Source organism: Cibotium barometz, chromosome 13 (genome assembly GCF_041138505.1).
Source record: "Cibotium barometz isolate CiBa-2024 chromosome 13, ASM4113850v1, whole genome shotgun sequence".
Taxonomy (NCBI): domain Eukaryota; kingdom Viridiplantae; phylum Streptophyta; class Polypodiopsida; order Cyatheales; family Cibotiaceae; genus Cibotium; species Cibotium barometz.
Window position 1 is genome coordinate 37026420 of NC_141058.1, and position 65195 is coordinate 37091614.

The 65195-nt window shown below is 42.4% G+C and overlaps 1 protein-coding gene across 2 annotated transcripts; it reads right to left on the bottom strand.

Moving 5' to 3' along the window:
- Nucleotides 1-32226: 32226 nt before the first annotated feature.
- LOC147632643 (cyclin-T1-4-like) lies at nucleotides 32227-60119 on the bottom strand. Of its 2 annotated transcripts, none has more exons than XM_086807453.1 (10): nucleotides 59952-60119; nucleotides 59444-59619; nucleotides 58734-59132; nucleotides 58320-58631; nucleotides 34312-34393; nucleotides 34060-34194; nucleotides 33744-33919; nucleotides 33497-33639; nucleotides 33016-33395; nucleotides 32227-32683 (listed from the first exon to the last, which is right to left on the bottom strand). In XM_086807453.1, exons 4-9 carry the CDS (start codon nucleotides 58553-58555, stop codon nucleotides 33016-33018), a joined length of 1152 nt encoding a protein of 383 aa, XP_086663579.1. In that variant the 5' UTR covers nucleotides 58556-58631; nucleotides 58734-59132; nucleotides 59444-59619; nucleotides 59952-60119; the 3' UTR covers nucleotides 32227-32683. The 2 variants fall into 2 exon arrangements, with proteins under 2 accessions (XP_086663579.1, XP_086663580.1); XM_086807454.1 differs by having other exon boundaries at nucleotides 58734-59147; nucleotides 59952-60114.
- Nucleotides 60120-65195: the final 5076 nt, after the last annotated feature.

A 65195-nucleotide genomic window follows, 5' to 3' on the forward strand; every position in this document is an offset into this window, starting at 1 on the left:
GGCCTTGGAGCAACTTTTGCGATTTGTGAGAGAAAATAATAATAATAATAATAATAATAATATAAGCATGGGAGATTTAAGTTAGGTAAAAGATAGGAAATAAAAACATTTGAAAGCCTTAGGATAAGATTTTTTATACTTTTTGTTAAAAAAAAGGCTCTGAAAGCTAAGTTTTGACTTGAATGTAAACATTTTAGAATCTTAAGTATAAACGCCTAAAACCTTTGAATACATATATATATATATATATATATATATATATATATATATATATATATATATATATATATATATATATATATATATTTTAGGGCTTTTGAAGCTTTAAAGCTTCTGCATGACCAACACTCAGTTCTAGCCATGGATTGGAGGAGGAGTTTTAAACCGGTCTGGAAATCGTGGTTTCTTCAAGATGACCACCCAAGGGAGCACATCGGCTTTTAAGAAAAGAAGAAGAGCTTTTATAAGCTTTATATTATAAAGCTTACTAATAATGTTGTAACATAAGCTTGAAAGAAAATGACCAACAGCCATGCAGTGCGTGTTTTGGAGAAAATAAGAATTTGTGAGTTCACCACCTAGGTGAAAACTCTCATGCCCTTTAAAAAATAAAAATAAAAAATCAGCTTGTTGCTTCTTCATGGGCTAACAACCAGGCACCCATCATATATGAAAAGAAGCTTTTTTATTGTTATTATTTTTAAGCCTTAAAGCTTAGGCTTAAGAAGGGTTTATATGTTTTGAGTTAATTGTAGATGTATCGAGACATTGAGTCGTGTCATGACCAAAAGTTTTACAAGATATGCAGTATAGAAAGACAGGTACCTTGTACGCACGATGGGGATTAGGATGGTTGTAGTGATTGCATTGAACACAAGGCATTTCTCCCGTCACTTGGGAAGGCATTAAGGACCGGTTGTAAGCTTTTAGGCAAGGCTACATAGAATTCAAGGAATGACAATTCCGAGATCAATTTTTCTTTAGCCATTGCTTCACTTGATTTAGATGAGGAACATCTCATATCATGATCATCTTCTATCATATTATCATCTAAACGTATTACTTCTTTGCAACATGGATCAAATGTTTCTTGATCAGATATAATAATAAAGTTGTGTAAGATGTTATTATTTAAGCCCATCATGAAACATCTCTTCAATTGAGCATCATTTAGTTTTTCCCATGATTCACATCGTGAGTCCAAGAGTTTTATCCAAACAATAAAGTCTCTAATGGTTTTGTTTGGTTTATGCTCAATTGATTAGAGTTCTGTCATGCTACACTCCACCGATCACCTTGTCTTGAAAAGCCATGGATAAAGGTTGACTTCAAGGTTTTGAAGTTTGTCTTGATCATCGGCATCAATGTGATGAACCATCGACTAGCCGTTCCCACTAGTCAACGACGTCTGATGGGGATGAATCTTTGTGAGTGGAGGGGTTGCAGCCCCATAGACCCACTCGCAAAGTCTCACCCCCGGACGAGCATGATGTCCCACCCAAACCCGCTATTTTTTGCATGGGGACCCCTTGGGCACTATGCAAAAAATAGTAGAGGGTGGCAATGCCCATCCGGCATATGATGGGGGTGAAGCTATGAGAATGGAGGAGTAGCAGTCCCACGGATCCCCACTAAAAAATATTCAACCCTATCCGATGCCATATGAGTGTGATGTCTCACCCAAACCTACTCTTTTTTGCATAGGGGACCCCTTGGGCACTATGCAAAAAATAGCGGGTGGCAACACACCGTCCCGCCTATCAGGTGTCTGATGGGGGTGAAACTTTATGAGTGGAGGAGTAGTAGCCAAGGAGTAGTAGTCAATAGATCCACTCGCAAAGTTTAAACCCCATCGGATGCCATATGAGCGTGATATCCCACCAAAACCCACTCTTTTTTGCATAGGGGACTCCTTGGGCACTATGCACAAAATAGCCGGGTGTGGCAACACACCATCACGCCCATCTGTGTGATGCCTGATAGGGGGTGAAATTTGTGAGTAAAGGGGTTATAGTCCCATGGATGCACTCACAAATTTTTAACCCCATTGGAATCTAGACGAGCGTGTTGTCCCACCCAAACCCACTATTTTTTGCATAGGGGACCCCTTGGGCACTATGTAAAAAATAGCGAGTGGCAACACACTCTCCCACACATCGGGCGTCTGATGTGGGTGAAACTTTGCAAGTGGAAGGGTAGCAGCACTATGGACCACTTGCAAAGTCTCAACCCCATCGAATACCATATGAGCATGATGTCCCACCCAAACCCACTCTTTTTTGCATAGGGGATCCCCCTTGGGCACTATGCACAAAATAGCGGGTGGCAATGCACCGTCCTACCTATCCATGGGGGTGAAACTTTGCGTGTGGAGGTTATTAGCCCCATGGACCCACTCGCAAAATTTTAACCCCATCAAACACCATATGAGCATGATGTCTCACTCAAACCCCAAACCCCCTCTTTTTTGCATAGGGGACCCCTTGGACACTATGCAAAAAATAGCGGGTGGCAACACACCATCCCACCCATCGAGCATCCAATGCAGGTTGAACTTTAAAAGTGGAGTGGTAGTAGCCCTATGGACCCACTTGCAAAGTTTTAACCCCATCGGATATCATATGAGCGTGATGTCCCACCCAAACCTGCTCTTTTTTCATAGGGGACCCCCTTGGGCACTATGCAAAAAATAGATGACGGCAATGCACTGTCCCACCTATTCGATATTCGATGGGGGTGAAACTTTGCAAGTGGAGGATTAGCAGCCCCATGGACCCACTTGCAAAGTTTCAACCCCATCGGACACCATAGGAGTGTGATCTCCCACTCAAACCCACTCTTTTTTGCATACGGGACCCCTTGGACACTATACAAAAAATAGCGGATGGCAACACACCGTCACGCCAATCCGGAATCCGATGGGGGTGAAATTTTGTGAGTGGAGGGGTTGCAGCCCCATGTACCCACTCCCAAAAGGGTTAGGAGTCCCATGGATCCACTCACAAAGTTTCAATCCCATCGGATGCTATACAAACGTGATATCCCATCCAAACCCGCTCTTTTTTGCATAGGGGAATCCTTTACGCACAAGTGAAGTGTGGCCAAGCTGCCACATGAGCTGCATGAGGTACATGTACCCATGACACAAGCCATCTGATGGTAGACATCATCCTCCACCCACAGGCATAATAGCCAGTGAATAAAATCCATCGGGCTATAAGGCACCACCCCTCGATGCCCAGACAAGCCACAAAAGACATCATACAAAATCTGAAATCTAACATGGTAGTACAAAGACATGTGTCATGCTACCAGGAGTAGTGCACAAACCAAGGCTTGCAAGCCTCGAATGAATGGTGTGCTGAGGGTGATCTCAGGGTGTGTAGACCTAAACTCAAAGTACAACTCTATTTGTGTCATCTCAAGAAAGCAAGCCCCATGCACTATATGACTAACCTCATGTCGCAATGCCTTCTTGTACTCTGGTGATGCACGTCAATTCGTAGAGCACCCTCAATCATCGCCCTCATCTCAGGGTCCAATAAACGACTGCATGTAGGTGCACGACCATTACTAGCCCATAGAGCACCCTCAATCCCACTGTCCAAGATTTGTCTCCTCACAAACCCTGCATGAAGTGCCCGACAATGAATCTGAAGTATGCGAGAAGTGGCGCAATGCGTACCTGGTAGGACACTACTAGAAACAAATGCTTTAAGGGCATGTCTTGTAGCCAATCAATCTGAATGCATCTTACACTAGAGTGTGTTGTAAGACTGTCTCAATCTGAATGCATCTTACACTAAAGTGTGTTGTAAGACTATCTCAAGCTCAGTAACACACTAGCACCGGCCCTCCTTGAATGTGGGTTGCAAATCGCGGAAGCGACAATACATTGTGCCATGTGCGAGTGCCTAGGAGCGCATCTAGCACACTAGATTGTGCCTAGCAGCGCATCTAGCACACTAGATTGTGCCTAGCGCGAGTGCCTAGGAGCGCATCTAGCACACTAGATTGTGCCTAGCAGCGCATCTAGCACACTAGATTGTGATGCCACATCGAGGTCAACAAAGACTTGTTGAAGATAGCATTAGCACGGTTTCATGCACCAAACCTGGAAAGGGATTTCCCATGAGACGATGCCTCATGAGCAACACCGGAGGGTGGAGTGGCAAGCACATCAACAATGTCATCACAACATCGTCGAAGTGAGGAGTGCCGGCGGCGAGAAGCGCATGTGCACCACATCAAGGAGGAGTAGTATCAAGCTGATGGGTCGCACTAGATGGAGGAGTACCAAGCTTGTAGGTGTCACCCAAGAGAGGTGAGGAATACTCGAGGGGCGCGCCCGAGGGTGGAGAGACACTAGGTGGAGTGGCAAGCTCATGGGAGGCGTGTGAGAAAGCAGTGGCAAGCTCATGGGAGGTGCCCGAGAATAGAGAGGCGCCTAATAGAGGAGTGGCTAGCTCATGGTGGGTGACACCCAACAGAGAAGTGCCAAAATTGGAGGGCATGCCAAAAGGTGGAGAGGCACCGAAGATAGGAGTGTCCACCTCATGGGCGGCACCTGAGGGTGGAGTGACAACCGCATGGGTAAGGTGCAAGGGAGGAGTGGCAAAGGGCTCAAAATAGTGTGGAGAAATAATTGTTGGAGAAAGACAAGGAGAAGGAGGTGGAGTGGGGTCATGGGAAAGAGATCGAGAATGGGTGGGGGAAGAAGATGACGCCTCATCAATCAAACCCACCATGAGTTGCAATGCTCAAGCCCTTGCTTTGCGCTCATGAACTCTTCTTTTCCGATCTTCCATGCGAACCCTTGCTTGCTCCTCATGAATAAGGTGGATCGGGGGATCCCTATTACTTTTTCTACTCCTACAACTTTGTAAACCAATGGTAAGAGAAAGGAAAAAAGAGATTAAGCATGAAATTGAAGGTAATTAAGATTAAAGTAATACTAGAACAAGATTAACATGTGCTTGGAATGGAGCTATCTTTAAAGTTGGTGAAGCTCTAACAATGAGGGTGACTCAAAAATTTGGGATATATATACCAAGCTAGTTAGCATTTCATTCGTTAAATTAGATTATGGATAAAATCTAGATTTTTAATAAATTTTTATAAACTATTAGAAAATATTAAAAGATAATTATAATTTTTAAAAATGATGAATTAATTAGTTATTTTAAACAAAACTATATTAATTAATTATTTTAAATAAAAAATATTAATTTTTTATTTATTTAATAAATAAAATATTTTTATATAATACAAAAAGTTATTTATTTAATAAATAATATTACAAAATTTTTAAACCTATTTATAATATATATTTTAAGTTTTCTATGAAAAAAATAATTTTTAAAAATATATATTTTTAATAGTAAGTTCTTATTTAATTATATCATAATAATTACTTGAGTAAAAATTAAAAAATTATTTATTTTTAATAATATATTTTATTTAGTAAATAATATTTATTTGATAAAAAATTATACTTTTTTTATCTTTTCGAGGAGAGCCTTAAAATTATATTACATAAATTTATTTTAATTTTTTTTATTAAAAATAAGAAATTTAATAATGAATATATATAATATTTTTAGAAAAAAAAATAAGAAAAATGATGGTGAGGTGGTAGGCACTTTGCCACATAGCAAATGTTTACTGACATGAAACATCTACGTGGGAATTCCTCATGCTCAAAGATGATGTGGCAATGCCATACATGTATATGATGTGCCATGCCATGTAGTCACAGAAAGTCAACCAAGTTGACTGTGCTGAGGTGGCAAGATACATGGACATTCTCGATTACATGGAAATGCCATGTATGTATGTGATGCGGCATGCCATGTAGGCTTTAGGGAGTAAACCTTGTTGATTAAGTGGAGACGGCATGATGAGATGGCAAGATGCTTATGTAGACCCTCCTCCATATGATGTGACATGTACATGTAGAATTAAGACTATGTTACCATAGCTCAATTGCTTAACAAATGGCATACTCTTTAGGTTTGGTGAAACACCAAGCCTAACAGGCATCCTTTGTTTTAGACTTTGGGCAGACAAACATGGAAAATTTGATTAAGATGGGCTTCCCTTACTCAAATTCACTCCAATTGTTTTTGTTAAATTCATCATGACAACTAATTTGATCCACAAGAAATTAGAGTGCAAACAGGGTCGTATTAAACTTATATAATTAAATTATTAAACTTATGCAGGCTCTCTTATAAACTGAGTAAAATTTCTATAGAAGATCGAAAGAAATTCAAATTACAATTTCACAATATAGCCACATTAGACATATTTGTCTAACTTCTCACCATCGGATCTTCAGTGATGAGCTTCAAATGCCAAGATCTTGAATCAAAAATCACATGTTGCTATATAATACAAAGCAAAGAAAAAATATTTATAAAAAAAAGAAACACCTAAAAATTTCCCAATAAATAGCCCTATTGTGAATACAATAGGACAGCCCTGAGTCACTTCAGAATAGTCTCTTCCATTTTTCGAATGGCAAAAATTTTAGATTCAACAAGAGTGCAGAAGGTGGACTTGCATATTTGCATATTGAATGATTATGCACCAATCAAGAAAGAACGCCTGAATGCACATAAGAAGCATGCAAGAAGACAATAGGGTTGGACTACTGTGGATCTTTGGGTTGATGGATATTTATATCCTAACGATCCTTCCTCGCATTTTCCTCCACCCTTCACTGATCTCTCTTCATTTATTCAGTTTGTTGGAGAGGGTGAGAATGGGCTACTTGGGTATTGTAGAAGGTTAAGCATGAGTGATGCATGGAGAGTCCAATTTCTCCACTCACAAACACAAAGCTTAAAAACACTTTAAGTAGTGCACAACCTGCACTACAAGATGCACAAAATAATACTGTATAGCTAGAGAAAAGAGACAAAGAGAAAGAGGCTCGCGTTATGAAGCTTCAAGACACAATCTCTCGCATGAAGAGCACCCCCTGTGGGAGCAAGAGAGTGAAAGAGGACAATCAATAACATTTAAAAACTCGTAGTTGGTGGTGGTGCTGTCCGCAAAACAAGTGAAGAATCCATGCAGCAAGGTTTGTTTTTTGTTCTTTGTCTATTGCAAGTAATTTTGATTAAGGTATTTTGGTTGTTGTAGTTGTTATAAGCAATAGATTAAGGTGTTTTTGGTAATCTTTATTGGTTTGTGAGATAGGAACTTTTTGAAAGAAGCATGTGGTGATAATGGCCCTCAAGATTTTGAAAAAATATTACGTAGTTGTGTGAGGAGGCGTGACATTCTTTCCATTATTCGAGACCCACGCCACAAGAAGATACGTCAAGTACTCGCAAATGAGATAATGGATGATATTACCAATCTTCTAAGCATTGAGGAGGTTGAGAATGCATGTGATGAGGTGGGCATTAAGACAAAAGGATATTAAGCCCTCCATCAATTGTTGCTAAAAGATACACTCCGCAAACAAGGCATCACAAGGAATATTTTTCCTACCCCCAAAAAGATAAGATTAGCAAAGAGGACATGCAATGATGATGTGAATTGCAAAATTGGAGAATACTATTGCATCAATGATACATTAATCATTGGAGCTTGGGGGAAAAAGCGAGGCACAAATGGTAAGATCATGTATCCCTACAATGAGTTCAACAATATATTTGTTGATCTACAACGTCTTCAGAGAGCTATGATCTTATTCTATGGACTGCCTAAACAATGTAAGTAATTTTTTACATTCTTTGCGAGCTAATAGAAAAATATTTTAAGTACTAAAACTTATCTACTTTTGTTTATCATGCAAGGTGATAAGGTAAGTTTTGTGTCGAAAGTGGATGAGTGTCAGATTGTGAAAGGCAAGAGGTTAGAATGAATGAGTATCACACTTATGAATGAGGCAATGGCATATGCAAAGAGTGAGATCAACATGACTGAGGAGAATGACTTACCTTTGGAAGGTTCGAATGAAAACCCAGACAATCAGACGAGCAATAGGGAGAGGGTTTGTAAGTCAAGTTTTCCCTCTTTTAGTGTCTAATCTAAGAGAGATATGGTGGCTTGGGGCATTTGAAGTACCAAAGGAGACACATGAAGTGCTATCTTGGATGCAAAATTGGGATGATCATTAGACTTTAGATGCAAAAGTACTAAGAATTTTATATGTGACATACACTACAAGAAAGAAAGTTAGAAAATGCAAATACCGAAACTTCCATGCAATGAAACAATCCCTAAAATAAATTGGATTTCCGATCAGGGGTGCCATTTGAATACCCACTATATGTATAATGTGCCCCAAACACCATGGCACTGAAATCCAAACATAACCATGAGAGATTTGATCTCTACGTTGTGGAGATGCCTGTTTTTAGGCTACAGGGCGCCAAACTGTCAAAAGTGGTTCCCCTTATCTTGCAAAACCACCCATGAGAGCTTCATTTTCTTAACCTTAAACTCTCATAAAACTAAAATTTTGCTGCTCCAATGAGCCCTCCATCAAAGCTTCCCTAGCCTTCTCTAGTCATCCCCATACCTTGCTTGCTTGTTTGATTACCTTAACTAAGGGCCCTCCATTAAAGCTTCCCTAGCATCTAGTCATCCCCATACCTTGCTTGTTTGATTACCTCAACCAAGGGAAAGTTTTTTAAGGCTTGTTTTAAGTGATGGAAAGGCTTCTTAAGCTCTCCCAAATTTTGTAGTAAAAGTAGAATTTCACCTTTCCAAATTACTTGGGGTTAAATTACTCCATTGCTCCCCAATTGCATTCTACATGCTATTGGTGAGCCATCTGCATCAAATTATAGAATTTTGAAGACTTGCTAGGCTTCTTTGGTGGTAAATTAAAGTGGTGAACAACCCTCACATCAATCTCAAGGGCAAGGTCATCTTTACCTTAAGCTTCAACTCTCCTCAACAAGGGATTTTTTTCGAAAAATGATTCGAGGGTGCTGCCGGTGTTAATCTGGCATCCAAAGCTACTAGGTAACGCTCGTGTTCTTGCATCGCATGGCTTCGTCTTCACATTGTCGGATCTCCAATGCACATCTGCAACTCAAGCAAAGAGCTCGACTGCGGTCGTGACCCCGCGAGAGGGTCCCTGTGTTGAGGATCTGGAATATGGAAAATGGAAGGAGAGGGAGGAGGAGATGGAAAACGCGACGCTGGAGAACAGGTACACTCTTCCAGAGTCAAGATCTGCGCCTTCTGCTCGTCCAACTTGGTTGTCAGGTCTGCAATTACTTGCATCATATGCTGGAACATATCTGTAACACTCAAGCCTGGTGCCCTAGCTGGGCTGCCTGGTGCACTCTGGTCCCATGGTTCTTGGTCTCTCTCGTCATCATCAAAGCTCGCCATAGCAGGAAAACGCACTTCCTTTTCGGAGTGCAATCTTGCTATCCACTATCTGTGTGGGAGACGCTCGAAGGCTGAAAACCAACCGTCCTTTGAGGGGCAGGAGTCACTCCAAAAGGGGTAGTCTGCTGACGTCTGAAAACCAACCACACGAGGAAGAAAAAATTTTGGTTTCTTTGCTAAATCTTTGCCCTTGAAGTAGGCTCTAATACCACTATAACATGCGGAAGCTTTGGGGGAGATTGGTAACTTCAATGCTCCGAAATCAGTACACTTTTCACGACGGAATTAATGCACAAAACTGAATGAAGATGTGCAGAAAATAGAGAGAGGGAGAGATGGAGAAGACACAGTATTGGGTACCAAATACCCTCTGTAGGGCCCCCACCACGAGTGTATTTGCTTTATTAGAATGATGTGAATCTAAAAAGAAAATACAGAGAACTTGACCTTTCTTGGCTGAGAAATCTCTACCCTTGATATGCAGTCCTTCATCCCTTTGCTTTAGCAACTCCTTGGCTTGTCTAGCCCTTGTTTGCCTTGGCTCTTGGGGTGAAATATGAGATAACTCAATGGGATTGTGGGCTCACTATTTATACTACTCTCCATAAATAACAGTCGACCAGCTTAAGTCCAGGCAGCCAGTAATAATCCTGTCCCACGATTGAATATTAGCATTAAAAATGCTAGAAAAATCCCATAAAAAGCTACGCTTCTTTCCCTTGTTGGTTGGGCATTAAAAATGCTAGAAAAATCCCATAAAAAGCTACGCTTCTTTCCCTTGTTGGTTGGGCATCAGCAGGCGCCTACTTTAAGCCAGGTTTGGGCACTGTTTCTAGGCTATTTGGGGACTGGGCAGCCTGTATGGGCTGTCCCATACTTGCCCTTACAGCCATAATTAGGCTGTACAACATGTAGGCTTCCCCTAGCCTGCCCTTAGGGCTGTCCTACCGTCCCTCCATGGCTGGTGGGTTCAGCCAGGGCCTTCCTGACCCTCATGGGGGTGGTTTCACACCATCCCCATGCCCACACTAAGACTTGGGGTAGCCCTATGGGCTGGCCCCTTGTTTCTAAAAGCAAGCCCTAACTAGCACAGTGATCTGGCATCCGGTACCATACCAGATACACAGAATCACTGACATCATTCCAAAGGGAGACTCACAGCACGGACTGGCACTATTTCATGTGCACGACAGTGCACACCTGACCTTGGACTCTTGTGCAGGATAATAATGTGACAAGACATCTACCTAATGATAAACTAATCCTACATTAATCACAACACTAATCTACTCTAATGACATTACTAATCTAAGGTGGATAAAAATGAAAGAGACTCATTGTGATGAGTGTGTGCTAATTAAGTTTAGACTCAAGTTCAATTAGGTTACAAGATGGAAACTTGTACTCATAAAAAGACTTGAGATGTTGTGCTTGTATTCCAATGCTTGAAATGTCCTCCTTTTATATGAGGAGAGTACAACTTAGCTTTTCTCTTGCATGTGGCATAATTCTCACTTGGTGATGTGGCTTCTCACACTCACTCCATATTTTCCTTGTACTCTTTGTCTCAACACCCCCCCTTGGTGCCAAATCTTTGGGCTACTCAAGGTGATTGGATGTTGGTTACATAATGTTGTTTGCATTTTTTCTTTCTACATTCCCCTATGTGCTATGAGCAACTTTGGCCTTTGGCACTTCCCTCCCTTAATTCTACTTTGGCTCTAGGTGAGGGATGAATTTCTAGCTTGGATACATCATCGGTCCCAAAGGCTAGATATAAGCAGTTTTTGTAGGAAGTAGGATTTCCAATTTTTTTGGTAGTGAGGTGGGTAGCTTCTTTGATGTGGGTAGCTTCTAGATGCAATTTCCCATTTATGGTTTTCACACATATGCTCACATACTCATGTGGTTATGGCATTTTTAAAAAGATTGTACTTTTTCTTTTCACACACACTAGCGTGCTCATTTGGCCGCATTTACAATCTTTTGACTCATTATCAATCACATACACCTGCTCATATAATGACTTACAAAGGTTACAATAATGATAAAAACATTGTTGATATTTTTTGTCGATAACTCCCAATTTCGTGAGAAGATTTATCAATGAAGATCTACTTGATGACAATGTAGTGGTGCTAATGAAGCCCAAACCTTGCCCTTTTGAAGGTCCGTATGAATAGTCTCTTATTTAGGACTCTTTCCACCAAGGTTTTTAAAACCTGAGGGTTTTAACCTTAATGCAATTTTATTTTTATTTTTTTTAATGCAACCTTTTCCTTTAGCTCTGCGCTCTGCGAGTTTTAATGCAACCTTATCCTTTAGCTCAGCGCTCCTGCGAGTTTTTGTTGCGCCGGTTGCTGCCTGGTTCTCTCTGCTTTCCAATCAAGACATCATCAGCATGGAGTTCTTCTCTCTCCTTTGCTCTTTTGTGAAGGCTTCTATTCTTTGCACAGAGGATGATAGGCTCTGGTGATTTCTAGCATTTCCTTGTTGCTGTACTACGCAATATTTGCTATGGCTTGCGCTCTGGAGTTGGCTGAGATGCCATTGTGCTCCAATCGCCTACTGTGGGCTAGAATGGTTGCCTGCCCACCACGATAGCCTTTTTTGGGTGGTAGATCTCGATGGTGAGGTGGTCTTCCTCAATGTCCTTGGTCGATATTCTTGCTTGATGCTTTGAAAATTTGTTTTTGCAGTGTTTTACACTCCTACAACCGCATACAACAGCTTGGCCTTAGCCTTCTTGCTGCCACACTCTACTAGGTTGCTTTCAAAGAGTACTTCTCTATTATCCTCAAAGAGGAGTCTTGTCATAAAACAAAGTCACAAAGAGAAGATGATGACAACCATAAATAACTAGTCCTAGTTAGAAAACTCAAGAGACCCTAATCTCATGAGAACCCTAAGAACTCATAACCCCAATCATTGCTAATATGCTAGACCTAAGCTATGAGAGTTAGACCTAAGCTCTGATACCATATTGAAAGTATGGATCGAGCTCTCCTAATGACAAGACATCTACCTAATGATAAACTAATCTTATATTAATCACAACACTAATCTACTATAATAACATTGCTAATCTTAGGTAGATAAAAATGAAAGAGACTCATTGTGATGAGTGTGTGCTAATTAAGTTTATACTCAAGTTCAGTTAGGTTACAAGAAAGATAGAAACTTGTACTCATAAAAAGACTTGAGATGTTGTGCTTGTATTCCAATGCTTGAAATGTCCTCCTTTTATATGAGGAGAGTACAACTTAGCTTTTCTCTTGCGCATGTGGAATAATTCTCACTTGGTGATGTGGCTTCTCACACTCACTCCATATTTTCCTTGTGCTCTTTGTGGCACAACACATACACATGGACACCCACTTGTAAACCAGCCTTGAACTTGATGTACATAGTCAAAGTGAATCCACATCTCTTGTTGTAGATTACCACCAGGGTGCATTCTGTTGACAAGGTCCAAGCCACTCCCTGGTCCAATAGTGGACATTTTAAATGCATGCCATTGTTATGGTGTCTAGTTGATTAGGAAATAAAATGTTGTGAATAAATGGATATCTACATCTATTTTTTAGATCCAACACTACATCCAATTCCTTTGCACAAACCGAACTTGCTCTCTTTGCATCCTCTATACACTTTTGAATCCTCCTCTTACTACATCTAGGAGCTCTTTAAGGTCTCTATCTCCAAACTCTATATTATTTGTAACCCCATCACCTATAACAACATTTGCATAACAATGTCCTGGGCCACAACATCCCTAATTATTTAGGACTAGTAAAAAAATTGAATTATGCATGCATTGCAATCTTCTCCTCTACACTTTTTTTTTTGCCTTGATGAACCCTCTTCGTAATAAGGATGTTCATGAAAACCTAAATGGATAGCACATCTTGTGGTAGAGAAATGGTCACTAGGTATACAGTAGTAGATAAAAGCTGGACAAGTCCTTATACACTCTAGTATTTGACCACAATGTCTGTAAGCGAGACTTCCATGTTCGGGACCAACAATTCCTATTGAGCACATTTTTTTAAGTCTTCCTTTCCATTGTGTCAAGTTAATGCTCATCGTTCTTACTAAGTATGGGCAATCAAGATTTAAGCATCGCAGGTGACCACCACACCTACTAAGCCTAACAACACCAGCGAAACAATCAGATGTGCAAGTAACGTATTTTGCCCATACATGCCCATCGTGCTTTTGATCCATACCAATCATTGTAGAACCTACTCCACACAGAGGAAGCTCAAAGGCAATATATCCATCATATGCAATGGAAAACTCTTCCACTTGTTGCAACACTTCTTTTGCACTACACAATGCAACATGAAAGCTACTATTTAATGGTAGGTTCCCTATCAAAGCTAAGACACTCCGAACAGTGTATTTTGTGCATGTCTTGTAGAAACATAATCATCATCAAGAACAATTGCAGTTGTCCTTTGTCACCTGCATCCCGCACTTGGATGCCACGTAGACATATCTGTATAGAAGGTGCAGGACCTGGGATAGAAAACTGGTCCCATGTGAGCCCAGTCCGAGATGAGTCAACCAGGGATCCATCTCAATTGTCCGAGGTCAGGTGTGCATTGTCCTGCACACAAGAGTCCAAGGTCAGGTGTGCACTGTCCTGCACACGAAACAGTGCCAGTCTATACTGTGAGTCTCCCTCTGGAATGATGTCAGTGATTCTGTGTATCTGGTATGGTACCGGATGCCAGATCACTATGTTAGTTAGGGCTTGCTTTTAGAACAAGGGGCCAGCCCATAGGGCTACCCCAAGTCTGTATGGGCATGGGGATAGTGTGAAACCACCCCCATGAGGGCCAAGAAGGCCCTAGCTGAACCCACCAGCCATGGAGGGACGGTAGGACAGCCGAAGCCTACAGGTTGTACAGCCTAATATTCCAAATCCTCAACACAGGGATCCTCTCGCGGGGTCATGACCGCAGTCGAGAGCTCTTTGCTTGAGTTGCAGATGCCTACATTGGAGATCCGACAACGTGAAGATGAAGCCATGCGACGCGTGAACACGAGCGTTACCTAGCAGCTTTGGATGCCAGATTAACACCGGTGGCACCCTCGAATCATTTTTCCGAGAAAATGAATTTCAATAAGTATAATGGTAAACTCGATCCCACAACTCTTTATTCATGGTTACATTAGTTTGAGCTTACTTTGCCGTAGTTAGAAAGATAGATACTGACAGAGTGATCTTAGCTAGTTGGTACTTGGAAGGTGAGGCCATTCCTTGGTGGACTCAATGGGCTCATGCCCACACCAGATTAGGTATGGCAGCTTATGTGTGGGACGAGTTTGTCCGCGACCTTAAGCAGTGCTTTCTACCGCCCCACTACTTTGAGCAACTCGAAGACGAGTTCAGGGGAGCGCGCCAGAACGTGCAACCAGTCCTTCAGTTTGCCAATAGAATTTTGACCATATCTTTGCAATTAGGCTTATCTGATTCGGATAAGAAAGGATAGTTTTTGTATGGCCTTGACACGCAAATCCGATGGGAGGTGCATATGTTTAGGCCAGCTACCTTTGAAGACACACTCTCGCTTGCGCAGAGTGCAAAAATAAAGCATAATGGTGGCAACCCCAAGACTTCCCAGCCGGCTTCTCTCAAGGCTACCGCCTCGGGGGGCAAAAGCCAGAACCAAACGGGGTCTTCCTCCCCAGGACAAAGCCCGAAAGTCTCTGGCTCCAAGAACTCGAACAATGCGTCTAAGCTTACTCTAGACCAGAAAGCAGAGACAAGCAAGACAGGTGGCAAGTTGAGTGCTGAGGAGCTTTCTCAGTACAAGAAGGAGGGTAGATGTTTCTTTTGTCATACAAAAAAGCCTCCAAAGCCCGCCACCGCTGCCTCCACAGCTTCCGTGTGGTGAGCTCAGCTCCCACACAGACCCTAGTGGCTGCCCCTAGTTCTTTAAACCTCGGTGCTTCAGTTGGAGCAATTATTAACCGGGAGCTCGAAGATAAGCAGAAGGGTCCCCCTGACCAAAAGTATGAGCGTAACGAATTGCTCATGTCCTTTGGCTACATAGGTGGCCAAAGAGTCATTGTCTTGTTTGACTTAGCACGGAGGATGTGGTTGTTGGAGGTGGCAATTCAATAGGCCGCTAGGCGTGTCCATTTCGACCTGACTTTGGTGGACGAACAGGTTGAGGGTTTTAGCACAGGCATGACAACGAGCGTCAAGTATGAAGCGTAAAATCCCCGAGTATGAAGCGTAAAATTCCCAACCAAATGCAATAAGAGTGATATAGATGTAAAGAAGAAGGAAAATGGAAGAGGACTAGTACCCTGAATTGGAAACCCTAATTTTGGCCAAAAAAACCCAAATCTTTTAAGAGAGGATAGAAACCCTAAACTCTTGTTAGAAATGAGGCATTGATAGCATGTATGTATTGAGGAAGGCTAGGAGATAGGAATTATGCCAAAATTTGATGACGAACACTTTCATAAACCCTAGTTTTCACAAAAAACCCCCAAATCTTGAAAGAGGCTTGAAAGCTCACCTAAATGCTTCAAGAAGCTCTGTTGCAGTAGCAAGGCGTTTTAGGGTTTCATGGCCATTCACTGTAGAAGGACAGCCTATAGCTGCTTCGAACATCCAAATCATGTCCTCATCAAGAAATGCAAAGCCTATCTCCTGTTGATTCATAACCCAGACAACACAGCAGATCATGATGATGATGAAGAAATGTACAAAGAAATGGCCGGTTCAAAAAACATAGCTCAAAACAATAAAGAAAAACGTAGATTTGCTGCTACCGTTTTTGCTTGAAGCCAACACATTGTGTGGCCTATTTCTTGCTAATCATGCCTATTTTTTGTTAATCACAGTAGTGGTTGATGCTAATCGTGGCTATGGTCTGTTGTATGCTATTCGTGGCTTTGTGGTCGGAATCTACAAACCACGATGACCATATGCTATGTTTTAAGGTTTATGATCTCTACGTTTCTTTAAGGTTTTGAAGATTCTCATAGACATACAACGAAATAGAAGATGGTATTAATACAGATGAATCTAGGGTTTGAACCATGGATTTGCAAAAGAAGGGAAAAAAACAAAAAAAAATAGCAATAAAAAAAAGTTCAAGCAATAGGATCAAAGGATAACCTCTGATACCACTACAAGACACCAAACACCACCATTCCAACAACTCAATGGCAAAATTCAGCATGAAAATAGAAAAACTCTCAGAGAAATTAAATTATCATGAAGATGCACAGTTCTTATCAACTAGTGAGTAAGATAACAGGTTATAAGATTCAAAGAGAGTCCAAGTTTTTTCCTTTGCTGGATTGATTGTGCTAACCTTACGTCTCATTCATACATACCCAACGAAAGAGAAGAGACCGAGACAACATAATGCTCACAAATTTAGTCATAGCTGCTGCATCTTCATCAAAGACCCCTCATTAATCGTCTCTCTCAAAACCATTAGCTTCACAAAGCATATATATATATATATATATATATCTTTCCACAAAGCCAAATTCACAGCTCTCCACTCTCTCGCTCTCACCATCTGTCTGTTTCCTTACATGTGTGTGTATCCTCGCAACCCTCAGCCAAAGCCCCTTTATACAAAAATCCAAAGTGATGACTTTTTCCTACCTTCCTTCCTCCAAAAAAGATTGCCGACCAATATCTTCAATCTCCTCCCTTCTCTTTCCTTTTTTAACACCTTTGCTCTACTATATCTCTCCCCACGTCAAGGCGATTGGCTTACCTTTTCAGCAGGTACATGGCCTTCACATTTCATTTACCCACTTATCCAGGTTGGCTGGATTGATGTCATACTATGTTGACCTGGCCAACACAATCTGAGTGTACATCGACATTCTAAACTAGCATATGTACATTACAACTTCTTATCTAACAAGATTTTGCTAGCTCCTAGACACTATCTAAAAAGAAAATAGATTTCCAAAAAAATTACATCAACGCAATGAGGCACGTGTTGCCTATCTGCAAAAGTAGTTAGAGCGAGAGCATATGGAGGAAGGTGATCTATGGATGCATACTTGACATGCATCAATAACTTATGAGTGCAGCTATGCAACACTGATGAGTTCATTTCGAATAGTTCTCTTATTACTTCTATGCCCGATGGGTTATCAAAATCTTACTAGGATTTTGCTAGTACTCTTTGTTTGATGTCGAAGAGAAAGATGCTACCTTATACACATTTGATGAGTTGTTGGGTCTTTTTCTTCAAGAAGAGCAATCCCGTGTTAACATTGGTGAAATTTATGGTGCCATTGAGGGCAAGATATGAGTAGAGGACCAGGATAAAGAGAATGCAATGCATCACACTTGGACATTATCCCACATGAGCACATTTGTAAGAGGTGTACCCTCCTCATATAAAAAGGGGCATTTTTAAACAATGAACACAAGCAACTGTCAAGCCTGTTTATGAGTACAAGTTTCCATCTTGTAACCTAAGTGTGCTTGATTCAAGCTTAATCAAGTCATTAGGATCATCATTATGTTGTTAAGTCATTAGGATCATCATTATGTTGTTAATCAAGCTACACCCACCTTAGGATTAGTATTTTTTAATCACAATAATTAGGGTTAATCATACCATAGCTATGCATGCTTGAGGATCCATGTTCAATCTTTGGACAAATAGGTCTAGCATGATGAATAGGAATTTTCTATGTCTCATTGTGGGGTGGTAAAGGTAAGTTTGCAACCTTCGAGTGGTGCCAAGCCTAAGGGCAAAGCACCTACTCCATTGACCTCTAATCCAAAGACGAGGATAAGAAAAAGAAGAAGAAATGCAATTACTATTAAAAACGTGGTCATGTTATTGAGGAATGCACAAAACGTATGGAAAGTGAGAAGAGAAAGAAGCAACAGGGTTTTTCTGTCACTACAGATTCATCTGATGCGAAGGATGAAGCTAACTTGGTGCATGATTTCTATGCACTTATTGTCATATGTCAGTATAATCTTTTGTTGCATGATGCTTGCATGATAGTGGCAAATCCCATTAATGCTTGGTTCTTTAATAGTGGTGCTACAAAGCGCATTACTTCTTGTAGAAATTTGTTTGTTTCTTTGGAAAATGCTCATGTGCTAATAATGCCTCATATGCTATGAAAGGAATTGGTGATGTAGAGTTGATCGCATATGTAGTGGTGATGTTATTACTTTACGTAACACATTGTATGTGTTGGGCATTAATAAAAACCTCATTTCTATTTTGACAATTTCCAAGCATGGCTTTTGAGTCCAATTTTTGGACAAAAGGTGTTCAGTGGCATGATCGTTCGTGATGGGGATTCAATTATTACTTTATGCAATGGTCTTTACAAGCTTGATGTTTATGACAAGGTAATGCAGTCATGATGCACTAGCAGTGACTTATACTATGCACGACATTGAGCTATGGCATGCTTGTTTATGGGTGATTGAATTTTGATGCACTTCTTCACCTTAAGAGGAATGGCATGGTGCATGAGCTCCTAGATTTGTAGGCACCAGTCAAACATGTATGTGAGATACCCACTCTTTGCAACTTGTTCACAGTGATGTTTGCGGCCCCATGAGGGAACCATCCATTGTAGGTTGTCTTTACTTTGTCTCTTTCATTGATGACTACACTCGCCATACATGGGTCTATGGATTGAAGAGTAAAGTAGAAGTGTTTACATGTTTTCATAAATTCTTACCATCGGATGATAATGCAAGTGGATGTCATCTTGTTACCTTGCATATTGATCGAGGGGGAGAATACATGTCTCATGATTTTACCTCGTTCTTGTCATCACGTGGGATTACTTATTAGTGTATTGTGCCATAAACACCATAGCAGCAAAATGGTGTTACTAAAAGGCGTAATCACACTCTCATAGAAATGGCTAGGTGTATGCTTTTAAGAGAAAAGATTTGCCCACTAAGTTTTGGTTAGAGGCGGTCATGTGTGCAAACTATGTTCTGAATCATTGCCCTATCAAAGCTTTCAAATCTATGACTTTATATGAGGCATGGAATGGCAGCAAACTAATGATTACTCATATGAGGGTTTTTGGTTCATTGGCTAACATGCATGTGTCGGACCAAAAATGTTCACAAGTTGGATGCAAATGCAATGAAATGTATCTTTGTTGGGTACAGTAGTGAAAGCAAAGACTATCGATTGTTTCATCTTGCAAACAACAAACACGATTCTTGTGTCTTGGGATGTTTTGTTTGATGAGTATGCAAGTCAGTCCCTATTTTCATGCAAAAAATAGCCAACTCTTGGCACACAAGATGTGTTTGATACTTTGATTCGTTTATTCCCAAGTGGCTCAGATGATACGGAGTCTTTCATGGCTCGTTCACATGCTAAAAATCACAAAATCAGCACTTGATACATGCTAAAAATCAACAAAATTAGCCACCAGTACATCCTGTTAGGATACCTATTGATCAAAACACCATATGTGATGCATTGCCCGAGGAGACTACTGTTATCAAGGAGGCAAAAATGGCTATTTATAGACTTTGCAAGATAACAAAATGTCTACACTATGCTAGGTTTCATCGCACACATGCAAGTACTCGCCATGCATCAACTTATATTTTGAATCATGCTTTTATTGTTGCCATCATTGCATGCAATCAAGATCCACTTTCTTATATTGATGCTCTTGATGATGAGCATTGGATTGCCTATTATGCATTCAAAATTGGATTCTATCCATAGAAACAACACTTGAGAGTTATGTGACTTGCCACACCTGACAAGTGTGCTATTGGTACTAAGTGTTGGTACTAAGTGGTTCTACAACCTTAAAAGAAAGTCTGATGGTAGCACTGACCGCTACAAGGCTCAACTTGTTGCAAAAGGATATGCCCAGCATGAGAAGGGATTGACTATGAAGAAAATTTACACCTACTTCACATATGACTACCATTCATACTGTTGTTGCTTTAGCAGCTCATCATGGTTGGCATGTGCATCAATTAGATGTCAAAACCACTTTCTTGAACAGTGAATTACATGATGAAGTGTATGTTACACAACCTCTAGGTTTTGTTTAAAGAAGGGTCAAAGAGTAAAGTATGCCATTTGCGGAAAGCCCTCTATGGTTTGAAGCAGGCACCTCGGTCCTGATATGAAAAGATACATGCTCATTTGATTGATCATGGGTTTTTTAATAGTTCGAGAGAAAGCGCACTCTATGTTTACATGAATGAAGATGATTTGCTGATCTTGATTCTTTATGTTGATGATATGCTTTTGATTGGACCCAATGAGGAGCATATTTTAGCGTTTAAGGTTAATTTATAGCGCTCTTTTGATGTCACTAATATTATTATGAGCCAATTGAAGTACATTATACAGTTACTTTAGTAGTTTCATATGGTTGACTACAAACCTATTTCTACTCCTGTAGAAAGTGCATTTAGGTTTTCACTTGATAATGTTGGAGAGCCATATGATGCTACTCTTTATCACCAAGCTATTGGATACTTCATATACTTATGTAATACTCGGTCAGATATTCAATTTGTGGTCTTAGAGTTGAGTAGGTTCATGCATTGCCCTAGCACTAAGCATTGGCAAGCGTGTAAATGTGTTTCGCTACCTTAAAGGCACAATGACCTTGGGTTTGTACTATGGTAGTGCATCCCGTCTTACTTTGCATGCTTATATAAACGATTGGGCAAGTTGCTTCACACTCATGTGTCAACCAATGGTAATTGTTTTCTTCTTAGTGATTCATGCATTTCATGGCTTAGTAAGAAGCAGCCTTTAGTGGCCACTTCTAGCTATGAAGCTGAATACATGGCAGTCTTTATAGCTACAATCGAATGTGTTTGGCTCAGATGCCAATTGTTTGATCTTGGTGTGAGACAATAGTCTCCTACTACCATTCTCATTGACAATCAGAGTGCATTGGCAATTACGAGAAACCCCATCTTTCATGCTTGCACAAAGAACATTGAGGTGCATTATCATTATGTCAAAGGGAGGCTCCATGCTAGAGAGATTAAGTTACCATATGTGCCTACACATGATAATGTGGCATATGTTTTTACAAACCCTCTTACCAGAGAGAATTTTGAAGCCTTTCGCTAGGCTTTAAGCTTACTTCCATTACGAGATTGATCTACTACATTCCTATTTCCATTCACATTATTCACTCTAGGGAGTTGTTACACTTATAGTGTCCCTCAGGCAATTTGGTGTGAACATTCCCTATACACAGGAACTTTTTACTCTAGTGCTGGCTAGAGGCTTTTTCCCCGTGTGACCACATCCCAGTGTGGTGGTACTTAGTACTTAGGGATATCCTTGTACATTCATTCTCATTCACTCATATCAATAAGGAGATAACATTCCACGAGCTTTTTTGTGTTTCTTTTCTACGCCTACATTGTGTGTGTGTGTGTGTGTGTGTGTGTGTGCGTGCATGCATGCTGTGACATGAGAGCTTCCTAACCCAATAGTGTAGTTAGAGCCATGCATGGACAAGTGGGAGAGATCCTGCTTTGTTTACACTCAGTTGTCGTTTCCACATTGATGGTCCTGCATAGAATTTTGACTAGATAGGTCAAAAAAAAGAGCCCATCGATGACCACCATGAAAGTGCTTGTCCAAAATGATTATTTAGTTATGGTTCTATTTTCAAGCCAAGCGTGGACAAAGTCCTAATAAACAAACTTAAAAGTCTAACATACAGCATAAAATTAAGCCATGAAAGCTTACTAATTGGGATTTTGGAGGTATCCAAAACAAGGTCTAACTACTTTGAAAAAGCACAAAATTGGATATGCAACAAGTCTTTAGAATAAAGCATAAAATTTAGCCATGAAAATATGCGACAAGTCTTTAGAATAAAGCATAAAATTTAGCCATGAAAGCTTACTAATTGGGGTTTTTGGAGGTATCTGAAACAAGGTCTACTACATCAAAAAAACACAAGATTGAATATGTGACACATCCAATGATCTAGAAGCTTGACACCATCCTATTTTTGACCTCTCACTTGCTATTTTTAGCTAGGCATGAACTAGAGATAAGTTTGAGGCACCAAATTTGGTTAGTTTTTATATTTAGCGGTTGGAGGTGATAGCTCTGACACAAGGTTTGAATGCAAAAGTCAGATCTAAAATTTAGTACCTTATGTAAGAAATATTGCCAAGCGTTGACAACTCTTCTAGAATGGCTCAACTTGCAAGGCTTGTATCTTGAGATCTTTAGTCAAAAGTCATTTAGAAAAAGCAAGCCTTTTACCTATGCAAGCTCTATGCAATTCTGAATTGGAGAGCAAAAGGTATTGTACTTCAAGGAACTGTAACTTTTGCCCGATTTTCAAATCACACTACCTTGTGCCCCTTGCCATCTCTCAGTTCGTAGTGGTTTTTGTGTGTTTGAATGCTTAAATATGACTATGTGGAGCACAAACATGCATTTAGAAAGGCTTTGGGTTCACTTGGTGAATGAAACACTTTGTAGCTTCGCTTGCTACTAGGTTTGCAGACTTGTTCTTACTCTTTAAGCTCTGTTGTCTTAGAGCTAACCTCACCTTTTGAGGCTGTCCCAATGAGTATAAGACCTTAACAGTTCAAAACCCAGTTAGTTCTCATAAGTCTAATGAGAGATATATATTATATGGATATATCCTTGCCTTGTGCGAACAAATAAGCCACTAGTTAAGGTCGAGTGTGGATGAGACATGGTCTTGGTCCCACAAAGCTGCTAAAAATAGCTAGCACACAACCTCGAGGTCTAGTTCTAGGAGAACACTAGTTATGTACCTTGCTCTGACAAAGCCTCATACAATTTGGGCTTACTAATTGAAATCGAGGGCCATGCATAAACGACTCATGCAATTCAGCTCTGAAAGGCTTAATTTTTAGCCAAGGACTCTTGCTTTTTACCTTTATAGAGTGGTTTGCAACAACCAAGCCTAGATTTGTCCAAATGAGACAAGGTTTGATACGTGGTATGGCCAACTACTAATATTTAGTCCTAGCACCTCACATCCTATTTCCAAGTGTTCACCTGTTGTTTTTAGCTAGGCATAAATAAGGAAAAGAGACAGGGCACAAAAATTGGGAAATTTCTAAATTTAACAGTTTGAGGTGATACCCAACACAAGGCTAGTACTAGGTCCCTATAATATCTAGAAAATGTTAGATTGTAGAAAGAGTAACTAAGGTGGGAGAGAATTCTAGGCATTGACAACTTCTCCGAATAGGGTCAACATGCGATAATCATATCTTGAGATCCATAAGTCTGATCAAGGTGATAAAATAGTCGAGAGTTATCTATAGTCATATCTTGAAGTTCATAAGTCCGATCAAGGTGATCAAATAGTCAATAGTTATCCACAGAAAGCAAGATTTCTAGTAATGCAAGTTTTATGCAATTCTGGATTGGAAAAGTTTTTACAATTCATGGAACTCCAACTTTTTATAGACTTTGATATCACTCAAGATAGCACCACTTTCTACCCCCTTCCAAAACCCGATGTTCATTTTAGTGTAGGTATGCTTTAAGAGGATAAACTGAAGCTTGTATATGCATACAATAAGGTTTATAGCGCACTTAATGGTTTTGACAATAGTAACGTGGTCGTAAATTATCTATAGTATAGGTCACATAACCACATTCATCCTTAGTAAGATTCGCAGTCTCCACTTAGACCTCCATTGCCAAATAATAGTAAATATGACCTAGGATCAACAAGATTAATAAGCCCTCGTATCATAAATCTAATGCAAGGACAAGGGTTGAGAACTCATCAGCATAGAATACCTTCCTTGTAGTCCCAAACCTATTTGTCATCCTTGTGGACACCGAAGCCACACTCTGAAAAGAGAGTATGCAATCCTTCTAGTCTTGCCTTGAAGCTCGACTATGAAAAGATGTAGGGGGGAAGAGAGCTTGAACTCTTGCAAGCACACACACACACTCACATAACCCTAGTAGAGAGCACACAAGGTGAGAGGCTGAAAATCTTCTTCTTCTCTACTCAACACTCAACACACCATATACAAGAATAAGAGTACACATAATATGAAAGGTACTCAACCAGTACATACACGGGTTCTCTATAGTGTGAACCCGACTAAATGAGCTGGCGCTATAACTATGCCAGTCTTTAGAATGGCTGTCACACAGCCTGTCATCCCACTGGCCGCATATCACCCAAGATCTCACCAACCATGCCAGTGGTGTAAGTGTGGGGCCTATCCCCCAGGCGGGTCATCAGTGTCCACCGCCTCACTAGATGAGCTCGATATCTCAACAGACTAAAGGAGAGAGTCTAGGTGGTTTTGGTAACACCACACTAGTAGAAATAACAATGGTGGGTAGGGTGGGATATTCTTATCGTACCCAGCTGCTTGTTAAGAGTATATCTTTGTGAACGTCCACTATGCAAATGCAATGTGTGTGCATGCAGATGTGTATGTAGGCTAGGCAGTTTTGTAAGCCACAAAATATGTGGGTGAGAGTATAGAGATATTACCTCGCTTACCTGACCCCCGCCACTAGAACCATAGACAACTAGGTTCCTTCTTTGCTTCACACTTGCAATAACATGTTAGCAACCAATCAAAAGGAATGACCAGCCAACTATGCAAACTTAGATAAGAAATTACAGCTCAAGGTAGTGTAAAACAAGATCTAGTAGTGCTAGAGACTATTGATGATGCGAATACCGGCAATCTTGTAAGCAAATATAGTATGAAAAAGCACAAAAACCAAAGAAAAACACCCTATTACAATGTAACAAAGTGATATAAATCTTTAACCTAATAAATCAAACAAAATCAGATTCTAAGCTTAATATGTTTAATATGTGTTTTGTATGTGCAAATGCAACCTAGATTATAATGCTTACCTTCACTAATCTTAATTAGTGAGTAAAATAGAAATTTTTAAAGGCCAACTCAAGTAAAACTAAAGTATAAGATCGTAGAGATTGATCTCCCAATTTCAGCAGTGGTCTCAAATTTCAAATTTGAGTTCGAGAACTCAAGATATGAGAAAAATGAGATTAGCAAGAAATCAATTGAAAATTTGAGATGATTACTAAATACTCCCTAATTTAAACTTGATTAACATTAATCAAACTTGTAAAATTAATCAAAATTCTTTTAATAAAGATCTGAGTATAATACCTAATGCAAATTAATAACTAATTAGGTAAAAAACTATTTCTCTATTATTCTTTATAGAGAGTCCCATAAGCTGATGTAGCTTGCTTCCTCTTTCGATGTCATGCCACTACAAGATATCTCTGTCTATAAACGTAAAATCTATAATCTATTATCCTCCATTCTTGCCACTCTATGCATGTAAGCTCCTCTGTTATATAAGGACACACTACTCATGTGAAGTAGCACTACTACCACCACCATCGTCAGAGGTTCCACACTGGGACCAGCACCAGAGTGAGTCTACTATCATGAAGGACTCTCTAGTATCCATAACACTCAGGTGTACTCCACTCAATCTCTAGAAAGACAAAATGTAACTTCCACCACTCATTCTCTTATGCATAATCTAAGTTATTGTTCTCTTTTCCTCTCCTCCCTTGCTTATCTCTTGAGTGTGCACGCGCGCGCGCGTGTGTGTGTGCGTGTGCACGTGTGTGCGTGTGCGTGTGTGCACACGCGTGTGTGTGTGTGTGGGTGTGTGTGTGTGTGTGTGTGTGTGTGTGTGTGTGTGTGAGAGAGAGAGAGAGAGAGAGAGTGAGAGAGTGAGGGTCAAGCTTTTATTAGAGTGCAATGGCGATGGTGACGGAGTGGAGCTTTTGGGTGTGGCTGTGCACCAACAATGCTACCTACAAACAAGAATTCCAGGTGACATGCATTCACGAGGTGAATGACACACCCCAACTGTGTATTTGTGTGCTAGGCCAGGACTTGTTGGTTTCTCGATTGAGTTATTGTGCTCCTGAGTGTGGAAGGGCAAAGCCCCACAGCATGTGGTTACACTCTGCACCCTTCCCATGGTGCTAGGGCTTCCCAAAGTGCTATATAAAGGGACTTACAAAGTTATCTAAGTTAAAACAGAGAATGTAAGATCTAAGGGTATGAGTGTTTTTTCTTAAACAAATATCTCTTATTGAAAGAAGTGTAAAATTTGATACATAAATTATTAAGAATCATGGGTCAAGCTCTCCTAATGACAAGACATCTACTTAATCATAAACTAATCCTAAACTAATAACAATGCTAATCTAAGGTTGATAGAAATGAAGAAAACTCATCATGAGTGTGTACTAATTAAGATGTACTCAAGTATAATTAGACACCAAGATAATTGCATCAATGGTAATTAGACACTTGAGATAAGTAATATGTTCACTGCTTGAAAAAGGTCCCCTTTTATATGAGAAGATACACCTTTTGGTTTGCACATCAATGTGGGATAATTCCCTTTGCTCATGTGGATTCACTCTCTACCTCTTCCTTGTACTCAATGGCACCACATTTCTCAACACTCCCCTTTGGTGCCATATTTTTAGGATACTGCAAGGTGGTCGAATGTGAGGTGTACAACATACCATCATCCCCCCTCATTTCTAACTTGGATGAGTAACTAAGAGGATCTTTTGGCTTGGTTACTTTCTAGCTGAGAGGTTATTTTAGAGATGGTTGGGTTGATCTTCACTTCCCCAGGATGCTACTTTGGCTACTCTCTGGTGGTGGGATGTTTACATTTTCATCGCTTCCCCTAGGTGCTCTATGGCTACTCATTCGTTTGGTCAAGTGTGCTTCCAAACACACAGATTTGCCTACTCATTTGGTGGCTTACACAACAAATGAATTGATTAGGTTAGGATAGTGGTAGCTTGTTTGTTGTTCGATGTTGCTACTTACTTGAGATCTTCTTGCTTTTGCTTGGTGAAGATTCCTTGTTTGCTGACTTCATGCTTCATGTCGATGTCTTGTCCTTGTTCTTCTTTGCATTGTTGTATACATCTTGGCTCTTGGTCTTCGCTCTTTAGCTTGACTCTTTGCTCTTTGATAGCTCCCTTGGACTTAATGTTCATTGTTACATGATACATTGTTTTTTATTTCATGCTTTTTGGAATGTGATCATTATGGTGGCCATGTGGCCATTTGTAAAGTAATTTTGGTAATATATCTTCTATTACAAAGAGAGAGAGAGAGAGAGAGAGAGAGAGAGAGAGAGAGAGAGAGAGAGAGAGAGAAATGCCATCTTATTAATGTATGTAAGGTATAAACTTGGAACTCTAAAGAGCTTTACACACAAAGTGGAAAAAGGGAAAAGCCTAGAATAGGGGGAGATCTCCCCCACCCAATCTCATTCACACTCAGAGTTTCCCCTACCCATCTGAGAAAAGGGGGGCTAGTCTATAAACAGCCTAAGCTTATAGGAAAAAGAGGCATTCATTTCATTAGAGAGAGAGAGAGAGAGAGAGAGAGAGAGAGAGAGAGAGGGTGGGGGGATGTCTAGTATGTAAGATATAGGGTCGAATTTTAATCCAATTCATAAGATGTGTGTGTGTTCTAGGTACACCCGCACACTGAAGATGTGTGTGATGTATATAGTGGGTATAGAATAAAAGCCGGATTGTGTGTGTGTGTAATTAGGGTGACAAGCATCAAGATCTTGCGTATATAGTGGGTATAGAATTAGGGCGTGTGTGTAAATTAGGGTACAACCAAGATCTTGCAATGGGGCAAATAATTTGGATAAAATATCCACAGAAACTGGCTTAGCTTCATGCCACATGGTGCAATGCTTCTAACAAGCACAAAAAGAGGGACTAGATAGAAGGAAGGGACTCAAGAGGGAGAGACTCTCCAAAATTCGTTATCAAGACCTACTATTTGGCTTATAGAAAAGGGATCAAAGTTATGAATAATGAAATTTTGAAATGTTTCCCCTATCTTTCAAATGATGTAAGCAATTGTGTAGTTGAGGACCACTTGGAGTTAGCAAGGAAAACTCCCATTAACGCATCACAGATTCCTCACAGAGCTCGGCCATTGCAGCCCTCGACTATCGCCCCTCAAGTAAGCTCTATAGCATGGTTTCTTTGTGTTCAAAACCCTAGCACCTAGGAAATACCTAATGGAAGCCCCATTTTTCCTTGGCGGTGCTGCTCTTTGTGATGCCAAAAGGATCGTGTATGAACATAGAATCCTTTGTGAGCTCATGAGCCACCCATGACCTGGAGGCCCCATTTTCCATGGCGGTGCTGCTCTTGGTGATGGCACAAAGGATCATGCATGCACACGGGGTCCTTTGTGAGCTCATGAGCCGCCCATGACTTGGAGCCATGTTTCCCCCACAATCTCATAAAGGATCCTCTGCACACGTAGGATCCTCTGCACACGTAGGATCCTTTGTGAGCTTGTGAGTGAGATAAACACTCACATGGTACTAAGTGCTAGTTGACTTATCTAAGTGCTGCAAATTGTAAAGGGAGTAAAAACTAGAGAAACTACACCACAAAGCATGCACTTTCCAAAGGATTCAACTCCCAAAATTTTCCGTAGTCTATTGAATATCATAAGCTTGTGAAACCATATAAACAAAAGAAATGGTTTTCAAAGGGTATAGTTAAAGATTAAATGCTTCCTTTAGTGGCATGAGAAACTGCAGCCTTGGTGGATTTTAGAGTCTTAGAGTATGTGTTGGATTCATCTAGTGATCTATAATAAGCTATCTTTGCATTGCATGCTTCTATCTTCTTGGAATCTGACTCTACTCTCATATTTGGTTTCTTTGAAGGAGGAATCTTGAGCATGTACTCTCTCTTTGTTTCACATTCATTACACGCTTAATGAAGACTTTAAACATGAAAGAAGGGAAATTCTTGAGGCCTAGGGAGCAACACACTCTTTGCTGGTCGAGGCTCTTGTAATATTTCTATTCTTTAGGAAGGGTACAAAGTTGGGGAGAAGGTGGATGCAAGTGCCTATGACTCTCATAGTGGTGGTATACTGGAGCCCATGGACTATGACTTGTGCGGTGGTGGTCGATTGCATGGAGTTCCAGAACGGCCTCTTGTCTTCTTCAAGCAAGTTGTTCCATTATGACCACTAATCTTTCTCTGGCTTTATTATGCAAAACTTAACAATACTTCTCATGTTGTGCTTGGGTTCAAGTGGTTGCTGAGTACTTTCACTCGAGAGGGTGACATAGTACTTGACCTTTTGCCGGCTATGGGGGCTATGCATGGAGCTAGGACAGCATTGTCTGTGCATAAAGAGTGATGCAGCTGTGTATGATGCACACTTGAAAGAGTTCTAGAGGGTGGACCTCCTAAATGAGGAAAGTAACGAAAAAGGGTGGAGCGGTGAAGACAGAGGATGACCATGAGAGCATAGGGGAGTCGTCACATAGTGAATTTTATGCTCTATGATTGTGTATTGCTCTCATGTTATCTTTCTTTCTGTCCTGTTATGTGGTTACACTCCTTGTCATAGTTTCCTATACTACCATGTTGTTATTGGACATTATAGGTCATTTTTTTGTGGACTACCATTTTGGACAGATTTGTGCTATATGGGCATGCTTGTGCTAAAGACTTTTTGCGTTATCTAATTCATCACTATTGCTTGTGTAGCTCACGTGTCTTTGCATTATTCTTTGCTTCCAAGTAACCTGTCATGTGGAAGATTAATTATTCGTTTGTAGCATGTCGCGTGGATTCCAAATGTGGGCATGAGACATCATTGATGGTTATTACATAAGTGATATCGGGATGTGAGTTAAGAGTACCCAACTCCACATCCCTAGTAAGGTATTTTATCCTTTTGATAGTTTCTGATTGACCAATCTTGCTATCTGGCAATGCTCCAAAGTGGCTTTAGGAACTTGCACATTCGTAAAACTCACCGTAGTGTATGAAAAGCCCACCAAGTGATGATAAATTGTGTTATTAGCCTAAATTGTAGAAAAATCTTACCTAAATTGCCAAAAAGCTCACCAAAAATATACACACCCCCATCCCCATATAAATGTAGGTTACATGAAATAAAACCCATAGATTTTACATATTTGAAATACCAAGGCTTTATGTTACTCTTGTTACTCTTCTTCTACTTGTTCCTTTTGATAACTTTCTTAGCTTTTACATGTTGGGCAAGAAGATGACATTATGACATAAATGCACCAAAATCATGGATTAGCCCCTTAATTAGTGAGATTTTAGGCCAAAAAATAGAGCTAAAAAGATGCCCACCAAATCCTCCTTTGAGATTGTGTGGTAGCACACCTCGTTAATGCTGCTTCTTTTAACACTGAGCTAGGACAAGCTACGAGCTGCTATTGCTTGAGAATGCTACTTCTATAGCTGTTTTCTCTTCTTGTTGCCATGATATCTTATGTAGAATTCAACACGGTAGAATGCAACACGAGGGCATATACGACCAACGGTGGGACTTGAACTCGGGTGGATCATGAGAAAAGATAACAAGCTTACTTTCCATTACCAAAGGTGCCTCTTTATAGACAGATACAAGTGGGCTAGCTTTGGCTCAATACATCATAGATGGTGTCACCATGTGACTCTACATAGGCTACATTCTCCCTTGATATGGCAAACAACATGTGACGGAACACATATTCCAACACCCATACCTTCATATTTCCTCTTTGTCTTCTTATTGGATATGGGCTAGATTGTAGACCTGAAGTGGGGCCTTCGAATTGGTGAAAGAGCTCAAGTCAATAGGGAGGCATCCAAAGGAGTCCACAAGATGCTTCATGAGACAAGGGATCGTGCGGCACGGGGGTTGAGGGAATCCAAGGGTAAAGCTAAAACAAGCATGGAGGAAATGATCATCTCCACGAGGTTTGAGAAACGTTGAATCAAGTATCTGGGGTTTGCAACCAACTGGGGTAGAGTTGGTGTAATGGGTCCCCATCTAGCCAAGCTAGCCTCTCAAATCCATGCAGGGATCAACCAAATTTCCTTGAGGTGATAGCATTTTTGTTAGTATGTCACTAGCCTTAATCCCATTGTTGTTAGTATGTCACTAGCATTTTTGTCAGTATATCACTAGCCTTCATACCATTTTAAGTTTTGCCTAATCCTTTTCACCATGCTCTTGCCATTGCCTTTATATCCTAGATAAATTCTCAATTTTAAGTTGGTATCAAAACATAGGTTAAGCCTTTCTTCAATTTCTTTGATTAGCTCAAAATCAGCCCAAATCAGATAGGCAAGTAGTGTTGATTTAGATCCTTTATTACAATATCCTCCTTTCAACAATTTCAAATGCTTGCTCAAAAATTATATGTGGGTTTGGCTGAAATCATTGCTACCTCCAAAGCTGGTGACACAAATTGGCAAGGCCCTTTACACAAGTGTTATGTTTCTAAAAATCTTTGAAACCTTAGTTTCCTATGTTTAAACACAAAATATATTTACACACAGCGCTTGTTTAAGGGCCTAGTCACATGCACATGTAATAAGAAGCTATTCAGCATAAGAGCTTTTACTGATAATGAAAATCTTGCTCCTTTGACCTCAAAAAACGGTTAAGTCATGGACAAGAAACTTACAAATTGACTGATGGGAGCACTATCATGCCCACCAATGAACACAACTAACTTGTAGAACTTGATACAAATAAGTGACTCAAGGTAGGAGGGCTCTATGTAGTCAAATATTTGTGTGCGAGTGTGTGTGTGTGTGTGTGAGAGGAGTCTTCACAAGCGCCACATCCAATAGTACAGACGAAAAACAGCTGCCATCACCTGTGAGAGTAAAACCCATCTAGTTTTGCACACCCGCCCCCCTGGCAGCCCCCCAAAAAAAAGCACAGCACAATCCAATGTCAATTCCATTCAGGCATTTTTCAAGCACAATGGGTCAAGTGTGTTGTACAATATCCATAATTAAGCATCTGAATTTGCAAAGATAACTCAGTTTTCCATAAATCATTACTCAATCAAGCCACCATACCCATACAAATCTCATACAAAAACCTTGTCTTACTTAGAGCTTGTCATAGTAATAAGACAGCATCAGCTCGTTATGATTTGCTAAGAAGTATGTACAAAGGGCATTGGCTTTGCAGGTTGGTTTAGCAATTAGTATGCAAAAGAATGACGTCCATCCGTGCCTCCATTTGAGCTATACGGCATTGGAATGTTAAATGCATCTCAAAATAGGGACCTTCGCCCCCCCTCCTCTATGCAAAAAATATATCCTTCTCAATATCATGCAGGTTGATATGGGCAGCTCCTAGACTTGTGCCTAGGAACACAATAAAGTAAACCATAGACGCATTCAACCGCCACCAGCACGTCACTATTTGCACATGTTTGAGAGAAACCACCTGACAACAAGCCAAAAAAGCTCAACATCAAAAATACTTAGTGGCACAACTTGTACGGACAGCTCAATAGCACTCACTCCACAAAAGAACACATACAGGCAGAAGTGAGAATGCCCAAGTGATGCTTGCACAGATCCATACGGCCAATCAATCATAAAATCTTCAATTTCTGAATGTTGTGGTCCTCTTTTCAACTTAAAGTTTGCCCTCTTTATGAAAGTTCGTGGTGAACTCAGTATAATACAATGTTCTTGCATCAATGCTACCATCAAGGATTCCTTTTAGTCCTTAATGATAATCATTTCATTGTGTTTGTGCAAAAGAGCCCTTACTTATTTCCCTTTTCTTGGGATGGCAATTTGTTTATGTCTACTCAGCTGCTGCAAATTGCCAGTTCCATTATCATCATCTGGCCTTTTTCGCTTTGCTGGGGCCTCAGAATCCAAGGACTTCAACTTGGGATTTTTAGAAAGAATTTTTGAAGACTCTTTGAAGCCCAACTTTGGCCCATTCGCAGGCAAAGATGTCGGAGGGTGCATAAGATGAGGCTGAGGGGGACCACACTTCACCAGGTCTACCAGAGGAGTTGCTGCAACAGATTCAGACAAAATCTTTGCTTTATCATCTACAGACGAGCTTGAAGAGCTTGATTGCACAATCGAGAACGGAACCCTTTCCTGCTCATAGAGCTCCAGAATTTGACTGCAAATCTCTACACTCAACACAGACCCACACCCAAAAGGAATCAAAACCCCATCAAGAACGTGAATGGATGTACCACTTTGCCAAGATTTTGAAACTAACGGTGCTTACCTTCCAATTGGCACAGCGTCACATTAAACTCCTTCCACCAGCCTTTTGAGGGGAACTTGAACTTCAAAAGCTTTGCTGCGAGTAACAGTGCACTAGCAGCTATATGCTGAGGTTTGAATTGTAAGCACAATGTGGTATAGAGCCTGCATGGAACTCATAAAGGATGAGAGCTCCATGGCTTTATATGCCATAACAAGTTAAGAACCATGACAAAAATTTCTGAAAGGGGCTGAGTAGATCAACTTACGCATCATTCAAAATGATACAAGACACACGGGAAAGTATATCCGAAGCAGACTTGTACTTCGAAGTTGCCAGTAGAATGAAGCTGTAAGGGTGCCGGACTTTGAGATTGAAATCCAAAGTCACAAGAACAACTTGCTCGGCAAGAAGCACAAGCTCTTTCTGCCTCTCACATATTTCCTGCAAGAAAGAAAGACTTTATCAGGCAAAAAACAATTGAAGCTTCTTTTGCAACACTCCCTGCCCACACACCCCGAAAGGAAAAAGAAAAACAAACAGATTTGCCAGCAACAGTTCCCCATTATCAAACAGATTCTAACCTTCTCCTTGAACTCCTGTGCTGCCAAGGGATTGTTCTTATTCTGAAGACAGTACGACACATGAACCACCTCTTCAAGAGCCCTGCGAGCTTCTTCTACTTTGCCAGCCAAAAACATGCAAGCCGTTGCAATGGTCTGAAGTATTTATCCAAATACATTTAGAAAGAGTGCTTTTGTATTTAAAAAAACCACAACACGGAAGAGCAACTAAAAACTCCTATAGCATATAAAACAGAAGCCATAAAGACTTACATATCGATCATTTTTTTGGTGCGATTGATGAAGGTAAAATCTATGACAGAAAACCGTGGATGTAGCAATGACAACATGAGGCCTGCACCAACTTATTCCATGTCAGAAACTCTCTCTCTCTCTCTCTCTCTCTCTCTCTCTCTCTCTCTCTCTCACCCCAATGATGCTTTCAGAGAGAAATATATCCGATGGAGTTGGGGATGTAGAGGACCTCACAGGACACATCAACTGGCTTAGGGTAGAAACCATCTGGAGATGGGCTAGGGTAGATGGGGCTATGCATGAGCTTTTACTCTACAATGGGATGTTCCCATTGGCCCACTTCAGGTAGCCTGACTTTGCTTCCCACATGGAGGAGGCTCAAGTACTCTGGACTATTTGATGGGGTCTCTTGCTTTCGCATATCCCACACCCACCCATTGGGGCATATCACACATATCTGACATGCACCATATCTTGTAAGCCAACGTCACAACACCGCAACCCCAATGCACACCCTCGTAATTGCAAGTGGGGGGCAAATGTGGGGGGCTCACGCCACGGCTAGACCCCCTCTTGGTTGACAACATCAAAACAGATAGTATGATGATGAGTGCAAAGCTATGTGCTTGGTGTGAGAATATGTGAATATGAAGCGGAAGCAAGTAGAGATCAAACAAGAGAAAGTAAACAGCCAAGATCTGAAATGTATTGAATGAATTATGAATGAACAATGTCCATGCTTATATACATATTTGTAGAGCCGATCGGCCTGTAGGGCTGGAGGACAAATGTCCACGACTGATAAAAATGCCTAAAATAGCTGAAAAAGTATGGGAAAAATCCCTAATTACATCAGATAAATATTTGCATGAAGGGGGAAATAAAATGGGATAAACAAGGAGATTAAATGCTGGAGATGACATGTCCAACACCTCCTCTCAGCTCCAACACGGGGGTCCAATTCCCATACGGGTAAGAAGCTGATCAATAGTACCTCGAGGAAGAGGTTTGGTGAAGAGATCAGCAAGGTTGTCTTGAGAAGGACAATACTCCAGTGTAATGATGCCGTCGGTGGCGACCAGCTCACGAACGAAGTGAAAGTGGACCTCAATATGTTTGGTCCTACCATGGAAGGATGAAGTTCGAGCCAACGCCAAGGCACTCTGGCTGTCCGTAAGAATACGGATCAGATAATTCGAGAGTACATCAACCACAACAGCTCACAGCAGGTATCCAGATAGATAAGCACGGTACTCAGCCTCAGTAGAAGATAATGAAACTATATTCTGCTTCTTGGATCTCCAAGAAATAAGACCGGAACCAAGAGTGAAGCAATAACCAGAAGTGGATTTTCGAGTATCCTGATCACCTGCCCAATCAGCATTAGAGTATCCAACCAGCTTAGTGCCTCCTCTGAAAGAGAGACCATAGTCCAAGGTACTGGATAAGTATCCGAGAACCCTCAGAGCGGCCTACCAATGAGAATGTCGAGGAGCATAAGAAAACTAACTAAGAACACTGACACTGTAAGAAACGTCGGGCCTGGTGTAAGTCAAATAAACAAGACAACCAACAAGCCTCTAGTCCTGTGTACTGTCCTTGAAGAGAGGAGAGAGATCATCACGGGAGAGCTTGGAGTTAGGATCCATGGACAAGAAATTGGACGGCATTGTTGCAAATATCTGTACTAGTTAAGAAACACTCCATTAGAAGACTCACAGACCTCCATCCCAAGAAAGTAGTGGATAAGTCCTAAATCAAACATCTCAAAGGTGAGAGCTAAATCTGACTGGAGCTATTCAATCTTGGCAAGATGTAAGCCAGTGATCAATAAATCATCAACATATAAGACAATCAAACAGAGCAAAGCATCTTGAGCAAAGACATGGAGATTGCTATCTGCAAAGCATCTCTCGAATCCAAGGGAAAGAAAAGAATGCATCAATCTTATCATACCACATCTTGGGTGCCTGTCACCAATTGGCCGACCATTTGGTCCATCTCCAGTTTTGTGTCTCGTTCACTTGAGGCCAAGCCGGTGTCTCATGTGAAGAGGCCAGTATTTTTGCTTGACATGGACGGGAGCCAGACTGGTGCCACCCATGTGTTAGCAGGAAGGTGTCGTATGGACGGGAGCCAGAATGGTGCCACCCGTGTATGACCTGGACTGTGTTCTATCCATGGGATTGTCACGCCATGGAAGAGCCAGTATTTGTGCCGTGTCTTACCTATGGGACTGTCACGCCACAGGGAGGCTCGTGCCTGGAACTGTGTTTTACCTATGGGACTGTCACTCCATAGGAAGACCAGGATTTATGTTTTATGTCATGCCATTTTTGTGCCCGACAAATATTTTGTACTTGTTCCATGAACGGGAGATATGTCCATGATACTATTTGCACATGCACTCATGTTTTGCATGCGGAGATCCCATAAGGTAGTCCACAATGCTAGTACCTCCTGAGCGAGGAAAGGAGGTGAGGACGCCAGAGGAGAGCCATCGTGACATCCCGTTATAGATAACGAGACCATGTGCAGCTCCCAGCTCTAAGAAATATCTCCCGTACACTGTGACCTCCTCACGGTCTTGTGATGATCGCTGCAACCCTGTGTCAATGATGTCCAGATCTTGTGGTCTGATAGGGTCGTCTAGATCGAGTAGTGGGACCTACTGACTTCCCGTCCTGGCGTTGAAATCCCCGAGCAAGAGGACTTCCCCCAACTGTGAGAACTCCATGATATCCTCATATAATGGTACGTACGGTGACTGGCCATGCTGTGCGGCGTAAGGGGAGTGGCGTGGTGTTGCTAAGTTGTAGCCGCACCCAAAGATATCGTGCATCCTTGTCCTTCCAGATGATGCTGAGAATCTGGAGATGGGATCTAAAAAGGACAGCTACCCCCCGATTTGCGGGTCTCGCCTCGAAAAGCTGACTCCCACTCATACCCGGCTATGTATGGTAAGCCCCTCTTAGGGCTCTGATGAGTCTCTGTATAAAAAATGACATCCCTGCCTGTGAGAATCTCGCTCGAGCCTCCTAGATTCGACAACAGCATGCCATTGCAGTTCCATACTGCCAACCCCAGGTGTTTGGCATCATAGACCCCACGTCCCTATTTGGGACGGCGCTCAGGGATAATGACTTTACCATCACTGTGGATAGCCCACTTGCCTGCTCTGTGGGCCTCATGAACAGTCACCATCGCCTCACGTCGGTGTGCCACCTGTGCTGGAGTGAGATCATCTCCCATGTACACTTGTGTGCCCTCGAGGGCAGCCCACCTGTCTAAGAAGGCATGTCTGCAGGTGGCATCAGGGAATCTAATGATGAGGGGTCGCTCTCGTGTCATATCCTTTCCTCCCCTCCATGTATCTGCAAAGGGGGGGGCGATCCTGTCCACTCCTAGCATCTGGCAAAGTGTCATGGCATCCTCCTTTGGGGAAGCCCCCGCCTGTAGCCCCCGTACTCGCACATGGAGGGCCCTATCCTTCCTGCGTTTCTCCTCCTCAAGAGTCTCATGTATGATGCTCTGCGGGGGTTTGTGCTTCTTCACCACCTCCACCCAATCTTTCTTAGTGGTCTGCAGTTCTTCCGCAGCTTATCACTCGCAGCTTTCAACTGCTGCAAGTCAGTCCTTAAACCCTCCTAAATATTCAGTTCCCCTTCCTCCATTGTATGGTCCTTGACCGTAGCCTTGAGGGCTTCCATTTCTGCCCGAAGAGAGAGAGAGAGAGAGAGAGAGAGAGAAAGAAAGAAAGCTGTATTAACGTCTACTAGAGGCCGAACTCGACCTATGAGACAAATCAATGTACAACTGTCAATGTCTTCTGGATGTCCAGAAAAAAAAGGACAAAATGAACATGAAATAAACTATGAAAGCACTGAGCTAGTGGGGGGGTGTGATGGATGGAGCACTACTGCTAGAGGCTCAATATGCAAAGAGAGATAGATTGCACGACTCAATGATGTGACTTGTACTTTTATAGGCTTATAGCCTCTCTTGTATGACATCATTGTTTAGGTCATTATAGGTATAGTTTCAAATATTTTAGTGAATCAATCTAAGAGTGGGTTCACATACACATGTAGCCCTTTTTAGAGGTTGTTCACACACCTTTATCCTTTTGTACTTGGATAAGGCTTGTTCTCCGACAAGACCATATTATTAGGGTCGTACCTAGTAGCTAGCCTTTCTCGAAGCAACCTTATCGGTTTAGTCAGACCGAAGAGAATACAAAGGTGGCTACGGGCCTATCTCTTAAGAGGGGGTTTGTATGGCCTTGTAAGTCTCCAAAGGGGCGCCAGTGCTTCTTTCAAGAAAGAAGGATGGCACGATACGCTTATGTGTTGATTACAAGGGGAGGGGCTAAACAAGCTCACACTTAAAAATACGTATCCATTACCTTGGATGGATGATATACAAAGGTGGCTACGGGCCTATCTTAAGAGGGGGTTTGTATGGCCTTGTAAGTCTCCAAAGGGGCACCAGTGCTTCTTTCAAGAAAGAAGGATGGCACGATACGCTTATGTGTTGATTACAAGGGGCTAAACAAGCTCACACTTAAAAATAGGTATCCATTACCTTGGATGGATGACCTTATGGATCAACTTCAGGAGCTAAATATTTCACAAAGATCAATTTCAGATCTAGCCATCATCGGATTCGGATTAAGTCTAAGGATGTGCCAAAAACTGGTTTTCGGATGAGGTATGGCCACTATAAGTTTTTGGTTTTACCTTTTGGATTGACCGATGCTCCCGCAACCTTCCAGCAAATGATGAACGATATACTTCATCCATATTTGAGAAAGTTTGTGGTGGTTTTCTTGGATGATATACTTATCTACAATAGGTCATTGCATAGGTACGTTTAGTGTCTCAGTACAAATCTTGAGATAAGACAAGTCGTACGCCAAGGAATCCTAGTGTGAATTTTTCGAACTGGGGCTTCTCTATTTGGGTCATATCATCGCTGAAGATGATATAAAGGTAGACCCTGAAAAGGTAAAGTAGGTCCATGAGTAGCCAATTCCAAGTTAAGTCTTTTCTCTGATCTATTGGCTCCTTTCAGAAGTTTATTCGAAACTATGCCAAGGTAGCAACACCACTGACACAACTCCTAAAACTTAAAAGAGGTGGTGAGGAAAAAGAAGGGCAAGAGCAGTCCTCAGGTGACGTGGAATGATGTCACCGTAAGGCCTCACAAGCCCAAACCCTACGACCACCGGACAAAAAACCCACTCAAGATCAAGGCTTAAGGCTCACCTCCCTACCACAAAGTCCATCTAAACTCACCCCCAAAGCTGGAGGCCATAGCTACATCTTGAGCTCTGCTCCAGACGCACAAGTCTAGGTGTTCCATAGGTTAACCAAGGTTAGGTGAGCCTAGGATTAGAAGATAACCCCACATGGATTAGGGCTTATAAGAGGAGACTATAGATATAATCAATAATAGGGTTACTAGCTATTATTAGGCCCAGGCCAAAGCAAACGTAACATACTTTCCCTCTTAAGGACCATTGATGTCCTCAACAATGAACTCGGGAAATTGAGCCTTGAGATTTCGAATAGATTCCCATGTAGCTTCCCTCTCATATCTACCCCTCCACTTGATCACATACTCATCATAAGAACTCCTTGAGTGCTTAATACGCTGATCTATAATTAACTCCGGTTCTTGAACTTGTTAGACCCGCTCTGATACCACTGTGGGGTCTCATAGATCCAAACTCTAGGACCTTCTAACATAGAACCCACTGAGGATCAAGACTTAAGGCTCACCTCCTATCCATAGATCCATCTCAGCTCACCTCGGAGCCGGAAGCCATAGCTACATCTTGGGCCCTACTCCAAACGCAATAAGACTAGGCATCCCATACCACCTAGCCACACTCCGGAGGGTGTCCACGTGCCGAGCAATCTTGATGGGCCATGCCCTACGAGTCAAACTTATTGATCATGTCTCACAACTAAGGCTTGGGCATGCTTATATTGACCTTTGCTCAATAACTTTGGCATGCACCTAATAATTGCTAGTAACCCAATTATTGACTATAACTATAGCCTCCCCTTGTAAGCCCTACACCATGTGGGGTTACCTCCTAATCCTCGATTAACCTAACCTTGGTTAACTTGGGGACAGAACAACCACCATATATATATATATATATATATATATATATATATATTCCAATGAAAAGACAAAGGTCAAATTCGACCAATGTAGAATCAATATATATAATCGTCTCTCTTCGTAGAGATCTAGAAGTCCATATTTCCATAAAGAAATCCAAATCATCCATACTCTAATTCATGCTAGACACAAGCATAAGAGCCAGCTTTGTCTCAATTACAAATATCAATGAGAAAAATCATATGGCAATGAAGCAAATCATATATGATATAGCCAATATAATCCATGAGTATATCGTCGACACGGACACGAGACATAATTTGACCATACATTCATTGATACCAAAACTAGATACGCATAAGAGCCAATTGTATCTCTATCCACAATCCAAGAGTATTGTAATAGATATCATGATGGGTGTGGATATAGAGGTAGCCTCCAAAAGGAGGTGTTGCCTGGAGGATTGTCACGTCAAATGCATGCTACTCTCCATTGGCTTCAATGCACACATGCGAACACCAGGTCAAGAAATAGAAGACCAATTGACCCTACACACGGACGTAGAACTGGATTGTCCAACAAGTCTCCACTAGATTTCAACGTAGAATCAAGTCCCCAACGTACTAGATTCCAGCCTACTGACACTTCATGTAGATATTAGTCCCCTGTCAATAAGTTGCCAGTCCACATGACCCTTGGCATAGACATATGTCCCTTGTTACAAGCGTTATGTCCACTCTACCGATCACTGTGTGTTGGTACTTTGATAACACACCTTGGAGGTGGGCTCAACTTCGCTCAAGTACACTACCACTTCCACTCCATGTTGGTACTCTGACCACACACCTTGGAGGAGAGGTGGGCTCAAGTCAAACATAAAATAAGGATCACTCATAGGCATAGATATCCTGATGCTTCATAAGCATTTCTGATACACTTAGTTTATAGGCATTTTGGCCATTGATATAAATCCATCAAAAAATCCTAAATCAATGAGATATCATGTGTTCCTTAAATCAATACATCCCAATAAAGAGAGCCATAAATCCATATGAAAATCATGTATACCATATATACCAAGCTTTTTAGCCATTGACTGAAACAACTGAAGACAAACGTACACACTATTCTTCTTGTATGGGCATACAAGGGTTAGCCTTATAACCTATTTTAATCAAAGAGTTTGATAAGCACAACAAACATTTAGCTGAGTCAAAAAAAAATATTAATTCAAATATTTACTTGAAAAATACTTGGCTTTTGTTTTCCGAGTTTGTCCATAATGTTGTTCTTGAGACCATAGTAGCATAGAGATATATTGTAACAACCACCACCTCCACGTAAGGTAGAGAAGGTGGTATAGAAACCCTAAACAAGTTGTAGGGAAAGTATAGAAGGTACAAACGATGACACCAGCTGCACTACAATAGTATGGAGTGCTATGCGGAGACGAGTACGGATAGCTATATAGATGCAAGTTCAATGTATGGAATTTAGTGCAGGTAGCGAAAACTGAAAAGCAATCTCCCATTCCAAGAGCTTGTATGCAAATTTTAAGAGACTTATGTCACATCTGGTGATAAACATGTTGATCTCATCCTCCTCCAAATAGGATTCAAAGAGATTCACCTGTGGTCCTGTTGGGTCTCCTATTTAGGATCAGGTTCGAGTTCGGGTTTTCGCACTTGCATCTCGGGCAATGGTACCTCTACTAAAGTCTTTTCATATGTGATAGCATCACCTAGGAGCTCCTCCTGCCTTGGAAGCTCTCCCTCACTTGGATCAACGCTCTTGGTCTCGGGCTGCTCCTAAACCCTAGGTGTCACATGCATCCCGCACTCGGATGCCATGTGGACATATATGTACATCAAGTGCAGAACCTGGAGTGGAAATTGATCCCTTGTGAGCCCCAGTTGTCACGTGCATCCCGCACTTGGATGCCACGTAGACATTTCTGTACAGAAGGTGCAAGACCTGGGATGGTGAACTGGTCCCATGTGAGCCCAGTCCGGGACGAGTCAGCCAGGGATCCATCTCAGTCGTCCGAGGTCAGGTGTGCATTGTCCTGCACATGAGTCCAAGGTCAGGTGTGCACTGTCCTGCACATGAAATAGTGCCAGTCCGCGCTGTGAGTCTCCCTCTAGAATGATGTCAGTGGTTCTGTGTATCTGGTATGGTACCGGATGCCAGATCACTGAGTAGATTATGTTTAGGACAAGGGGCCAGCCCATAGGACTACCCCGGATCTGAGTGTGGGCATGGGAATGGTGTAGAACCACCCCCATGAGGGCCAGGAAGGCCCAGGCTGAACCCACCAGCCATGGAGGGGCTGTAGGACAGCCCTAGGGCACAGATAAGGTCTCCAGGAGATTACAGCCTTTGTATGGCTGTAGGGCATGTATGGGGCAGCCCATACAGGCTGCCCAGCCTTGCGATTGTGGACAAAAGTGGTGTCCAGCCAATCAGAAGCAGGCGCATCACTTTCAGCCTGTTAGGAAAAAAAGGCAGTATTTTTTGGGATTTAATTCAGCATTTATTGCTGAATTTCACCAGTCGTGGGACAATAAGCTGTTTTACAGCTGGCCGACTGCTCCTGAGGAGGAGTATAAATAGGGTAGGCCTAAATCCCATCATTCATCTCAGTTTTCACCAAGTGCTCAAGCCAATCAAGGGCCAGTCAAGCCAAGGAGAATTGCCAAGCAAAGGGGTGGACTTTTGAAGGTCAAGGGCAGGATTTTCCAGCCAAGAAAAGGTCTAGTTTTCTGTATTTGTTTTCAGATTTACATCATTCTAATAAAGCAAATACACCATCCGTGGTGGGGGCCCTACAGAGGGTAATTGGGACCCAACACTGTGTCCTCTCCATCTCCCCCTTCTCTCTCTATTTTCTGCACATCTCCTTTCAGTTTGTGCGTTAATTCCGTCGCGAAAAGAGTGCTGATTTCTGAGTTTTGAAGTACCGATCCTTCTCCGAAGCTTCCGCATATTATAGTGGTATCAGAGCCTACTTCAAGGACATCTTAGCTAGTTGGTACTTGGAAGGTGAGGCCATTCCTTGGTGGACTCAGTAGGCTCATGCCCACACCAGAGCAGGTATGGCAGCTTATGTGTGGGACGAGTTCGTCCGCGACCTTAAGCAGCGGTTTCTACCGCCCCACTACCTTGAGCGACTCGAAGACGAGTTCAGGGGAGCGCGTCAGAAGGCGCAACCAGTCCTTCAGTTTGCCAATAAAATTTCGACTTTGTGTCTACAATTAGGCTTATCTGATTCGGACAAGAAAGGGCAGTTTTTGTATGGCCTGGACACGCAAATCCAATGGGAGGTGCGTATGTTTAGGCCAGCCACCTTTGAGGACGCACTCTCGCTTGCGCAGAGTGCAGAAATGAAACACAATGGTGGCAAGCCCAAGACTTCCCAGCCGGCTTCTCCCAAGGCTAACGCCTCGGGGGGTAAAAGCCAGAACCAGATGGAGTCTTCCCTAGGACAAAGCCCGGGAGCCTCTGGCTCCAAGAACTCGAACAATGCGTCTAAGCTTACTCCAGACCAGAAAGCGGAGGCAGGCAAGACAGGTGGCAAGTTGAGTGCTGAGGAGCTTTCTCAGTACAAGGAGGGTAGATGTTTCTTTTGTCACACAAAAAGACATACTTCTCGAGATTGTCCGAAGAAGCCTCCAAAGGCCGCCGCCGCCTCCACAGCTTCCGTGGTGAGCACAGCTCCCCCACAGACCCCAGCGGCTACCCCTAGTTCTTCAACCCCCGGTGCTTCAGTTGGAGCAATTATTAGCCGGGAGCTCGAAGATAAGCAGAAGGGCGCCCATGACCAGGAGTATGAGCGCAACGAATTGCTCAAGTCCTTTGGCTACATAGGTGGCCAGAGAGTCGTTGTCTTGTTTGACAGCGGCAGCACGGAGGATGTGGTCACGGAACAGGCCGCTAGGCGTGCCCGTTTCGAGCGGACTCCGGTGGACAAACAGGTTGAGGGTTTTAGCACAGGTATGACAACGAGCGTCAAGTATGAAGCTCTAGGTGCTAAGTTAGTGATTCAAGGCATAGAGTTTGTGCGTGACTTTATGGTTGCCCCTCTTGTAGGAGCAGACATAATTTTGGGTATCCAGTGGTTCCACAAGTTTCTTCATGATGTCAAGTGGGACAAGCACACGTTCCAGATCGATCGGAATGTGTCAAACACCCCGGTGACCATTAAGTGTGAGCCAGGTATCCCAAACTTTCCGCTCATAAGCCACTTGCAGGCTAAGTGTGCGATGATTTACATCCAGACAGCCCAGACGGTGGCCAGTGCTTCCGAGAAGTACTCGGTTCTCCATGAAAAGTTCCAAAAGATTTTTCTTCGGGACAGTCTCCCTCCCCAGCTTCCCCCGTCCAGACCGGAGGATCACAAGATTGACCTCCTCCCAGGCTCGGAACCCCCGAGCAAGTTTCCGTATCGCCTTTCTAAGGCAATGGAATCGGAGTTGGGACCGCCAACTCCAATAATTGTTGCAAGCTGGCTTCATCCGCCCCAGCGTGTCGCCATTTGCGGCACCGATCTTGTTTGTCAAGAAGAAAGATGGGTCTTCTCGATTGTGTGTCGATTATCGTGCACTCAACAAGCTGACTATCAAGAGCAGATTCCCGATGCCTCGAATTGACTATATTCTCGAGAGGCTGAATGGAGCTAAGGTGTTCTCCAAACTGGATTTAAAGAGTGGGTACCACCAAGTACGGATTGTTGAGGGGGACATCCCCAAGACAGCCTTCCGTACAGAACGGGCCCACTATGAATTTGTGGTCATGCCATTTGGATTGACGAACGCCCCCGCTACATTTAACCGCATGATGATGCGTATTTTCCAGGAGTTGATTGGAGAGTGTGTGTTCATATTTCTGGACGACATACTCATATTTTCAGCTACAGTTGAGTAGCATGACATTGATGTGGAGAAAGTCCTTAAGTTGCTAGAAAGCAACGAGCTCTATGTCACCTAAGGGAAAATCCCTAAGGGTGGCTTGCAAAATTTTGAGAACTGGGTTTAACTGTGCGGAAGCGATAAAAATGATGACTGATTGAATGACTGCTGGAATGAACATGCTCTAAGGCTGGTTACCCTGTAACGCTCTGATACCAATGTGACATGTGAGAGCTTAAGACCGTAGTAATCACAACCTTAGTCTGACTAACTGCACTTAATGATGTTCAAGAGACAGATAAATATGTGTCGATGCAATGCAGCTATATTAGATGAATGAATGATGTTACAATGAGATCCAAATGGATCTGTACTGCTGAATATGCTGCCTATATGCTGAATATGCGGGATGAACTGCTGTCCACTCTTTCCCTTGTCTCCTGGGAAGGAAACGCTGAAGGGAGGCTTTGGAACAGATGCTGAATGCTGATGGGATGATGAAACGCAGACCTGAATGGCTGAACTGAGCTGAATGTTGCTGCGTTTGCTGAAGATGATGCTGATGGAGATGCGTTAACTGAATGCTGATGGAGATGCGTTAACTGAATGCTGCTGATGATGATATGCTGAAACACATGATGATCCAGATAAGGATGCGCTTCACTGATGAGCCCCCCTAATGACTGAATGGAGATGCGCCTGTATATATATGCCAACATGCTGCTGGTCGGCCAGCACTAATGCAGTCGGCCAGATGCCAGGTCCACAACTTGCTGTCGGCTGCCCCATAAATGCCTGGAAAATGCCTATTAAATTGCATAAATGCCAGTAAAATACCTGATGATGTCTATGATGATAAAATGATGCTAGAATGATGCCATGTCACTGTACACCTGATGGTGTGCACGTGACATTCCCCGCTGCTAAACTGTTGCTGGGTGATAAACCTGGCAACCTTCGACTCCTCTGCGATCCTTCTCCTCCGAACCACTGCCCCCTTCATGTCTTCTGCTGGGACTGAGGCCGTCTGCAGGAGTGAAATCCTTTGAGCCAAGACTCTATGTACTGCGGGAACTGAATGGCAAATACCTGAGTCACCCCTGACCTGCCTCTGGAAACCTTTCACCTACCATCTCCGTCGTACCTGAAGCTCTGAACCTCCTGAGGCGATGTTGGAGCAAACTTCCGTCTTCTGTGGAAGAGAAACCCCCTGCTGCTGCCAGTTGAAGTCCAAACTTATGTCCTCCTTTGATGATGGATGTCCTTCTTCCCTGAGAGTTCATGGGTAACATGTATGCAGGACTGACTGCTAAGATGACTGCTAGGATAACTGTTATGATGTCTGTTATGCAAGCCATGTGCAACCCTATATGCTGTGCAAGACTGCAGATGGATGGGTTACTGATGCAGACCTAAGGGAAAATCCCTAAGGGTGGCTTGCAAAATTTTGAGAACTGGGTTTAACTGTGCGGAAGCGATAAAAATGATGACTGACTGAATGACTGCTGGAATGAACATGCTCTAAGGCTGGTTACCCTGTAACGCTCTGATACCAATGTGACATGTGAGAGCTTAAGACCGTAGTAATCACAACCTTAGTCTGACTAAACTGCACTTAATGATGTTCAAGAGACAGATAAATATGTGTCAATGCAATGCAGCTATATTAGATGAATGAATGATGTTACAATGAGATCCAAATGGATCTGTACTGCTGAATATGCTGCCTATATGCTGAATATGCGGGATGAACTGCTGTCCACTCTTTCCCTTGTCTCCTGGGAAGGAAACGCTGAAGGGAGGCTTTGGAACAGATGCTGAATGCTGATGGGATGATGAAACGCAGACCTGAATGGCTGAACTGAGCTGAATGTTGCTGCGTTTGCTGAAGATGATGCTGATGGAGATGCGTTAACTGAATGCTGATGGAGATGCGTTAACTGAATGCTGCTGATGATGATATGCTGAAACACATGATGATCCAGATAAGGATGCGCTTCACTGATGAGCCCCCCTAATGACTGAATGGAGATGCGCCTGTATATATATGCCAACATGCTGCTGGTCGGCCAGCACTAATGCAGTCGGCCAGATGCCATGTCCACAACTTGCTGTCGGCTGCCCCATAAATGCCTGGAAAATGCCTATTAAATTGCATAAATGCCAGTAAAATACCTGATGATGTCTATGATGATAAAATGATGCTAGAATGATGCCATGTCACTGTACACCTGACTGGTGTGCACGTGACACCTTGCCTCGTGGGACGAACCATTTCAAGTGATCACCGATGCGAGTAACATCGCAATTGGAGGTGTATTGCAACAGAATGGTCATCCGGTAGCTTACATGTCTCGTAAGTTACTGCCCGCCGAAAAGAACTACTCAGTCTATGATCGTGAACTCCTAGCAGTTATACAGGCCTTGAAACATTGGAAACATTTCCTGTATGGCCGTGACTTCGAGGTTTGCACTGACCATCAGGCATTGCGCTGGATTAAGACGATGCCAAGTGCACAGTGGAGTGATTGACAACACCGCTGGAGTCAGATATTCCAGCAGTTCGGTGGCATGATTGAGTACCTTCCAGGAAAGGCCAATCCAGTGGCCGATGCTTTGAGCAGGAAGGGACAAGTATCTGCGATTCAGACCACTAGACTTGACCTTGTTGGTACAGGACTAGAAGACATGAAGCACACGTACGTGGATTCCAAGGAATTCGGTACTCAGTGGGAACAGGCATTGGATGCCACAGGACCATGCCATTTTCTGATACGCGATGGTTGGCTTTTCTATAAAGGCCGACTATGTATCATGAAATCATTCCGGGTAGCTCTTCTCCATGATGCCCATGACGCCATTACAGGTGGTCATAGGGGCATGAATTCGACTCTGGAGAAATTAGAACGGCAATACTATTGGCCAAAGATGAGGCGTGATGTGTTTACATATGTACAACGCTGTGACATTTGTCAAAAGGTGAAAGCTCCTCGTGGAAAGAAGATAGGGTTGTTACAGCCTTTGCCAATTCCTGAGGGTCCTTTCCAGGACATTTCGATGGACTTTGTCACAAATCTGCCTCCCAGTCCGAGTAAGCGTAATACACATTGTTTAACTATTGTTGATAGGTTCAGCAAATTTGTTATGCTTATTCCTTGCAGGGCCAATGTGACCGCCGAGGATGTTGCCCAGCTATTCATTCGGCATTGGTACCCGATTGGCGGGATTCCTAGGACCATAGTGTCAGACCGAGATGCCAAGTTTACCAGTCATTTTTGGAGGGCATTGTTTGATAATTTTGGTACTAAGTTGAATTTTTCCAGTGCATTCCACCCACAGACAGATGGCCACACAGAGATATACAACCAGTTGGCCTTTGATGTGCTGAAGTATTATGTCCACGATCAGCAAGGTAAGTGGAAATCGTTTTTGCCTTTAGTTCAAGCTGTTTTGAATGACTCTTTTTCTTCAGCTATTGGCAAGACTCCATATGAGGCAGCGTTTGGAAGGCCTTTCCAATTGTTGTTAACCAGGACTTCGTCTTCAGTACCAGAGGCGAACAGAGTGACGGAGTCTTACCAGGAGATCCTAGAGTCCGTTAAAGACAGATTGGCTAAAGCGCAAGAGGCCTACACTCGACAGGCCAATAAAGACCGAAGGGACATGAAGTTTTCGGAAGGGGATTGGGTGTATCTTCGGATTATGAAGCAAAGATTGAAGCAGGTGGACAAGCGATGCCCAAAGTTGTCTTTCAGGAGCTTCGGACCATTTCCCATCCGGAAAAAGATTAATGAGGTGTCTATGCAGTTAAAGCTACCTCCGAGTTGGACTATGCACGATGTATTTCATGTCAGTTGGTTAAAGCCATATGCAGGTCCACCCCCTTCAGAGGTCAAAGACAAAGCGGAACCAGACATTGTTGATGAAGCAGAAGTAATGGTTCCAGAACAGATCCTTCTGCACCGTTTCAAGCATGGCTCAGGCCGAAGACTACGACAATTCCTCACAAAGTTTCACGACCAAGGAACTCATGAAGCGGTATGGCTCGACAAAGAATTTTTCGAAGACTATCAAGCATTATTGACGGATTATTTGGAGGCTATGCAGCTTCCGTCAAGTTAGGCAGAAGGGGATGTCACGTGCATCCCGCATTTCGATGCCACGTAGACATTTCTGTACAGAAGGTGCAAGACCTGGGATGGTGAACTGGTCCCATGTGAGCCCAGTCCGGGACGAGTCAGCCAGGGATCCATCTCAGTCGTCCGAGGTCAGGTGTGCATTGTCCTGCACATGAGTCCAAGGTCAGGTGTGCACTGTCCTGCACATGAAATAGTGCCAGTCCGCGCTGTGAGTCTCCCTCTAGAATGATGTCAGTGGTTCTGTGTATCTGGTATGGTACCGGATGCCAGATCACTGAGTAGATTATGTTTAGGACAATTGGCCAGCCCATAGGACTACCCCGGATCTGAGTGTGGGCATGGGAATGGTGTAGAACCACCCCCATGAGGGCCAGGAAGGCCCAGGCTGAACCCACCAGCCATGGAGGGGCTGTAGGACAGCCCTAGGGCACAGATAAGGCAATCTCCAGGAGATTACAGCCTTTGTATGGCTGTAGGGCATGTATGGGGCAGCCCATACAGGCTGCCCAGCCTTGGGATTGTGGACAAAAGTGGTGTCCAGCCAATCAGAAGCAGGCGCATCACTTTCAGCCTGTTAGGAAAAAAAGGCAGTATTTTTTGGGATTTAATTCAGCATTTATTGCTGAATTTCACCAGTCGTGGGACAATAAGCTGTTTTACAGCTGGCCGACTGCTCCTGAGGAGGAGTATAAATAGGGTAGGCCTAAATCCCATCATTCATCTCAGTTTTCACCAAGTGCTCAAGCCAGTCAAGGGCCAGTCAAGCCAAGGAGAATTGCCAAGCAAAGGGGTGGACTTCTGAAGGTCAAGGGCAGGATTTTCCAGCCAAGAAAAGGTCAAGTTTTTTGTATTTGTTTTCAGATTTACATCATTCTAATAAAGCAAATACACCATCCGTGGTGGGGGCCCTACAGAGGGTAATTGGGACCCAACACTGTGTCCTCTCCATCTCCCCCTTCTCTCTCTATTTTCTGCACATCTCCTTTCAGTTTGTGCGTTAATTCCGTCGCGAAAAGAGTGCTGATTTCTGAGTTTTGAAGTACCGATCCTTCTCCGAAGCTTCCGCATATTACACCAGTGCAGGACAAGCCAGCCAGGGTTCCACTCTAAGCATCCAGGGTCAGTGTACATGTGAGTCCCGCACATGAAGCACTGCCAGTCCGTGTACTATGAGTCACCCTCTGGAATGATGACAAGGTTGCACGTTTACAGCCAAGCAAGATCATCAAGAAGTTAGTCTTTTATCATCATTCAATAAAGCAAATACACCATTCCTTGGTGGGGGCCCTTCAGAGGGTATTTGGGTGTACCTTGTTTTTATTGTGCTCTCTCTCTCTCTCTCTCTCTCTCTCTCTCTCTCTCTCTCTAAGCCCAGCGGGGCGTGCAGTGACAGACTCAACCACATGTCCAAGAGATAAAAATATAAAGAGAGAGAGGGGAGAGAGAAAAGGGAATGGGGATCTTGCACAGTACACCACATTGAGCGGGGAACAGGCCCCGCCCCCTTTCAAGAATTTATTTAGGAACAATCCACGAGCACAATGGCCAGGATCAATACAATCAATGAATACAAAACAAATAAATATGCCAATGTAGGATATCCAAGTCGATATCGATGTCGACGTACAAGATCTCTGATGTCGAGCACACCACGGGGATGACCCACAAGTATCTCTCATCGGGCTAGTACCAAATCCAATGAATCCAAATCCAAGTCCGAGTCCAAGTTCCATGTTCATGTCCAAGCTTCATGCCTAACCTATATGTCCAAGTTCCATGTTTATGTCCAAGCTTCATGTTTCATGTCCAAGCTCTATGCTCAAGTTCTTCATGTCCAAGCTATACGTCCAAGTCCAAGAAACGCTCGCTCATCCCATGAGTAATCTCCACAACTCCTATAGTCTTGTCCATGAAGAAAACCATGGAGAAGCTCTCTCTCGCAAGAAAACTGATATAAAACCTGTTTTAATGGTTTTTGGGCGATAAAAACATCCAAAAAGCAGTTTATAGGGTTTTTGGAGCAGTTTTAGGGTTTCTGAAATTTCTGTCCGTACAGCTCCGTACATGTGTCCGTATCGCCCATGCATATGCCCATACAAGTCTAGGGCTAATCGTACATCTGAAAAGCAAGTTGGAGAAGGTGTTGATGGCAAAGAAGAAGCTCTCCATGATCATAATGATGCCCACACACACTCCACAATCTCCTTCAATCATCAATGATCTTATTCATAGATGATGATGATGAAGATAATCTCCACGCTTGAACGAAGATGGCAACGCGATGAAGAGGTTCTTCTTCAACTTGATGCTCAAGAGAGGCTCATGCTTCTTTTATACCTTGCTTTTTGCCAAAAAGTAATGCTTTTGCTTTGTATTTGTATTTTTATTAAATATTATTAATAATAGCTCAGGGCCTTGCTTTTTGGCCCTAGAGCTGCTTTTTGAGAAAGCGGCTTTTAGCTTTTTGGTCCGGCTTAGTCTCCTCTTTCCAAAGGCGCCCTTGGCTCACGGTCAACCATGTTTGACTTTTTGCTTTTTCTTGCTTTTTGACCAAGAATGGTGCTTTTTCTTAATCAAACCATTGTGCAATCGTAAGGAATCAAGGTGCTGAATTTTTATTATCAAAGTATAAGCCTGTCTGTAAGTTTCTGCATGTTACAATGGTATCAGAGCTTTGCCTTTTGGTAAAGAGATTCAGCCGAGAAAAAAAAAATCACTTGTGTGGTTGGTTTTCAGACGCCAGTTGCACTCCCATTGCGGTGTCACTCCTGTCCCTCGACGGATGGTTGGTTTATAGCCTCCAAAAGCAACCAAAAAAGTCTCCCACACACATAGTGGATGGTATTATTGCGGTTGTGGAAAAACATGACCACTCCCACTACGGTGAATTCTGACAATGAGAGAGAACTCTGGATCCCTACAGAAACTGTTTCTTCGACGACGACTGCTTCTGGAAGCCAAGTCCTCAGTGGGGACACAAACACCATGTTCCAGGAATTTATGTGCATCATAGCGCAACAAGGGGAGCAGATGCGGGCGTGTATGGCTTCTATACAGCTTCAAGAAACCTTGACACTATCAGAATATACAGCAGAGATGATAACAAAATCTGAGAACACGAGCAAGTGCACTGTAGAAAAACACAACAATGGAGAGGGAGAGAGAGAGAGGCGTGTAACTCTGCTATATACACAAGATAAAATCCCGAAACAAGATACAAAGAAGTGGGGGGCCATGGGGCCATTTTATATGGCCCCATGAGTGCAGTCGGCCTGTAGAAGAGCAGCCAACAACATGCTGAAATCACCCGACCAGCATCTACTCCAGTCGGCCAGCATGCACACACGTATGAAGTCGGCCTGCTCTAGTCGGCCAGCATCTGGACCATCCTGCCAGCACAAGGCAGCCTCCCACACCATGGAAAAATAGGGAAAAAATGGAAAAAATATGGAGAGTGGGGAAAAATGAGAAAACACCTAATACGGGTGGGCACACCCACAACAGAGGCCCTGGTGTATATGTATAGACAGGGGCAAGGTTGTTAGAGGCGTCAGAGGCGTTTGGTACAAGGCGGGTATGGTACGCACCTCGAAAGACTCGTATTTTTTAGAGATGTTAGGCGTGTTAGAGGCGTCTTTTATATATATATATATATATATATATATATATATATATATAGTGAAAGTTAAGAGAGAGAGAGAGAGAGAGAGAGAGAGAGACTAAAGTGTGTATGTACGAGCCTTGAGGGAGGGAGAGAGAGGGTGTGTATGAGAGAGGGAGAGAGAGTGTGTGTGTTAAAGAAAGAAAGTTGTATTAAACATCTGTAAAAGGCCAAAATGACCTATGAGACCAAAATAGTCCATCCTCATCATCTGGATACATCATCAAGATTCAAGGGTACAAAGTAAAATGAAATGAACTGAAATGAACCGGTAGAGTATAGAGAGAGCTCCAAAAGTGGGTATAAAAAACATCATCATCCTAGTGTGTTTGAAGTTTGAAGTTTGAACTTTGGGTCTTGAGAAAGGCTTAAGGGAGGGAGGGAGAGAATGAGGGAGAGAGAGTGTGTGTGAGAGGGGCTGCCTTGGGCCCTTAAAGCTCCCGTCTAAAGACTCAAACCAGCATTTTTTTTTATTTTTTTATTTTTTTGTGTGGACGCCTCGATTAGGCACTCGTACGCCTCGAACTGTTAGAGACGCGCCTCATAACAACTATGGACAGGAGATGACTTCTAACACCCCCTCTCAGCTCCTAGCTGTGGAACCAACCCCAGGGAGCTAGAGTGCCGCCGGAGCATAGCTTGAGATAGAGACTTCGTGAAGAGGTCCACCGCACTGTCCTCCGTCGAACAAAACTCTAGCAAGATGTCATCAGCAATGATCTTTTCACGAACAAAATGCCTCTAGATGACCGTGGGTTCCTCCAATGGAAACCCAATCCTGCCAAGTTACCTCTGCAACCTCACCACCTCACAAGCAGCACCACAAGCAACCCGGTACTCTACCTCTGTCGACGACAAGGCAATAGACGGCTGCCTCTTACTCCTCAATAAAACTGCTCCTGAGCCAAGGTAAAACTGTAACCTGAAGTAGATCTCCTCGAGTCTGGATCTCCTCCCCAATCTGAGTCACTCCAGCATTCGAGTCGGACTCCATCCATCAATCCCCCTCCTGTGTAAAAGAGTCCAAGATCCTTCGCATGCTGCAGAAACCACAAGAGATACGCCTCCCAAAGAGTCATCTGCAAACATGAGCTCAACGGCCTCATCAGGAAGCTCCCCTCCAATCTGGTATACATCAACCAAATCAATGAACCATTTTGCTTCCAAGTCAGCGAGGCACCATACTGCTCACAAGGTTCAGCAACTGTTACGGTGGGATACCAAGTCCAGGAAACCTGCTGAAGACAATTAGAATCCACTCCGGAGTATCCGTGGCGGCGAGTCTTCCAACCTCCTCCCTGCCCGAAGAAAATGAAACATCGGTGTCCATCACCTCCAGGTACAGAAAAGCTGGAGTCTTCACGGTTGCTGCTGAGGATTCTGCACCCTTGTCGGTGCTCCGCTTGGGACACTACCTCCAATAGTGGCCTTTCTCGCCACAATCATTACATGTCCTCTCTGCCTTCAGTTTCTCACGGTCTGAGTCAAACATCTTCTCAGAAGACTTCTCCGATGAAGCCTTCCCTTTGCCCTTGTTACGGCCTTTCGACCGTTGGCCAATTAAGGCCTCCAAACCTCTGCCCTGTGGAGGGTTCAAGAATCTTTCCTCCTGGTCGAAGACCATGGGCACAAGCTCCTCCCACGTGATGGTGCTGAACCTACCACTGGTAATCAAAGACGAGTAGAATGCTCAGTACTAAGAGGGCAAATGCGACAGCAACGTTATGGCCATATCCTCCGATGATATCTCCTTTCCAGCCTGAAGAACTTCCTGCTTGAAGAGCCTGTAGCTTGTTAATGTGCTCCCGCATCGTCAACTACTTTGCGGGATTCATAACCCGCATCTGTACTTCCAAGGAAATCCTCTTCATGGGCGATACCCTGTTATAAAGAGAAGCCAAATGCTGCCATATACCTCTGGCCAGCGTCATATGCTTTATATGATTGATTACCTACCGTGTGCAGTTGAGCAAGATGAATGAACGGACCTTGGTATTGACACGATCCCACAATTGTGCATGTGCCTCACAATCCTTCCGAATCGAGGGTAACTCCCCTTCCTCTACCTCCGGCCGTGGAACCCCAACAACAATGAAATCAGCAAGGTCATAAGACTCTAGAATAGATTCCATCATTACCTTCTAGATGCCGTAGTTATTCCCGTCCAACTAACGGTCCACTGGGAACGTGGGGAGTGTCGGGATCTTCACATGCTTCTCAGCCATCTCAAGTAAATCTGCCATTGCGGGGATGTAACTGAAAAGGGTGGGTGGGTGGGAAAAAAAAGAAGAACTTAAACCTGCAAGTGGCTGTCCAGCAAATCAGCCCGCCTTCCTCTTGCTTCTCCTCTTCCCGAACAGTCCAAAATAGTCCACCAATTAGCAACACAACAGTCCCTCTCTTGCTCTCACAATTCCCAAGATCTAGCAAGAGCCTAGGGCTCTGATACCATGACAGAATATGCAACGGAGATGATAACAAGATCTGAGAACACAAGAGCAAGTGCACTGCAGAAAAACAAAGCAATGGAGAGAGAGAGAGAGGCGTGTAACTCTACTATATACATAAGATAAAATCCTGAAACAAGATACAAAGAAGTGGGGGGCCATGGGGCCATTTTATATGAGCAGCCGACAGCATGCTGAAATCACCCGACCAACATCTACTCCAGTCGGCCAGCATGCACACACGTGTGAAGTCGGCCTGCTCCAGTCGGCCAACAGCCATTAGTCGGCCAGCATCTGGACCATCCTGCCAGCACAAGGCAGCCTCCCACACCATGGAAAAATAGGGAAAAATATGGAAAAAATACGGAAAGTGGGGAACAATGAGAAAACACCTAATATGGGCGGGCACACCTACAACAGAGGCCCTGGTGTATATGTATAGACAGGAGATGACTTCTAACAGACACCCATCCCCCCCCCTCCCCCCCCTTTCCGCCACCCATCCCCCCCCCCCTTTCCGCCAACATCACCGCCGAGATCCCTACTTCGGCTATCTCCCTAGCGGAGTTACAAGGAAATCCCATGCGTTACATGATTTGCAGGTACGAAAGGTAGAGCTTTGAACATAGGCGGCAACCCATGCTGCCGCACAAGAGGAACGTCGACATGTGGAGCACGAACGATACCTTGCAGCTCTCAATGCAAGGACAATACACTTTTTTCTACCATGGTGGCATAGTGGCTAGGTGTTTCAAAAACGTTTTTGAAACATTTCAAAGGCGTTTCATACAAACAAAGGAAGTTCCATAAAAGTTTCAAGAGAGAGTTGCCAAGGCCCAGCTGGCAGCTCTCAAACCTTGCTATTTTCACATGCTTTAAAGACTTAAGATTGTTTTGACATTCTAGAGGCTCTGCCAAGTATATAAGAGACAAATTTGGCATTTTTCTAACGTGTATCCCACCTGGCCCCCCAAAGCTAGTCCTGAGCATCTAGCCCACGATAGGTGACTCTAGCCCACGATAGGTGACTGAAGATAAATTCATGATTCATGATTCATATTCTAAATGTGCTCTCAAACATAGGAGTTAGGGGGTTGTTTGAAACGGGTTTCCTAAAAGTTTCAAACGCGTTTCAAATGGGTTTCGTAAAATCAGCCCAAAGTTTCAAACGGGTTTCATAAAATCAGCCCAAAGTTTCCTACCTACAGGTTTTTGCATGTACAAAATTTCAAATATATACTGTATAAAATATGTAAAAATAGCACTAAATGCATAGAATACATGGAAACGTCAATTTGAAGTCTACAGTCTTTGAATCACAAATAACAAAAACCATATAATCATCCATCATCAATGTCAAATGATCATGATTCATAGACCATGGTCCACTTTCCATGATCCATGATCCAATCATCCATCATTCCATGCCAAAATAAAAAAACCATACATGACACTACATTAAAAAAAAACTTTATCAAAAGAGTCGCACAAATTTCAATGTTAGATTTGGGACCAAAAAAAAACTCAAAAAATTTGCTTGAAAAAAACGTGTTTCCTACAAGGAAACGTTTCCATGTTTCCTTCCCTATAGGAAACGCGTTTCCTAACTACTATGCTCTAAAAGTAGCCAAAGCCTGAAAAAATGTTGAAAAAAACATTTGGAATGTTTCGTAAAGGTACTCTATGGTGCGAAAACTTTTTTGGCAACTAAGGTCTATGATTCAAACACAGTGGATTATTTTCAAGAGCAATTCTAACCAAAACTCAGTGTTTCCCCACTTTAATGACTGGGGACAGTTATCAAGCGATTCACCAGTAGATCCTCAGAAAACACAAACTCCAATCTTCATCGGGACACCCCATCCAATCTTCTACAACATGAAAAGATCATGTCCAGACCCTCCAGTCGCATCAACCGAACCACTATTAGGAAGACTAGCAGCCCGCAAAAGGCCCATCTTCTACTCCAGTCCAAAGAAGACCCAGCTCCAAAGCAGACCCAGAGCACGTGTGCCAACTTGTCACTTCAGATTCGGTCCTAGCAATCAATGCTCAAATCTCCAATGACACAACCAGCAGTTGCACCCGTTTGATCCTATCACTAAAGTAAATGTGTTCCCAGGGGGTAGGGGAGGGTGCACTCTATAACACTTGCCTCTCCACAGAGTTGTTGTTTTACTGCTTAAGTAAGATCTTGACTATCACCCTATAATCTCCATCAACAAAACCAGCAGTTGCTCCCATTTAATCCTATCCCTGAAGTAAATATGTTCCCAGGGGGCAAGGGAGGGTTTACTCTTTACCACTTGCCTCTCCACAAGTTTGTTGTTTTACTGCTTAGGTAAGATCATGTCCAGACCCTCCAGTAGCATCAACCGAACCACTATAAAGAAGACTAAAAGGCCCATCTACTCCAGTCCAGAGGAGACCAACTTCAGACCAGACCCGGAGCACGTGCCAGCTTGTCATTTTAGATTCAGTCCTAGCAGGCAATGCTCGAATCTCCTCTGATGCAACCAGCAGTTGCAACGATTTGATCCTACCACTGAAGCAAATGTGTTCCCAGGGGGTAGGGGAGGGTGCACTCTTTAACACTTTCCTCTCCACAAGTTTGTTGTTTTACTGCTATATAAGCTGAACCTATAACTATGGTTATACTTCTCAGCATGCCATGATTAGAATTTAGACTACCCGAAAGGGCCATAATAATGCGGCAGACAATCAAAATGAACCTTACATTCTCAATTTGATTCCGAAATGTCTTAGGAAAGAGCAGTAGGATTTCCGAAGCTCGTGCTCTTTGGCTGAGTCAATCCCATCTTTTCTGGATGGGGATTGCTCTTCAATTTCATCCCTTGCTATATACCAAGTAGCTTTGCTGCGCAGAAGGGCGACACTCTCATTATCTGCCACAAATCTTAAATCATTTCCGTCATAGGTGACTGGTCCAGATAGTTGTGAGGACCCCGGCATGAGAATTGGTTGAAGTCCTTATGACCGCGGCCGTGACTATATTTGCAAAAAGTCATGGAATGCATTCTTGGAAGACCTGTTCAGATCACACAGAATTTCACATAAGGATTGAAGCCACACGGAACATGAGAAAACAATGAAAAGAGGCTCACTAGTTTCAATAGAGTAGGGTTCTTACTCCCTCAAATACCCATGTGAGAAGTGCGAGACTGAAGTGTTCCCATAAGCTTGAATTCTTTCACAATCTCTGCACACTGAAGTTGGCATTCTTACTCTCACTTCGAAACTTGCCAGAAGAGGGTTTTCCTAATAGAGCTAAGATCCAAGCTTGACCTGCATAGCCCACACCACAGACACTGTGTGTTGCAAGCCAACCTGGCACAGAAAACATGTAGCGTAGTAGCTCGTTGACAGAGGAGCTCCTTGAACAGCAGGTTACAGACAGATGCATTGGATTTGGCTGTGTTGTGTTTACGCAATTGTGACAAAGTTTGGATCGAACAGCAAGGGCACCCACACAGTTACCAAAATTGATGGCAACAGAATACAAGGAAGTTGCCCAATGCAAATTGGATAGCTGCAAAGACAAACACTGCAGTACATATTAACGTGAAATTTGCACATCGAAAAAAGCCCTGAAACCCCAATGCTCAGAAATTCCTAATTTTTTGCAACCCTAGTGCTATGAAGCTAGGAAACCCTAATGCTCTGAAACCCTGCTCCTACAAAACCAATGTGTCTGAAAGCCAAATGCTAATCCTTATAGCTGTGAAACCCTCATTCTATAAAGCAGAGTTCTCTGAAACCCTAATATTATGTATCCTCAAACGCAATGGAGGTTGTACAATTTGCACAAAAAGATAGCCAGAAAGCAGTTCAGTAGTTTACCTGTGTTGGCAAGGAGCTTGAATTTGCAACGAATAAGGGACTCGCTGACCTTCAGGACCATGTACTAGTTACCGAAAACCTTCAAAATCAGAGGTAGCAGGGCAGAATTGGGGTGAAGGGGGACACTCTGCAGGTGGACGATGGTGATGGCCAATAGAAATGGGCAATATATTAACCTGGAAAAGAAAGGAGCTTAATTGGGCTAACTGGACCAAAATGTGAGCTGCCCAGTGGTCCACAACAGACCCAAATGCAACGAAAAGAAGACCCAAAAAAACAACAAGAAAAGCTTTGCTGTAGGAAAGACAAAGCCTCTCTCTCTCTCTCTCTCTCTCTCTCTCTCTCTCTCTCAAAAGCAAGAAGAAAACCTCTGTGGGAAGAACAAAGCCCTGTGTGTGTGTGTTTTTGGGGGAGGAGAGAACAGCTAACAGATCCCCAAACCCACCAAAAATTCAACTACTCAGTAGCATGATGATGGGTTAAAAGTTAACTTCAGACAAAATCTTACCCTGCCACAAACAGAAGGAGAAGGGGGAGGACGAGGCGGCAGCTCTCTGCTTCCTTGTGGCTCAGCTTCAGGGCTGCATCTTCGAGGGAATCCGGGGGCCCACACATAGAACTTCTCAGCACAACAGAGGAAAAAAAGATGAATCCCTTTTGTAAAAGGCCCAAAAGTAATGGAAATGAATGGTTACACAAATAAAACCACCTCCAGAGGTGGAAATTCCTACTGCCTTTTGGCCAGTCCGTCTTTTCACCATCTTTTCATGGCCACCCTTTTCACATTGTGTGTGTCTGTTTATATAAGGGGCCTTGCACACGTCTATCGCGAACATGCCATCATTTGTCTCGAAAGTGCTTCACACAACCCCTCAGCTCTATATGGCACGGTGCATTAAAGAGGCCCCCAACCAACCTAGTGGGAAAGCCTACCTCACAATCTAACTCCAACCCCTAACTATTTTAGAACTCACTCGGTGCCCACATATGAAAGGATGCCAAAACTCAAGCCTCCAATTAGAGAGCTTTCCACCTTAGTCATTTTTTGCATGGCTCCACTCGAGCCTCCAATTAGAGAGCTCTCTCCACTTTAGTCATTTTATCGCATGGCTCCACTCCACCTTGAATGTTTTGACGAACCACTTCACCACTAGTATTTTCTACTAGTCGATGTAGCACCATATAGGCACGCAAAAAATGGTGCCCCACCTACATGCATAGAAAGCCATGTTCGTATACATTTGTGTCGATGGGGCTTAAAAGTGATTGAGTGTGTGTGTGTGTGTCTGTGTCTGCATGCATGTTTTGTATATATGTATGTATGTATGTATTATACATTAGCATGTGCTAAAGGCCAAAAAGTCCTATGAAACCAAATACATTATGTAAAGACTATGACGATCTTGAGCTAGATCTATGGTCTAGCAAAAGAAAACATCATACTAAGCAACTAGTAGATCTGCATGCCAAGATCAAGTACAATGACCTGAGAGAGAGAGAGAGATAGAGAGAGAGAGAGAGAGAGAGAGAGAGAGAGAGAATATAAAGTAATGTTAGTAACGTTAGCCTACTTGACTCAGGAGTAACCCATCACAACATTCATATGGCAAGAGTCAACTCGGTCTTGAATTATCATGAAATCAAAGGAAGTATTTAATTGACTATTTCAAGTGTCTAGTTTGCCAGAATTGGAGTTTCAAGATAGAAATTAGAGGTCAGCCTTCTTGTTTCCCTTTTTGTCATGAATCAAGGTGATCATAGCCCTTAAGAACTCATCCTAAGCATTCATGGGAATCTCCACTAGTCCTTGGGGATAATCCTTATCTTGGCATCATTATGATACCACTCAACCACCTTCTTCAATGCATTGACTATTGTCATTTATTTCATCTACAAATGTTTAACCCAATAAAATGATAATCAAAGAGTATGCATTCTTGATAGTGCTCAAGACTCTTGTTGCCTTAAATACTATATAGTAACTAGGCTACATCCCCGACGCCCCTCCCCACCATCATATTACATTCATCGGCTCGTTGAGGCGACCTCATTGAACCATGCCTATCTCCTATTCAATCAAGTTTCACTCTTTAGATATATGCCTCCCCATCATCCAATTACAATGGTGAGACCAAGGTTACATGTTTCAAGCCTGCAAATTTTCTCTCTAAACATGAACGTAGACCAAGTATGACTCCTTAGAGTATTTAGGCCTACACTCCATGAAGTAGAGATCCTTGAACCCATTGATGTCTAAACATGAACTTAGACCAAGAATGACTCCTTGAGTATCTAGGCCTACACTCTATTAAGTATAGATCCTTGAAGCACTACGAGTACAAGACCCACAGTGCTTCCCTAGTGATGTATTGTGTGTGCTTGAGTGCAAACACCCACACTTCTTGTTGAGCCATGCTATGCTATAATATTATTATTTTCATGACCTCTTATGCTCTAGACCCCCCATCCTCCACACACATACACACATCCCCATAGCTTGTCATAATATTATTATTTTCATGACCTCTTGTGCTCTAGACCCCCCATCCACACACACACATATACACATCCCCATAGCTTGTCATGAAAATAATATTCATGAAAATAATATTATTATTTTCATAACTTCTTGTCATCTAGACCCTCCACATACATTCCCATATCTTGTCATGAAAATAATATTATTATTTTCATGACCTCTTGTGCTCTAGACCCCACACACACACACACATTCACAATAAGCACACATACATACCCCCTCTTCTCTTCTTTCTCATGCAAACGATTAGCAAATACAAGCCTCCCACATTGACATTAATGTCATTCCTTTATCTTTTCAATCATTTCCTTGCCTTCCACTACAAGAGTCATGTTGACCCATCATGGAATAACTTGGGCCAAAGGCCTTGTCTCATTTCAAAGGATAATTATGGCACTTAACCCAATTCATATTCCTTCTTCCTTCCAAAACCCAACTGATATGTTTTTTTAATGAAGGTGATTGTACTTGATGCTTGGCATCAAAATTTATTAGTAGGATGTTTTCTTGATTGTTTTCTTAGAGCACAAATTTAGTTAAATAGAAGCATAGTCTTTATGTTATCTATTTGGTCTCATCGATCATTATGGCCTTCTGTAAATGTCAATATAACTTGCCTTTCTTTCTTCCCTTTTTCTATGTCCTTTTCCCTAAATGAACACCACTTTAGACCTTGATAACACAATCAATGGTCTCTTGTTGCCCCCCTTCTTAAACCATATTATGTCCCTTTTTCTACAAATGATTTTAGTAGGCCTTTATTGCGAATCATGCCCACATGTTCCAAATATTAACTCCACTTTGCAAACTCACCTCTTGCTTGTTTACACATTCCCCAATTCCGTCCCCCAACCAAAATGTTCCTCTCGATTCCCTACCTTACAAATCATGTCATAATGGTGTATTGGTTGTCACAACCAAGTTATGTAAGATGACACTTATTGACTTGTTGAGAGCCATGTCATGCACCATCACCTTCAATATCGTGCATCATGTTCACCTTCATGTAATCATGCACCATGTTCACCTTTGTGTGGACTTTAGCTTCACCTATATGGTACCACAACCCCACCCACTTAAACTAAGAGGGGAAAATCATGCTTCCCCTATTTCTTCTTCTTCATAATGTATTTCACAAATCACCATTTTTCAATGGATATAGGTGAGCCATGGGGAGTCGACTCTTACTTAATGGAGTCATATGATGCTTCATGTGTTTTTTTGTTAGCATGTGGCTTGTATGGTAGAGAATTATATGCGATTAAATGCAGCCACTACTCCTATAGTTAAAGATGAGTGGATGGCTTTCTAGGTACTATATTGTGTTCCATTTCACTTTTAAAATGGTATTTTTTAAGTTTTTAAGAAAAGAGATAGATATAAACATGCATTTTTCTCAAACTCTACACCTATATTCTATCAAGATGCTTACATTTTGAGCTAGTCTTGGGATAAGGCAATCTTTACATATCTATAACACTCTAACACTTCACATATCTTATTATTAAAGGACTAATAGATGGATGATATAAAGGTATCATTCACTATGCTACCTCCACTCTACTTGCTTGTATTCACCCCAAACCAAAAGAGATCATGTGCACTTGGCCAATTCTCCTCGTCGTCTCATCATTGTGCAATAGTGAAAAGTCTTATGCTCATGGGTTGTTTTCATATCCACAAAGTCAGCCCGGATTGTCAAACTAAAATAAAAAACACCATAGCCATTTTCAATTTTCAACCAAAATCATACCCAAAATAATCTCCAAATTATTATTTTGGTTCATTACCATTTAGCCTAATGCATAGATATTAGTGCCCCTTTTAGGGTGATGACAAGATTTTGATGTTCTATATCACATGAAATGGTTTAAAATTGCACTTTTTGGTTGCACCATGGTATAACTCCATAAATATTAACTATAAGAGGTTTAGCATAGTAAGATATGAAAAAATGTTTATGGATGTTGTTGTAGCCGCTGGTTTAAGACTTAAATGATTTAAGTTTGATTAGGGGGGGGGGAGAGAGAGAGAGAGAGAGAGAGAGAGAGAGAGAGAGAGAGAGAGAGAGAGAGAGAGAGAGAGAGAGAGAGAGAGAGAGAGAGAGAGAGAGAGAGAGAGAGAGAGCATGCATGCATGTGTGCATGTGTATCAAAAACATAAGTGCATCCTGATGAGTATAACCAAAAAAGCAAATAGGGTAAAGGGCATTTATGAAATTTTAGAACAAACTATACATTAGACTTTTGAGACGTGATAAATCTATAAAATGAGTGAAATTTTTGATGCAAAATATAAAGAGACTATATAGCTACTTTTGTGTGCATTTGTGTGTGTGTGTGTGTCCTATAGCACCTCTATATATGCAATACAATAATAACAAACAAGGTTGAACACATTCTAGCATCTCATCTCCATGATTGATGTAGGCTATTGACATTATTTTCTTTCCTATTATTGTTATTTGTTAGATTATTATAATTTAAGAGGGCAATTCTTTGCATATCTATTTGAAAGAGCTACTTAGTAAATTTTGATAAAGCATTTAAGCCATCTTGAAAGCCAAAATTGTCATGAAGCAATTGGTACTTTTTGAGAAATAAAGGCTGAATAACTTTGTTTTAAATGAAATGTGAAGAGCACAAAAAATCATCTTGAGACTTGCCATTGAAACACCAGCTATTGATTTTATTATCTTTTCAAATCATCTTAAAAACTTAAAATTTTTCAAAGTATTTGGTCATGGCACATCTATGTGATTGGGGGGCAAGCATGGACCTTTGGTTGCTGATGTATTTGTTCAATGGCTCATTGGACAAAACGTTATTGTGTGTATGATCAATTATAAAAGGGAAAAGGTGAAGGTGTAGGTGCAATTATAGTCACATGGTTTTGGCGAGCCACATGGGTGTTGCCATGGTGTGTAAAACATGTGAGCATTTAGTGCTTGATGTACTTTTTTCTTTGATGTAGAAAGTTAATTTCATGGATATACTATTTGTGAACTCCTCAGTTTGTTGAGTTTCTTTGTTTTTTAGAGTTTTCAATACTCAATATAAGGTTGTGTATTTGCGTTGATCCTCCCTAATTTAGGTTTTCGTTTTGATATCAAAGCCTCATAGGGAGGATTGGGAATGCCTTATTAATTTAGGGTTTAGATTCATTTCTATTCTCTCCTCCCTCCTCTCCATTCTAGTACATGCTAGAAAACAC

Bases quoted from the DNA above. Each gene is read 5' to 3' on its own strand.
- LOC147632643 (XM_086807453.1), bottom strand. From the start codon at position 58,555: ATGCCGGGGTCCTCACAACTATCTGGACCAGTCACCTATGACGGAAAT. The intron at 33,640-33,743 runs GTAAGTTGATCT...AGTTCCATGCAG, and splicing joins TGTATCATTTTGAATGATGC to GCTCTATACCACATTGTGCT. The intron at 33,396-33,496 runs GTAAGCACCGTT...TGTTGAGTGTAG, and splicing joins GACGCTGTGCCAATTGGAAG to AGATTTGCAGTCAAATTCTG.